At 42.1% G+C, this 71,853-nt stretch overlaps 2 protein-coding genes across 9 annotated transcripts; one reads left to right on the plus strand and one right to left on the minus strand.

Annotated features, from left to right (window-relative positions):
- Nucleotides 1-7,942: 7,942 nt before the first annotated feature.
- On the minus strand, nucleotides 7,943-32,061 carry ZNF605 (zinc finger protein 605). 7 transcript variants are annotated; one of them, XM_040251493.1, is made up of 6 exons: nucleotides 31,991-32,061; nucleotides 27,137-27,258; nucleotides 25,081-25,242; nucleotides 16,684-16,804; nucleotides 16,355-16,447; nucleotides 7,943-13,013 (listed from the first exon to the last, which is right to left on the minus strand). In XM_040251493.1, exons 3-6 carry the CDS (start codon nucleotides 25,093-25,095, stop codon nucleotides 11,209-11,211), a joined length of 2,034 nt encoding a protein of 677 aa, XP_040107427.1. In that variant the 5' UTR covers nucleotides 25,096-25,242; nucleotides 27,137-27,258; nucleotides 31,991-32,061; the 3' UTR covers nucleotides 7,943-11,208. The 7 variants fall into 7 exon arrangements, with proteins under 7 accessions (XP_040107427.1, XP_040107425.1, XP_040107424.1 ...); XM_040251491.1 differs by having other exon boundaries at nucleotides 25,211-25,344; XM_040251490.1 differs by lacking the exon at nucleotides 31,991-32,061 and adding an exon at nucleotides 31,792-31,957 and having other exon boundaries at nucleotides 25,211-25,344.
- A 7,524-nt stretch (nucleotides 32,062-39,585) lies between these two features.
- Nucleotides 39,586-60,004, plus strand: ZNF26 (zinc finger protein 26). 2 transcript variants are annotated; one of them, XM_040251510.1, is made up of 5 exons: nucleotides 39,586-40,031; nucleotides 40,472-40,708; nucleotides 55,138-55,264; nucleotides 55,502-55,597; nucleotides 57,494-60,004. In XM_040251510.1, exons 2-5 carry the CDS (start codon nucleotides 40,658-40,660, stop codon nucleotides 58,843-58,845), a joined length of 1,626 nt encoding a protein of 541 aa, XP_040107444.1. In that variant the 5' UTR covers nucleotides 39,586-40,031; nucleotides 40,472-40,657; the 3' UTR covers nucleotides 58,846-60,004. The 2 variants fall into 2 exon arrangements, with proteins under 2 accessions (XP_040107444.1, XP_040107445.1); XM_040251511.1 differs by lacking the exon at nucleotides 40,472-40,708.
- The last annotated feature ends 11,849 nt before the right edge of the window (nucleotides 60,005-71,853 follow it).

Here is a 71,853-nt window from a genome sequence, read left to right on the forward strand (position 1 = left end):
AGAAAACACAGAGGAACCAGAGATCAAATTGTCAACATACACTGGATCACAAATAAAGCAAGGGAATTTTAGAAAAACATCTACTTCTGCTTCCCTGACTACATGAAAGCCTTTGACTGTGTGGATCACAACACACTGTGGAAAATTCTTAAAGAGATAGGAATACCAGACCACCTTACCTGTCTTCTGAGAAACCTGTACACAGGTCAAGAAGCAACAGTTAGAACTGGACATGGAACAACAGACTGGTTCAAAATTGGGAAAGAAGTATGACAATGATGTATATTGTCACCCTGATTATTTAACTACTACATAGAGTATACCATTTGAAATGCTGGGCTGGATGAATTAAAAGGTGGAACCAAGATTGCCTGGAGAAATATCAACAACCTCAGATATGCAGATGATATCACTCTAATGGCAAAAGGTGAAGAGGAACTAAAGAATCTCTTGATGAGGGTGAAAGACAAGGGTGAAAAAGCTGGCTAAAAACTCAACACTCAAGAGGCTTCCCTGGTGGCTCAGTGGTAAAGAATCCACCTGCCAATGCAGGAGACACTGGTTCAATCCTTCATCCAGGAGGATACCACGTGCCTCAGAGAAGCTAAGCTCATGCACCACAACTACTAAGCCTGTGTTCTAGAGCCCAGGAGCTTCAACCACTGAAGCCCAAGTGCCCTAGAGTCTGTGTTCCACAACAAGAAAAGCCACCATAATGAGAAGCCCATGCACCACAACTAGAAAATAGTCCTCATTTGCCTCAACTAAAGAAAAGCCCACGCAGCAACAAAGACCCAGCACAGCCAAAAAAATAAATAAATAAAAGCAGGGCCTGAAAGCAACATCTGTACACCCATGTTAACACTGACATCATTCACAACAGCTAAAATGGGTAAACAGCCCAAGTGTCCATCAATGGATGAATGGATAAGCAATATGGGATGTATATATACAATTGAATATGATCCAGCCTTAAAACAAAGGAAATTCTGACATTTGCTACAACATGGATAAACCTCGAGGTTTATCACTGTGAAATAAGGCAGTCACATAAGGACAAATACTGTACCATTTCACTTGAATGTTACCTAATGTGGAAAGTAGAGAGGTGGTAACCAGAGGCTGGTGGAAGGGGCTTTGGGGCATTTAATGGGTACAGAAGTTTAGTTTTGCAAGATGATAAGAGCTATTGAGATGGATGGTGGTAATATATTCAAACTATTATGAATATACTTAACACACTGGAATTGTTGTTGTTCCATCACTAAGTCATGCCCGACTCTTTGCAATCCCATGGACTGCAGCATGCAAGGCTTCCCTGTCCTCCACTATCTCCTGGAATTTGCTAAAATTCATGTCCATTCAGTCAGTGATGCTATCTAACCATCTCATCCTCTGTCGCCTCCTTTTCTTCTTGCCCTCAGTCTTTACCAGCATCAGGGTCTTTTCCAATGAGTCGGCTCTTCTCATCAGGTGACCAAAGTATTGGAGCTTCAGTTTCAGCATCAGTCTTTCCAATGAACATTCAGAATTGATTTCCTTTAGGATTGATTGGTGTGATCTCCTTGCAGTCCAAAAGACTCTCAAGAGTCTTCACCAGCATCACAATTTGAAAGCATCAACTCTTCCGCACTCAGACTTAAAATAGTTAGGGAGGTACATTTTATATTATATGTACGTTAGCACAGTTTTACACATAAAAAAGTAAGAGGCCTATGCACTATTTTTTTACCTCAGTCTTATGAAGAATCTTAGAAACAGTGAAAGCAGGTGTAATACCTATTTTAGTCAAAATTCTCTTGATTGCAAGAGACAAAATGCAACTAAAGCAGAAAAGAAACTTAGGAAACAGAGTTTGAGTGTAGCTACCTCAGGGAAAAGTGGGTCCAGACTTCAAATGACACTAGGGACTTTCCTTAGAGTCACATCTCTGCTTCATTCTTGTTAATGATTTTACTTATTTATTTGGCTTTGCTGGATCTTCGTTCCTGCGTGGGTTTTTCTCTAGCTGCGGTGAGTGGGGGCTACTCTCTAGTTTCAGTGTGTGGGCTTCTTACTGCAGTAGCTTCTCTTGTTGTGGCTCACAAGCTCTAGAGCACAGGCTCAATAGTTGTGCCACATGGGCTTAGTTGCTCCATGACTTGTGGGATCTTCCCGGATGAGAGATCTAACCCGTGTTTCCTGCATTGGCAGGCAGATTCTTTAGCACTAAGACACCAGGGAAGCCCTCTGCTTCATTTTAAGTTTTAGAACTCTCCATCCTGGCTGATGGCTGGGTTATCCCTGCAAGGAGGGGAGATGGATAAGAGCAGCTCTGCCCTGAGTGAGGTCACTTCTCAGCACCTGTTTATATGGTTTTGGTAAATACACTTCTTGAGTCACCTGCCCAAAACCTGGGCAGTCACTCGCCACTGGAATAGAATACAACTGCAGCTAGGCAAGCCAGAGTGCTGCCCAAAGGTAAGTAGTGTGTGCCAGGATTCCAGGCCCCAGAACAGGATGAATGGACTGGACACACACTGCAAGACTCCACAACGCCATTTTAATTTACACATAGGAAACTAGAGCCCAAGAAAGTTTAATTTGTCAAAAACTATGCAATAGTAAAATGACTAAGAATCCAAATGAGATACGCTTTTTGTGATCTTTTCAGACCCTCAATCTTTCCAGCTTTAGTTTGTGACAAATGCCAGTAAGGACTTTGAGGTATCCGAATAAATTAGCTGACTTATACAGGGATGAAAACAGCATAAATAACAGTAGTGTAACAGAGAGTACTTCATGTCTAGGGAGATAGAGGAGTTCACGGCCAATCCTGCCACCTGGTGGGACTGTGGTCTCAAAATAGCTTAGAGCGAGTGTGAATCAGCACGCTAAATAGATAGATGTAGGAGACACAATCACCTGTCACCAGCACAGCACTGACAGCCAGAGCAGGTGGTTTCTCATTGCTTCCATCAGGAAAGCTCTCAACAAGGCAAAAGAGTGACATATAACACCCATACTCAGGCATGAGTCAAAGATGGGACCTGATGTTCAGTTCAGTTCAGTCTCTTAGTTGTGTCCTAGCCTTTGTGACCCCATGGACTGCAGCACACCAGGCTTCCCTGTCCATCACCAACTCCAGGAGCTTGCTCAAACTCATGTCCATCGAGTCGGTGATGTCATCTAACCATCTCATCTTCTACCATCCCTTTTTCCTCCTGTCTTCAATCTTTCCCAGTATCGGTCCCTTTTTCAATGAGTCAGTTCTTCACATCAGGTGGCCAAAGAATTGGAGCTTCAGCTTCAGTTCTTCGAATGAATATTCAGGACTGATTTCCTTTAGGATGGACTGCTTTGAACTCCTTGCAGTCCAAGGGACTCTCAAGAACCTTCTCCAACACTATAGTTCAAAAGCATCATTTCTTCGGTGCTCAGCTTTCTTTATGGCCCAATTCTCACATCCATACAAGACTACTAGAAAAACCATAGCTTTGACGATACGGACAATTGTTGGCAAAGTAATGTCTCTGATGCTTTTTTTAATGACTCTGCTGTCTAGGTTGGTCATAGCTTTTCCTCCAGGGAGGAAACGTCTTTTAATTTCATGGCTGCAGTCACCATCTGCAGTGATTTTGGAGCCCAAGAAAATAAAGTCTGTCACTGTTTCCACTGTTTCCCCATCTATTTGCCGTGAAGTGATGAGATCAGATGCCATGATATTAGTTTTTTGAATGTTGAGTTTTAAGCCAGCTTTTTCATTCTCCTCTTTCACTTTCATCAACAGGCTCTTTAGTTCCTCTACACTTTATGCCATGAGGATGGTGTTATCTGCATATTTGAGTTTATTGATATTTACCCCAGCAATCTTGATTCCAGCTTGTGCTTCATCTAGCCTGGCATTTCGCATGATGTACTCTCCATATAAGTTAAACAAGCAGGGTGACAATATACACCCTTGATGTACCCCTTTCCCAATTTGGAACCAGTCTGCTGTTCCATGTCCAATTCTAAAAGTTGCTTCTTGAGTTGCATACAGGTTTCACAGGAGGCAGATAAAGTGGTCTGGTATTCTCATCTCTTTAAAATTTTCCACAGTTTGTTGTGATCCATACAGTCAAAGGCTTTAGCGTAGTCAATCAAGCAGATGTTTTTCTGAAATTCTCTTGTCTTTTCTATGTTGGCAATTTGATCTCTGGTTCTTCTGCCTTTTCTAAATCCAGCTTGAACACCTGGAAGTTCACGGTTCACATACTGTTGAAGTATGTCTTGGAGAATTTTTAGCATTACTTTGCTAGCATGTGAGATGAGTGCAATTGTGTGGTCATTTGAACATTCTTTGGCATTGCCCTTCCTTGGGATTAGAATGAAAACTGACCCTTTCCAGTCCTGTGGCCACTGCTGAGTTTTCCAAATTTGCTGGCATATTGAGTGCAGCACTTTCACAGCATCATCTTTTAGGATTTGAAATAGCTCAACTGGAATTCCATCACCTCCACTAGCTTTGATCAGAGTGATGCTTCCTAAGGCCCACTTAACTTCGCACTCCAGGATGTCTGGCTGTAGGTGAGTGATCACACCATCATGGTTATCTGGGTCATTAAGATCTTTTTTTGTATAGTTCTTCTGTGTGTTCTTGCCACCTCTTCTTAATATCTTCTGCTTCTGATAGGTCCATACTGTTTCTGTCCTTTATTGTGCCTATCTTTGCATGAAATGTTCCCTTGGTATCTCTAATTTTCTTGAAGAGATCTCTAGTCATTCCCATTCTATTGTTTCCCTCTATTTCTTTGCATTGATCACTTAGGAAGGCTTCTCTTCTTGCTATTTTTGGAACTCTGCGTTCAGATGGACACATCTTTCCTTTTCTCCTTTGCCCTTCACTTCTCTTTGCTCAGCTACTTATAAGGTCTCCTCAGACAACCATTTTGACTTTTTGTATTTAGCAAGGAAAGTAAGACAGGACAGCACCAGACATGGGATGTGGGATCTGGGGGCCTAGCTGTGACATCTCTGGTAATACTACCCTATATTCAGTGGGGATGTGGATTCGGCATCTGATGGGTTCCCACCTTGAATTGTCTATGGCCCTACCCAGACCCTCCTCTTCAGAAGGTGGAGGGTAGGTGTGGGCAGACCTTCTTATATATGTCTCATCTCTTTTTTCTTGAAAGTTATGCTCTTTGCATGACTAATCTCTAAGTATCCTATGCTTGTTTATAAAACTATTTCTGGCTGGGCTGCATCTTTGCTGCTGCTTGAATTTTTCTCTAGTTGCAGCAAGTGGGGGCTACTCTCTAGTTGTGATGTGTGGGCTTCTCATTTTCAGTTGCTTCTCTTGTTATGGTTCCCAAGGTCTGTAACATAGGCTCAGTAGTTGTGACACACAGGTTTTGCTCCGTGGCAGGTGGAATCTTCCCGGATCAGGGATCAAACCCTTGTTTCCTGCATTGGCAGACAGATTCTTTACCACTAAGAAACCAGGGAAGCCCTATCCTTCTCTTTTAAAACTCAGAGAATTAGGGGAGTCCCCAGATTAGTTTGTAAAAGAAACAGACTATTTTTCTCTGTACAGACCCCAGGTCCCACGCAAGTGAGCTAAGTTCTGGGCAGAGTATGAACTCGTACCATCACTACCAACTGCTTTTTCTCTGTGACAAGTATATCTGCATCATGACAGGCTGGAAAGTGGTGTGAGTTCAGACTGTTTGGAAAATAACTCGTTGGCAAGGAAACTAGAGTTTACAGTTCCTAATGATCACACTCACACATATTAATTCATCAAACTGTTTACTCAGTATATATATATATATATATATGGGTACAGATGTTTTCCTTTCAAATGCAGCACTGAGGAAGTATCAGCAGCAGGCGTGATTTGACACAGCCATGTTCTGATCTCTGGATGCCCCAAGTCATGGCAGAGCCTGCTCCTCAACAAGGGGCAGCAGCCTGGCTTCATCCTCAACCACTGACCCCACCCTCACCCCAGAGCACATGGTCCTGACTGTAGACATCGCCATCACTGGATGCACTCTGCTTTCTATTAATCTGTTATACCCACGAGGACAAAAATATATGATTTGCTTTTGCACTCAGAGCTGTCTGGTGATGTCATGGTTTGGGGACACATCCATACCACTTTGGATGGCTGCAGTGATGGCATCTCTGGTTTCATTGTTTCCTTCACATAGTCTCTAACAAGCACGTGAAAGTTAATCTACTTTGCACATCTTTTTGTGAGTCTGAGCTTGATGTGTTTTTTAATGAACAGTTTAAATGAGAGTAGTGCTTTAATTGTGGAGAAGGTGATGGGGCTAGTACTCTTGCCTGGAAACTACCATGGATGGAGGAGCCTGGTGGGCTGTAGTCCATGGGGTCGCAAAGAGTCAGACACAACTGAGCAACTTCACTTTCACTTTTCATTTTCATGCATTGGAGAAGGAAATGGCAACCCACTCCAGTGTTCTTGCCTGGAGAATCCCAGGGACAGGGGAGCCTGGTGGGCTGCTGTCTATGGGGTCATACAGAGTCGGACACGACTGAAGCGACTTAGCAGCAGCAGCAGCAGCAGTGCTTTAACTGAGACCCTCAATTTACAAACATCACCTCATTGTGTTTCTCTCTCCTTTTCATCTCACCAGTGACTGCTTCACAGCTACATTATCTTTGCTGGGCATCATTAATGATTTGGGGGCTTCCCAGGTGGCTCAGGGGTAAAGAATCCACCTGCCAATGCAGGAGACATGGGTTTTATCCCTGTGTGGGGAAGATGCCCTGGAGGAGGAAATGGAAACATACTCCAGTATTCTTGCCTGGATAATCCCATGAACAGAAGAGCCTGAAGGGCTATAGTCCATGAGGTCACAAAGTCAGACACAAAGAAGCAACTGAGCACACATACACAAATATCTAAATATAATGATGTAGGTATTCAGGCATTAAATAAATTTGTTCCTATTTCATCTTAGCATTTTAAAAGATTCTTGATAACAAGATGTCAAGACTGTCTGGATGAATTGTGTCATAATTGTGAAAAAAAGCTACAAAGAGCCTACAGAGAAAATAAAGAATAATCATATAGCATCACCAAATCTGCAGACTTGGCCCTGGAACAAATCCACTACTTACCAAAGTGACTTGATATGGAGATTGAGCTTGCAGTGTTGAGAGGAATCTATCCCATGTGGAAGAAAAGCATACTTTAACTTACATTTCATTCTTTTGAGCTAATCGTGACATATCAAGGTCACACTGCCTGCTTCTAAGTTACAGACAGACATCAGGAGACAATCAGAATTTTCTAAGATAACCAGAGTGAGAAGGGCTTTTCCCTTCACTATGTGGCCAATAAGGGTCAGGGGAGAATCTCAATGGGGGAAACCATTTCACTATCATAAATAGATCACAGAGCACTATTACAGTCAGGCCGTTTGTGTGCAGTAGCAGAGAATGATTGGGTGCAAAAGGATATCTGATAAATGACAGGGAGGGTGCTACACTGGACCTATGTTGGCCTCTTTAACAGTCTACTTTAACCTAACTTATTATGCTTCATGTAGGGCTTACCAAGTGGATCAGTGATAAAGAATCCATCTGCCTAGGCAGGAGATGCTGGTTCAATCCCTGGGTTGGTAAGATCCTCTGGGGAAAAAAAAAATGGCAACCCACTCCAGTTTTCTTGCCTGGGAAATCCCATAAACAGAGGAGCCTGGGGAGGCTACAGTCCATGGGGCCACAAAGAGTCAGACACACACACACATCAATCTATACCTGAAGAACCTCTGTTTTAATCTTAGAAAAGTTGATTTTCAATTTGGCATGGTGTCTGTGATGGAACCTAGTATGGAGCCTTTGAAAAGGTTCTCTGGGGGTGATTCTGAATCCTGAGATGGGAAATCGTGTGTATAGATGACAGACTGTGTGAATTATACATAATTAAAAAAAAAAAAAAGCCAAATATGGAACAAGAGTATTTTAATTGCACAGAACAAGTTTTTAAAATAAGAGTACAGGGAAGTATAGTACATCATTCCTTTCTTTCTTCACTCAGTAATGAGGTACCTTTTTCTTGTCCATACATATTTAACAAAAATAATAATGCTTTCTTGTAAGGTCAACCAACCCAGAGGTAGCACAAAGACCTCATGATGTTTCAGTCTATCGCTGCAAGACCGCCAGCATATGGAAGAGATGGTAACAATCTCCAGAGTCATTTATGTTTGCAGCAAAACAAAACAAAACACACAAAGAATTTATAATTTTTACTGAATTATTAAAACACAAAGAGAAAATACCAATCTTGAGTGTGAGAAATCTCAACAGATGTCAGCCTATGCCCCATGGGCCAGTAACTGATACTCAAAATTTGGTCAAACGTTCATCATTTGTAACAAACGTTATACTCAAAATCATTAACTCAAGAATATTTAATAAACAAACTATTTACAGAAGTGTGTCGAGAATTAAGAAAATCAACCAGGGATGGTCAAGTCCCCAGAAGCAGTTAACACCCTTATGTCTGATGAGCAGGGGGAGGGTCTGTGGTGAACATGGGAGCTTCAGCCACATGGATAGACACCCCCAGATGTGTGCCAGCAGGAGAGAGGCAGGGGTGACACACATCTCACCTGTCCAAACCTAAGCAGAAATCCTAGGAAGCAGTGCACTCCCTCTGGGCATACAGAGAAAGGAGGAAAATGGTGTGGACATGGAGAACACTCAGAACATGAGCACATGTACAGATCCATAACACAGACACTTTTCATCATGTAGCTGCTATAGATACAAGTCATCCCACATCTCTGACTCAGACAACACAAGTCTCTTCAACTGTCTTTATAGATTCATACTTAAGTACTACTGTAGCACTTTACTTCTAAGTAGATCTTAACCCAAAGTATGCTGTTGTTACTTTGGTTTAAAGCAGTTCATTACCTTTTTAAAGGATTTTAAAATAAAGAAAAAAATCTTTCATATTCACCCATGCAGTCACCATTTCCAAAACCTTTCATTTCCAGAGTGGTGTTCTCCTGCTGTCCCCAAACTTCCTTCAATGTTTCCTGAAGGCAGGAACTCTTTCTGATTTTGCTTTTTTGAAGTCCTTTTTGCTTTCATTTTTGAAAGATGTTTTTGACAGGCAATTGAACTCCAGGCTGTGGGGCAGGGGAGGTTCTTTATTTTCTTTTGTAATTTAACAGTGTCACTCTGGTGTCCTATAGTTTGTAGAGTTTCTGACCAGAAGTACATTGTAATTCTTTGCTCTGTGGGTGTGTCTTGTCCTTTTTTCTCCAGGCATTTTACAATTGCTCAATTAAAAAAAAAATTTTTTTTTTTTTTTTTTTTTTTTTTACCAGGCCACACATCATGGGGGATCTCAGTTTCCCGACAAGGGATTGAACCTTCACTCCCTGAATTGGAAGACAGACTCCCAGCCACTGGGCCACCAGGGAATTCCCAACAATCGTTCTCGTTAACTCCAGTTTTCATCAACTGACTGTGATGTCCATTGGCATATCTTTATGTTTCTTCTGTGTTGGGTTCTTTGAACTTCTTGAATATGTGTGTTTATACTTTTCATCATATGTGGGTATTTTTCAGCCATCATTTATTCAAATCCTTTTTCTGCCCCCTCTCACTTCTCTCCTCTAGACCTTCCATTACATGTGTATTACACCACTTTTAACTAATTTCCTGTCCTCCATTCCCCCCACCCACAGTGTTTTTCTCTGTGTATATCATTTGATAATTTTCATTCTTATTCTTCAAATTCACTGATTTCTTTCCTTCTTCTATGTCTAATATGTTCTTAATTACAGTTGGGTTTTTTTATTTTTTATTTTTCAGAGTTGTGCTCAACCTAAGAAGTTCCATTTGAGCTTTTAAAAGTGTATCTTACACTTCGGGTTTCATCAAATTCATGTTTTCTTCTACTTTATACTTACAATAGCTATTTGAATATACTTGTCTACTAATTCCCATTAATTGTCTTTCCTCATTCTACTGACTGATTTTTCTTGTAGTTACAAGTCATATGTTTCTGCCTCTTGGTGTGCCAGGTAAGTTTCTGGATGTCAGACAGTGTGGGTCCAGAGTAGCTTTGAATCTAGGTTAAGTGACTCTCCACCCTCCCCAAGATAACACTGTTCTGGGAACTTCCCTTGATGCCCCTCCAAGTGGCTGGTGGGAACACAAACTGTCTCAGCCTGTGCTAAGCTCCAGGGCTTGTTCAGCTCCCTGCTGCCCAGCTGCTCTCAAAGTCTCAGTTTTCTTCAACACACATGCAAATAAGGACTAAAGCCAAATACTCAAAAGGGACTCACTGAGGATTTATGCAGCTTTCTCTCTGGGAAGCTCCTTCTTACCCAGCAGCCTTCACCTGAAAATTCTAGCTGCCGAGGCTCCTCAAATGCCAACTCAGAAACCCTCTTCAGTTCAGCAAGACCATGTTCATTCAACTCCCTGACCTGCAGCCTTGACAATGCCCCCAGGGAGTAGGCTGGGCAGTTGTGGGGCTGTACTCACTTTGTCCACCTCCTGCCAGGGATCATAAACCTGCACTTGGCATATGTCTGAAAACCACTATTTCATAAATGGTAGTTTCTAGCTGTTTAAAGCAGGAGAGTTTATGTGGTTCTTATTATACCACCCTAGCAGAAAGCAGAAAGAAGTCTTCACACTTCAAACATAGCTACCACTTTTAAATGCCTATTTTCTTACAATAATTTATATACAGTAAACATAACCTCCTTAAAGAATTATTTCAACAGGGATCATGCTTATCAAATTCTTCAATGTACTAGGACTACTCCTCTGCATGAGACCTCTAATATATAATACTCAAGTTACTTCCTTTGGGTATGTATTATCTAGTATACTCTGAGCTACCATTTCCCAATGAAATTTTCACTCACTCGTTACAACAATTGAGTTTTTCTCCTGTTCAGGTCTTCTAAAACTTAAGAGCCTGGCACTTTTGACTGAAAGGTCTATACTTATCACAATACTGATAAGACTTCCACACTGAGGAGCCATCAATATGTCACAAGTTGTGTTTCCTGGGAGAAGACTTTCCCATATCATCTACTTAACAAACAAAAAAAAGGTTCTCTTTCTAAATTCTATGTGGTGAGACAGTCACTGCAGTGACAGAGTTTCTCTCCCATACATGTCCTGGGAGTGTCAGGGGCCTGACATCTGATGGCAGACTCCCCACACTCACCACATTCACCCCATGTCTACAGCATGACTTCTCTGATGAATCAGGAGCTGCGACTTCCTGTGGAAGACAGTCCCACATTCACTGCATCCACAGTACTTATCCCCTGTATGGATCCTCTGATGCCTCATAAGGTGTGACTTCCTAGTGAAAGACTTCCCACATTCCTCACATTTATAGGGTCTCTCTCCTGTATGAATTCTCTGATGTATAATGAGCTGTGCCTTCTCAAAGAAAGCTTTTGCACAGTCATTGCATCCATAGGTCTTCTCTCCTGTATGATTTCTCTGATGTTTAATGAGCTGTACTTTCTGAACAAATGCCTTTCCACATTCACTGCATCCATAGGGTTTCTCCCCTGTATGAATTCTCTGATGCCTAAGAAGCTGTGGCTTCCAGGCAAAAGCTTTCCTACACTCACCACATTCGAAGGGTTTTTCTCCAGTATGGGTTCTCTGATGGTGAATGAGACTTGACTTCTCACTGAAGGTTTTCCCACATTCACTGCATTCATAAGGTTTCTCCCCTGTATGTGTCCTCTGATGGGACACCAGGCTGGACTTCTGAGTGAAGGCTTTCCCACAGGCACTACATTCATAAGGTTTCTCTCCAGTGTGAGTTCTTTGATGTGTCAGGAGCTGTGACTTTCCAAAGAAGGTTTTCCCACATTCAACACATCCATAGGGTTTTTCTCCTAAATGAACCTTTTGATGTTTAATTAGTTCTGACTTCTTAAAGAAGGCTTCCTCACAATTACTGCACTGATAGTTCTTCTCTCCTGTATGAGTCATTTGATGTTTAACAAGTTGTGGTTTTCTGATGAAGGCTTCACCACATTCACTGCATTCATAGGGTTTCTCTCCTGTATGGATCCTCTGATGCCTAATGAGGAGTGAGTTCCTGCTGAAGGCTTTTTTACACTCACTACAGGCATATGGCTTCTTCCCCGTATGAACCCTCTGATGAGTAATAAGCTGTGACTTCCAAAAGAAGGCTTTTCCACAATCACTACATCTGTAGGGCTTCTCACCTGTGTGTGTCCTCTGATGTGTAATGAGCTTTAATTTCTGGGAGAAGACTTTCCCACAGTCACTGCAGCCATAGGGCTTCTCTATCGTATGGGTTATCTGATGTCTTTTAAGCTGTGACTTCCTGCTGAAGGCTTTCCCGCAGTCACTGCAGCCATAGGGCTTCTCTCCTGTGTGAGTTCTCTGATGTAAAATGAGCAGTGACTTCCTACTGAAAGCTTTCTGACATTCCCCACACCCATATGGTTTTTCTCCTGAATGAGTCCTTTGATGAATAGTGAGCAATGACTTCTGGGAGAAAGCTTTCCCACAGTCCCGGCATCCATAGGGCTTCTCTCCTGTATGAGTTCTTTGATGTATAATGAGCTGTGACTTTTTATTAAAAACCTTGCCACATTCCATGCACAAACAGACTCCTGTGTGTGGTATATGGCTCATAATGAGTCCTGGCTCTTTACTGCTGACTTTTCTACATGTATTGCCATCAGAGTATTTTATTCCACCATAAGTTCTGGCAGGTTTAATACAAAATAATAATTTCCTATTAAGCTCATCAAGTTTCTTTCCTTCACAGTTACTTTTTGGAATAAGAAAATCAAAAGGATGCTTCAGACTTTTTTCACCTGTGCCACATTTATGGGATCTCATTCCTAAATGATCAAAGTTAACGCCTAAATGAAACATTCTCTCAAAGATGTCATATTCATGGCCTCTCTCCAAACTTTTAAGCTTGTCTTGATTATCCTGATGCCACATTTTGAGATTATTATCTAGCCAGACTTTTTCTAAAAAGGAAAAAATGAACCATACTGTGTAAATTTCCCTAATCATTAAGCTTATTGGACAAATCGGAAATGGAGCATGAGCCCAGTCCATAAAAAAAAAAAAAATTTTCCCACATACAATATCTACTTATTAGGCTTTGAACTATTTAATAGAAGTGAAAACAGATTTTGAAATTACAAATGTTTATAAACACAAACTTTAAAATAAGCAAAGATGAAATACAGTCAAGTGATCATGATGAGATAAAAGAGACAAACAATTTCTAATCAAACACTGTGCTCATTCCACAATAACCTACTGATTATCTTCTATATGCCCAGACATTATTAACAGAAATCAGAAAAGGGCAAGTAGGTTCTCCCATGAGAGAAGACTGAGTACTTCTAAGTATTACATTATCAGAAGTACTGAGTATCACAGTATAGAGAAGAGTAAGATTAATACACAGTACTTAATGTCACACAGGAAAAAACACTGAATATAATGACAGCAAACGCAGGATATCAACTTTCATGTCTGAAAGGTGAGATATGTTAGTTTTCTGTACTATTAGTACATTCAAAAAGCATCCTCATTCAAAATCATCACCCAAATCACTGATACCTATGATTTCACCATCATGAGAACTACTTTTTTGGAATTATCTAAGAGTTCTCCAGAGCTCAGCATCAACACCTTTATTAAGGTTTCTGATACTTTAATTGAATCATCGTCTATATACTGCATCTGTATGATGTAAATTACTCAAAACCGTAAGTATGCTTTGCATAACATTAGGACAGTTTTCTTTTTTACCCTGTAAGTACAGTTATCTGTGATCTCCCTTAATGATCTTTTAAGCTTGTTTACTTTATGATATTCTTTACTAGGAATTGTGAGATAATACTCCTAAGATGAAAAAAATATGGCAAGATCTCAAATATAAAGCAATCACTCCTTTTTTGTAGGATAATTTATCTGGGGAGAGAAAAAACCTCATCTAACAACTCTCAGATATATCAGAATTTCAGAGGAAGAGCTACCGAGAGCTGTGGATATGGAGGAGGGAAAAAAAGATTCAACATTTTGAGCTTCAGAGACTACAAGATGATAACACTGTTCATGGGCATTTTAAAGACTAGAGAGGGAAGTTAGATACCATTTATATACTCTTTAAGAGTTTATAAAAAACTGTTTCATGAAATATAAGAGTAAAGAAAAATAAATTTTAATTCAAATCAAGGAATAAAATTAAGATATATATCCAAATTAATAAGTTAAATGATATAAAACCATACTGAGGTTAAACTATACCAATAACATATTAAAGAAATTTTTTAAAAATCTTGGCACTTTGGCAAACACATAGACCATGTTTTACTAGTATCATCCTTGGTAGGGGTACAGGTCTGTTTCCCCACCTCTCTGTTTCCATTACACTCTGATCCATTCAGCCTTCATTTCATCCTATTTTTCAGTTGATATTCCCACTTCCAGGCTCACGCCCTCCCAGTTCTAGTCTCCACATAGCAATCTTTAGAAAATGTACTCTGACCTTTTGCTTAAACCTCTTGCTTAAAAACCTTTGATAAATTTGGGCTTTTAACACAGCATACACACCCCTGCATGCCTGGCTCCTTCCAGCCCTCAACTTCCTCTCACAACACTGAGCTCCTCCCTGCCCCCAATGACCCCAAAAGCTTCTCCCTGCCCAGCTTCCAGTATGCCTATTTCATATCATTTTAAGGGCACACTAACAAACACCCCGTTTATTCTCTTCATAGCACTTATCAGATACGTAATCACCTTACTTCTGTCTCTCCCACTGGAATGTACTGAAGGTAGGGAACAGGTTTGAGTTTTTCACTGATGTACTCCCACTACATAGTACATAACAAGCCCTCAATACAACCCTATTCACTTATCATTAAACTTCTAAAGCAATTCCTTTCTATATAGTTAATCCTGATAATTAACTTTGTATTTTGACACAAATGTATTATGTTCAAACAATGAATTATTTTATATTACCTTCTAAATTAAAATTCCCTGGTCCTGCAATGTTATCTCATGACACATACTTTATCTCAACTCCTCTCATTTCACAAAATAGCGGTGGTTCTAAATTAACAGAGGAACATAAAGTCTATCTTTACAGCTTTTCAAACTACGCACACCCAGTCTTAATCATCCATGTGAATGGTGCCCAGACATCTGTAAGTATTTTCCCAAATAAGCTGAAACATTTACTTAGAGGAAAACCTTTGTACTAAAGAAATTATTTGATAAATAAGACAGATCCTGCTTTACCTGGCCTCACAACCACCAATTAATGAAATATTTAGTAATTACACAGCATAAATGTCATAGAGAACAGAGAATAATAAGTTAGTTACCATCTTTCTATGTAGGGAAAAAACCTCAAGACCTAATTAGTTAAGAAATTATAGATAATGTGTGATCAGGCCCAGTACGTAGAGATTGCTCAGTAGGTAGAGATTTCAGAAAAGGCCAGGAGTCAAGAAACACTGTGGAAGTGAAAAAATAGAGCTTAAAGAGGAGGAGGATATCTAATTGAAAAAGTGTGCACAAAAACCCACATGCAGAGAAACATATGTGAAAGACACAAGGAAGGAATTACTTCAACTGGAGTCAACAGTGACCTCTGGGCACAGGAAAAACCTTCACAGATAAGATGCTGCCATACTGTGAGGGTCCTCAACTCAAATGGAGGTAAAATATCACACAGCAAGTCTTAAACCCCCACAGACTATTTGAAGGGATAAACAAGAAGCTTTAGAAGCTAAACATCAAAGGCACCAGAAAGATGCCCTGGATGCTGACCCTGAAGTTCTTATCTGCAAGGAGGCAGGAAGAATGCTTTTAGGCATTAGACTTCTATCCTCCGTCCATGGACTCACAGTCTACTCTATGTGGGTTTGAAACAGAAATTTGACAAATTAGGGAGAGAAAAGAAAAATAAAAAAGGATATTCAAAGGTAACAGCATCACCTAAAACAGGAAAAAATTATGAATTCTTAAAGAGGAGAAAAGAAGCCTACCTCTGAAGGTGGGACTGGGGCAGGAGAGAAGAAAAAGTCAACTGGGGAAACTCAAAGAAGGGTCTGATCAAGAATGCCAGGTCCTGCATGACTGTGCCACTAGAGGCACATTTCATCACCAGCTCCACCAAAGGGGACACATGCTGATGTGGAGACAAGGACACAGAGCCCTGAGTCAACCCCAAAGATGGAGGAGCTTTAACCGGAGTTTTACAAATAACATTTCAAAAGTACCAACCTATCACCAAAAACCTGAAATTTAATTTTCACTGTCTGCCACTAAGCTGATTATTTCTCACCTGAGAAGTTTTGACTTAGGATTTCTTCATCTAATAACCATGGCTTTTCTTGCTCCAACTTGAAGATGGTCTCAGGTTTGATAACTTGATAACCTGTCAATTGGAAACACAGAGAGTCCCAATCGCTTGGGTTGAGGGGCTCTTAAATATGAAGACTATTTGACCTCAGAGGCTATAAAACAAAGAAAGCAAATAAAAACCTTTCACTTCGGTGTCAAAATCAAAGACTCTTTGACATCTGAAACTTAAATCCAAAGTCAGTAACATCGTAGAGGTATGTGCATATCCAGTTACCGGGTATACACTGTACTACATGAAAATGTTCTTACCCAATAAAACTAGATTGCTATAGTTCTCCAGCATCACGTCTCTGTACAAGGTCTTCTGAGTAGGATTAAGCAGCTGCCACTCCTCCAATGTGAAATTCACAGCCACATCTTCAAACGATATCTAAAAAAGTATAATCCCTGTTAAATCTGAAGTCATTCTCTTTGCTGAATGTAGGCTTTCTTTTCTACAGCAACAGGTGGCCAGAAAGCTGGACCCATGATCTCCAGCTCCTGGAAATGTGCTTTTGTTTAACCCTCACTGCCCCATGTCCTGAATATGGGCTGGATTTATCAAGTCACTTTCACTGAATGGAATAGGGTAGAAGTAAGGGATCTCCCTCCCAAGACCAGGTTATAAGAGAACGTGACTTCTACCTTGGGAACCCTCTCCTGCTCTCTTTGGGGAAGTCCAAGGGCCACGTGGTGAGGCAGCTCTGTGGACAAGCCTACATGGCAAGGACCAGGGGTCTGCCAACACCCATGTGAGTAAGCTTGAAGGGTGTGACCTTCATACCACAGCCCTTCTCAACATTTTGAAGACAGGGTCATGTGAGATTCTCCATTAGAACCAAATGGGTGAGCCACTGGCAGATTCCTAACTCACAGAAACTGAGATAAATGTTTAAACTTCAGCCACTGCGGTTTTGGATAATTTTCTCTATACAGTAAAATGATATCCTAATCTTACATTATTATACTTTGAGAGAAAAACAAGAGTTATTAAAATATTCATCATTATGAATTCATAAACTTATCCACCCATCTACCCATAGGATAAGAAGTTGGAATAGGCTGTCTTTAAACAAGCAGTGTTTCTCAAAGAAGGTGCCACTGGAATTTGGGAACAATTCTTAGCTGAGCAAGGGCTTCCCTGGGAGCTCAGTGGGTAAAGAATCCGCCAGCAATGCAGAAGACACAGGAGATGTGGGTTCAATCCCTGGGTCGAGAAGATTACCTGGAGAAGGAAATGGCAACCCACTCCAGTGGACAGAGGAGCCTGGTGGGCTACAGTCCATGGGGTCACAAAGAGTTGGAGAAGACTGAGCGACTAAACCACTTAGCTGAGCACATCTGCCCTATGCGGTGCAAGGCCTAAGTGACAGGAATGGGTCTCAGTCACTGTCAGAACTAAAACCACATCTACCTTTCTAGAATACTCTTCCTCCCTTTGAGCAGTTCTGGTCTAAAGAAGAACTAGCTATCCTTTAGAACGCATGTTTTTTCCAGCAATTAAGGGGCCTGGAACTATGCCAGGTGCTAGAAATATAAAGATGAGTAGAAAAACATTATATTCTCATATACTTTTCAGTCTTTTCTGGCCAGAGGCAATAAGGCATTACAGAGGCCATGATACAAGTACATTCAGGGTATGGGGATAAAAGGCAAAGGAACCAGAATATCCAAAACAATTTGGAAACAGAACAGCAACATTGCAGGACTTATGTTACCTGTTTCAGGACTTCCTATAAATGCACACGATAACAAGGTAGTATCAGTGAGAGGTTACAGATGTAGGTAACCAAAAAAGAATGGAAAGCCCAGAAGTGGACCCCCACAGGCAAGCTCCCTGGCTTTTGAGAGGTGCACATACAATTCCTCGGAGCAGGGAGTTTTCAGCACATGAGCTAAAGTAACTGGATACCCACAGCGAAAGAGCAAACCTTGATACACACTACACCTTACCAAAAAATCAACTCAAAAAGAATCACAGGGCTTCCCTGGTGGCTCAGTGATAAAGAATCTGCCTGCCAATGCAGGAGACACAAGTTCAATCCCTGATCCAGGAAGATTCCACATGCCATAGGGCAGCTAAGCCTGTGTGCCGCAAATATAAAGCCTGTACTCTAGATCCCAGGAGCCGAAACTACTGAGCCCACGTACTGAGACTACTGAAGCCTACAAGCCCTAGGGCTTGTGCTCAGTAATAAGAGAAGCCACCGCAATGAGAGGCACATGCGCCACAACTACAGAGTAGCCCCAACTTACCACATTTAGAAAAAAGCCCACATGGCAACAAAGACCCAGCATAGCCCAAAACAAATACACAATCTTTTTAAAAAAGCAACACAGACCTAAATGTGAAACACAAAACAATGAAATTTCTAGAGGAAAACAAGAGACAACCTGGGTGACTGGATTTGGCAATGAGTTTTTAGATACAACACTGAATACACACCGTCCATTTAAGAAATAATTAATAAAACTGAACTGTTTCAAAATTAGTATTTTTTTCTCTCTATGAAAGGCACCATTAACAGAAAGAAAAGACAAGGAACATACTAGGGGAAAATAATTGCAAATCTGAGAAAGCATGTTAATGGGACTTAACAACACTAAAACTATAACATCGTTTAAGAAATGGGCAAAAGATCTTACCACATGCTTCACCAAAAAAGATGTAAGATGGAAAATATATGAAAAAATGTTCAATATCATCTGTCAATAGGGGAAATGCAAATTAAAACAATACTGAGTTGCTACTACATCCCTATCAGAATGGCTAAAATGAAAAAGTAACAGAACAGAACTGACAAATGACAGTGAGGACGCAGAGCTACAACTCCCGTTCATGCTGTAACACAGGGCAGGAACTCTGGACAATTTCATAGCTTCTCATAAAGTTGAACACAGACCTACCCAGCAAGACCATTCGTAGGTAGTTACCCAAATAAACTGAAAACGTATTGTCACCCAAAAGCTTACCTTCAAACCTATATGCAGATGAACACAGCCTATTATGAACTGGAGGCAACCAGGACATCCTGCACCAGCAAACAGAGAAGCAAACCGGTGTCTCCACACATGGGAACTACTGTATGAAGCCATTCAGTAATGAAAGGGGACAAACAGGGGCTTCCCTGGTGGCTCAGTAATAAGGAATCCGCCTGCTAACGAAGGAGACACAGGTTCAATCCCTTATCCAGGAAGATCCTATATGCCAAGGAGCAATTAAGTCCGTGCACCACAACTATAGAGCCTGTGCTCTAGAGCCTGGAAGCTGCAACTGCTGAAACCTGTGCACCTAGAGCCTGTGCTCTGCAACAAGAGAAGCCACCACAATGAGAAGTCTTTGCACTGCAACTACAGAGTAGCCCCTACTTTCCACAACTATAGAAAAGCCTTGCAGCAATGAAGACCCAGCACAGCTAAAAGAAAAAAGAACTCTTCCCTGAAATCCATCAGGGAGTTTGCATCTTTTGAAAAAAGGACAAACTACTGAAGAATGAGCCAAAAAGTCAGTATGAAAGGTTATACACTCATGGTTACCTTACCTAAAATTCTGGCAAAGGCAAGACTATGGAGACAGAGAACAGATCAGTTATTGCCAGAGGTTAGGGATGCAGGAACGTGACACCCAGGAGTCTTTTGGGAGAGAGAGAACTATTCTGTCCTGACTGTGAAGTTAATTACATGAATTTATACATGTTTTAAAACTCGTATGAGAATTCTGGCTCAGAATTTTTCAGGCTTAACCACAAGCAATTACAAAGGCTCTACCTGACAGGTCTTAGGCGGGAAGTTGCCCTCCCACCCCAAACCCAACACCCAGCCTTAAGGGTGCCACCAGCTCCAAAGACAACTATCCTGGGCCCCGTTACTGAGTGTGCAACTGGCACTGATGTAGTGTCTGTGTGCCCCTGCTGGCCTCCACCCCTAGCTGTGATGGAGACTGTGGAGACTGCCACAGTCAGGGTTGGAACACAGAGGTATGTTGGGGACACCGAGTCTCTCGCCTCATGAGCTACAGTTGACCCCACAGCAAGCTTCAAACCCATATAAAACAAGCCCCCCATGGGGGTGACACATTTGGATGAAACCAAGTTCTGTTCCTAACAAGACTGATGTCAGCTGTGTGGATGCTCACCAAAGGGAGTCTGGAACTGCCCCTGTCCGAAGCAAGAGACGGCTCAACCCCTTCTGGATCCAGGACAGGATCCTGTGGAGACCGACACTGTCCCAGGCTAGGCCCTCATGCATGTGCTGCCACGTTGTCAGAAGGGGCCAAAACATTGAGGAATGCTGTCCCACCTTCCAGATGCCGGACAAGGTGGAAAACACTGCCCCAAGACAGCCTCCTGTGCCAGGATGTAATCAACAGGTGGACCTCGCTGGGCTTCTCATCCCATCCAAAGGGTTTCACTGGACTTAGACACTTTCTCGGAGTCTGGTCTGGCCAACCTCGTGGGTTCCCCCAATGCGAGTCACACTCTCAGGCTCCACCTGACCACATTTACTTCCTTTTGGGGTTTTGAGTTCACTGCATCTGATCGCAGCCCCAGATTTGCTGTGGGGTTCAGTGAGTGTCTTAATTAACAGTTTAAGGAGAGACTTAAGGGGCTGATGAGAGAGGTCAAGGTAACCCCAGTTTGGAGCACAGAGCTCAGAAAGGCAGCTTGGGACCCAGTGCAGCAGCTCCCATGAGGGCCCATCTCACTGTGCCAGATGCCTGGAAAGGCTGTCTGCAATCACAGTCCTCCTTTCACAGTCACTGATACCTCAGACTCTGTGGGAGCCACTGTGAGAGACTTCCACTCCCTACCATGCCGTCCTGAAGACTCAACAAGTGGGAGATCATGTAAAACCATTTTATTTTTAAAAAATTTTTACATTATTTAAAAAAGTTATGCCATGCTGTGCAGTATGTGGAATCTTAGCAGTTCCCTGACCAGGCATCAAACCTGTGCCCCCTACATTGGGAGCATGAAGTCTTAACCCCTGGATTGCCAGGGAAGTGCCCATGTAAAACCATTTTTAAATCTTTTAAAATCTCAGGAGTTTCTGCTAATCAATTCTTAAACATGATCGCTCCAGTTAAATTACATAAAAATATCTGCCCCTCTGTGTAGGGACAAAGGGTCTTTCCAGACAGAGTCTGGATAAAAACAGAAGATGATTTAAAGTTTTGATTATCAAATGGGACACACTGATAATAACAGAAGAAAGAAAATAAAGCCCAGCACCAGGAGAGGCACAGGGGAGGGAGAAGGATATTAATGATCTTTGTTTTTCAGACTTGCTCCTAGAGCTTTCCCTTCCTCCTGGGGGAAAAAAAAAAAAAAAACAAGAAACAAAAGAAATGACTCCTGTGTTGCTCTGTCTGGATGCAGACTGACACCTTTCTGGCCTTCCTGTCCTGATGGGGCTGCTGGCCAGCAGCACAGGGTGGCCTTGGCCCCCACACTTCCCAGATACCACAGCCCGGGCACTGTTGGCACCCCATGAGGTGGGAGGTCCTGGACAAACGGTTTAGAACTAAGCACCCCAGGCAGTCCCTCACAAACCAAGGACTGAACTAAATTATTCAGACCAGGCTGATGTCCTGGGAGGCCCACAGAAAGGCCCTGTTTAACCTCACTGCCTGATGAAAATGTATCCTGCTTGGGGACTCTGGGATTGCACTCCTGGTGTGTACCCCCAGCCATGGGAACCCCACTGTCTCAGCCCTGGCAGGTAGGCATTCCAGCCAGCTTCCACCTGCTTGCAGGGCTGTGCTAAGTGAACCGCTGTCCTGTGCTGCCAGATCACAAAAGACTCACAAAGCAACTTGAGAAGCCTCCTGATGGACTGAGACAAGCCTTCCTAATTCATAAACAGCTGAGACCACCTGGGAGGCAGTCCTGATCACCTTGCTCCAGGGTCTTCCTCAGCTGTCTGCTGCTGCCCCAGGTTAATCCCCTGGTTCCTGTCTCAGTCCCTCCAAGTCTGACCTGCTCAGGTTCACGATGGAGGAGACTGTTTCTCACTCAGGTCCTGAAAAAATCAAGCAGTTGAACGGAGGAGTCTGGATCCTGGTTAAAAACCTACATGTGAATCCTCAGGTCTCACCACAAGTCACAGGGGTTTATCTCCAGGCCTCCTGGGTGATGCTGCCCCCACCTCCACCCCCAGACCTGAAGCACAACATGTGCTCTCCCCACAGACTCGAGGGGTGAGGGGTGTACTATGTCTACCGGGAGCCTCTGGCACAAGCCTTTCTTGGGTATCTCTCTAAAATCCCCTTGTGGTGGTGGGGCAGAGTGGGATGGGGGCAGGGAACCTGAAGACACTGTCCCTACTCTGACCCAGTATCTTGTACTTTCCACTGCCAACTCCTCTTCCCCTCCTTCTAACCCCCAAGTCCATAAACCTGCCAGAACCTTTTGTTCATGGCTCCCTGGGCAGTGAGGGCAAGACACCTCCACAACCGTGCTAAGCTACCCACGCATGGCCAAGGCACCATTTACTCCTCAGGAAAAGGTAACGGGAAGTTGGCACCTTTGTCGGCATCTGGTTCTCACCTGTGCCATCACAGTAATTAGAGGCTTTGGTACAATCACCCTGGTGCTGCGGTTATCAGCAGCTCAGTCCTCTCAGCTCTGTTGAACTCCTGACTCAGAACACAGCAGGAACAGGGAAAAGCCTACAGTGGTTTGAACAACAGAATTTTTAAAAGAAAGAAAGAAAGGGAGGTAGGAAAAGAGCATGGAGGTTAGCTAGCTGGATAGGAATCGCTTTGAAGGGACACTGCAGTCCTGTTTCTTGAGTCAACAAAGTCAGGAAGAGGGGGTGGGGAGGGATGAATTGAGAGTTTGGGGTTAGCAGATGCAAGCTATTACATATACATATATATATATATATATATATATATATATATATGTTTATATGTATATATAGGATAGATAAACCACAAGGCCCTACTGAATAGCACAGGAAACTATATTCAATATCCTGTGATAAACCATAATGGAAAAGAATATGAAAAACGTGTGTGTGTGTGTGCATGTGTGCATGCACTTCCCAGGTGGCAATGTTGGTAAAGTATCCACCTGCCGGTGTAGGAGATGTAAGAGACACAGTTTCTATCCCTGCATCAGGAAGATCCCCTGGAGGAGGGCATGGCAACCTACTCCAGTATTCTTGCATGGAGAATCCCATGGACAAAGGAGACTGCAAGCAATAGTCCACAGGGTCACAAAGAGTCAGATACGATTGAAGTAACTTAGCGCACACACACACACACACATATAAACAAATGTGTAACTGACTCACTTTGGTGTACAGAAGAAGCTAACACAACACTGTAAATCATCTATACATAGATCAAAAAAAAGTCAGGAAAAGGAGCTAAAAACAGACATCTTCCAGTCCAGCTTTTGCCAACAGAAGCCAAAAAACTCCTAGCTAAAATGTATTGAGGGATTCCCTGGTGGCCCAGTGGTAAAGAATCCACCTGCCAATGCAAGAGACATTGGTTTGATCCCTGATCCGGGAAAATCCCACATGCTGCGGAGCAGCTAAGCCCATATGCCCCAACTATTGAGCCTGTGCTCTAGAGCCTGGGAGCCACAACTACTGAGTCCATGTGCCGCAACTACTGAAGCCCGCACGCCCCAGATCTTTTTTTTTGTTAACAACCAAATCTTTTCTCAAACAAAGTTTAACAACTCAAGAATGTCTTTCTTACAGACCTGGGAGGTGTCTCTGAAATCATCCAGGAAGACACGTCCCTGTCTCCTGTTTTCTGGGAGAACAGCAGCCTGACTGGGGCATCCGGTTCCAAGCTGGAAAATTACCTTCCATCATAAAGATATGAGAAGTGTATTTTTCCTTTAGGTGAAGGCAAAAAGCTAATACAGTAGCCACTCCACTTCTCCTCAACAAGAGAAGCTACTGCAATGAGAGACCTGTGCATTACAACTAGAGAGTAGTCCCCACTCTCCACAACTAGAGAAAAGCCTGTGCAGCAATGAAGACCCAGCACAGCCAAAAATAAATAAATAAATAATTTGTTTTAATGTATTGAAATTCCAACTGAGAGAATATTTATGGAGGCCGTTTGAAGGTTTTGTAACAACCAATTCTGCAAGATGATTCAGGTTTTCTTCCCTAAAAGCAGAACAGAAGTAGGGTGTGTGCCCAGGCCCACTGCCCGCTCCCACGTCCTCCACCTACACTGAGGATCCCTGCAAGGAATAGCCCTTGGAAATATGTTCACCCATTCCGGGACGTCATTCACCACGCCATCTACATAAACAGTTATCCAAGCATTTTCTTTACATGTAATCATCAGGAAATATTTGTTTCTGCTAAATCAGTAATGGTCTGCTTTCTGACAGAGGAAACCACACAGCTATTCCTGTCTTCTCTTTCTATGGCGGCTTCTGGGGACACCTAAGGAAGCTTGCAGCTCAATTCCAACAGTGCAGGGCCTTACTTCTCACATGTCTGCGTCCCATCTTCAAGATTTTTCTATGATTCTATGGACCACCTTGTGTTTCTTTTGACCACCTTCCTTTCCAGGTTTACGTTTTCTCTGGCTGTAATTTAAATGTATTTAAACCTTTCCTGCTGGTTGTAGAAATGCCTGGAAGCCTCATCTACCCACAGATAAAAACGACTGGAAGACAAACAACTTACCTGTGACTTGATCATCTTCCCCCAGTCCTGGGAAATCTGCTCTCTCTGTGACTTCTCTCTGTCCTGATGCTCTGAACCTCTGGGCAAAGATGGGAATGCACCCCAAGTCCTGAGGCCTCTTCTTTCTTATCTCACACAAGTCTTGTTCCTGAGACCCATGGCCTAGAGATGCAATGGGAATCTTATTTGAGATGATGTCATCCATTTGGGGACCTCAAACTTCGTTCTCTATAACTGGGAACTCAGATGGGCTGTTTGCTAGCCCTAAGGAACAAGATGGAGAGTGAGCTACTGGCACATGTCAATCAAGCCAACCACAGCCAGGCCAGGCCTGCAGCACATGTTGTGCTCTGCAGCCCAGCTCCCACCTGGGAATGCCTGATGGGAGCCACCTGCCTTGTTGGTTCAACCAAAGGCCCCAGGGGAGCCTAACACCTCAAACCACTCTGCAGGGGCAGCAACAAAGTCTGCAAAGACAGTCCTGGGTCACTGACCCTGCAGCATCTTTTCCCGGGGGCACTGAAATGAAATGCCTGGCACAGGTGCTACAGAATAAAATGGAACTCACTTCCAGGCAGGACAGGGGACAGGAAAGGGCTTTTAGATCAAGATGGAGAAGCAGCCTGGGGTGCTGGCCCTCTACTCCAAAATCAGTCTTGGAGCCAAAGGAAAGCATAGATCAGAGGAACTAAAAGAAATGGCCAAAAGAAGGAGTGAGACCTTAGGGGAGACAGGCCTTGGGGAGGCTGACACTCGGGTGTGGGTTTGCAGCTGATCCACAGGGTTACAACCCAGAGTAGACACCGCAAGAAGAGAGGCCTAAAGGAACCTTTACCATCCTTTCTTTCTCACCTCATGCTGGGGCAAACACATGAGGAGGCCTGCTCTTCCCTCAGAAACCAGCACAATAGCCCAGGCCATGGGCTTCCAAGGGGTGACAGGAGATAGATCAAAATCTCTGCTGAGTTTAGGCATCACAGAACTGGCAAGGCTCCCAGCTGCCTTCAGGCACATTTGCATCTCCCACGTTCCCATGTACCCTAGAGAAACTGCTCCACAGCCTGCTTCTTTCTAAGGTCTCTGGTCCCTGCTCAGAAGAGCTGCTTGCAGAGGCAGTGAGATGGGGCTATCCAATGGTTCTGAGGTCCACACTGCTGGCCCTGGGGCCCCTTCCCTCCCCTCTGCTTCCAAGGCCTGGTCTCAGCCCTTCTCTAATGCAATTACTGGAGCAGGAGAGCAGACAGATAACACCTTTAAGGGGATCCAGCTCAGAGCCTGTGAGGAAGAACAAAAAGAAAAAGACCCCTCAGATCCCTATTTCAAGAGCATTTACTGTAGAAAATGTGTAATTACAAAATCTTTCTCTGCCCCTTTGGGATGTACGTAAATCTTTTCTAAAACTAAGTTTAACAACTCATCAATGTCTTTCTTATGGACCTGGGAGGTGTCTCTGAAATCATCCAGGAAGACACATCCCTATCTCCTGGTCTCTGGGAGGACAGCAGCCTTACTGGCCTGACTGTGGCACCCAGGTCCAAGCTGGAAAATTACCTCCCATCATAAAGCCATGAGAAGTGTGTTTTTCCTTTGGGTGAAGGCAAGTAGCTAATATGGTAGCCATTCCAACTACCAAGTAAATTTAGTATGAACTCTGCGTGACAAATGATCCCTTGAGACTGTGTTGCAAGTCTGTCTAGTAGGTTGTACCTGCGTGGCTACAGAAAAGAACACCATCTCTTCCTGTCTCTTGCAATATTTTTAGCAGATTGTCTAAAGTGGGCATCACATTCTGGTTTAATTTTTATTCAATAATAAAACTATTCTTTCTCTTCTATTTTTGTGGAGAAGTTTTCTGGATTGGTTTGTTAAACTATATCCACAAAGAGTCAAATAACCACATAAATTAATACAACCACTACTTTAAAAACTTTTTAAAAGATCACAAACTGTAAAACAGAGATCACCTTAGGCAGAATTATCAGAACAGATGGACCAACAGTTAAGATCAGCATGATCACAAATAAAATACTACATCTTCATGCACACAAATACTTACACTTTCAATTTCTCCACCACTCATGAGCCAGGTCACTGACATCAGCCAGACACCGGATCAGAGCCAAGGATGCCACGGGGGCGGTGTCACACAGGAATGTGACTTCCTTCATGAGGGTACACCTGAAAGGAAGTGTCCAAAAACACAGTTCCTGGTAAACCTGGGGACACGAGGGACAAACTCCACCTCCTAACTGAGATCTGTCCAGTGCTGTGGTCCAAACCTGTGGTCTGGGAGTGACTGCTGGGTGCCCCCTGAGCTGTTCGTGCTCCTGGCTTGGTCCCCACAGGCTGACAGGCTACAAGGAAGACCAGACGTGATGGAAAAACAATGGACACTTTTCCAGAAAGTAAACCGCGAAAGAAGAGATTTCTACAGGAGATCCAGAGCAGGAGCCTGGAAGGGGAAGGAGGCATCCTGAGTGTCCCAGTTGAACAGAGAGAGATGTATGGACTCGCCCTCCATAAGTGAGGGCAGAAAGTTATGCCTGGGTGTCAGCACACTGCCAGGTTTTACTACAGGGCCACTAACAAAGAGTGGAGAGAACACTGGCCCCTTCGAGGCCCTTCCTGCCACCCTCAGGGTTGGGCTGAGGGCTGGAATCAGACAAAGGAAGTCTGCTTTAATCACCACCTGCTTAGGAGGCCCAGACTGCTCAGTCGGCAAGGGAAAGAGAAAGGAAACCCAGGAACACTGCTCAATGCCAGCCAGACCACAGACCAGCTCCCAGCATCATCGATCGAGGGCCTTGAGAGAATCGAGAGAAGACACAGGCCAGGGAGGGAGGGCAGGTCCCAGTGTGGACCAGATGCAGAGAGGACCTGCAGCGAGTCAAGAACCAGCCAGGCTGGAAAGACAGACTGGATTTGGGATTTTGATTGAAACAGTGGTAGAGGGCAGAGCAAGGGCATCCAGGGCAGGAAGAACTCCTACTGGTGGGAAGGGAGAGTAATGCCATGGGTTCTGCCCATGTGTGGGTGCAGCGGACACAAAGATCAACGTCCCCCAATGAGACTGGACTCTCTTCAGTCCAGTGTGAAAAGCGTGGTGCTTGAGAACAGGTCTCTCAAGAAAAACATCCTGGGAGAGCAGAGAGTGACACCCAAGGGAAAAGCACCTCCTCCTGGGACATGCAGGGAGCTCTTTGGGGCTCCTGGGCAAGGGCAGGTCCCAGTGGGTTAGGAGGCTGAGGGAAGAGACTCCAGAGTCAATGCTTTCCAAACCTGGGGTCCTTGAGACGCAGGCCCACCTGCCCTGGAAGCATCTATCTCATCTGGACCCCTTTTGGGTTGATGCACAGGAGCCCTCCTGCAGCTTCTCTGGAAAAGGGGACGTGCTGACTGTACTAATACCCAAAGCAGTCACTCTGTTTCTCCCCCAGGATCCAACATACTCTTGTACACACACTCTCACAGTCTCATTTATGGCCCAGGAAAGCAATAATTTGTTAAGGGTATCTTACTACTGGGCCCTGCTCTGGACACATGGGAGAGACCACAAAATAAGACAGATGATCCCTGCCCTCTCAGGTGGGAAACAAACATCAAAAAAATTTCTGACTGTCAGAGTGCTCAGAAGAAACTTCAAATGTGACAGACAAGTGGGCAGATGAAGGATACTCCTTGGAGATGACGCTTAGCTGAGCCCTGAGGAGGTGGAGCCCCCTTTGGAAGGCCATAGGCCAACCACACCCTTGAAGGTGCATCAGACACAAGTGGGAGGATTCAGAGTCAATGGAGTCACTGAGAATTCTCAAACAAGGAAACATTCAAGTAAAAGGAGCCATCACTCACCAACAAGGCCACACGGGTGCTGGATGAGAGGGGCTAAAGAACAAAGACAACCTAGTTATCGAATAGAAGTCACAACCTGAGAGTCTTGCCTGAGCCCACACATGATCCATCCAAACCCCAAAACACCACGCTCACAGGCCCTGCAATCACCAACATCCACAGCCCCTCAAACACAGGTTCCAAAGACCACCTCAATCACACTAACTTGACCACCTGAGAATTCCCCAGCCCCAATAACTGAACACACAACCACTGACCCTCACGTGTCCACCATCCCTCCAGGGTGTCTGGGCCATCAGTTACACACACTGTGGGTCCCCAACACTCTTTTAGCAAAGCTCCCAATCACCAACCACCAGTGACAAAACCAATCCACAGAAGTGTGTGAATCAATGAATCCCAAAGTCTCTCACCACAGCTCGATCCCCAATCAGACAATACAGAACCCTTTGCTCCTGGTCACAGCAGGCTCTCCCTCACTCAGCCCTGCGCATAGCCACAGGAATCCCAACAGACCCATTAGGTGACTACAACCCCAGAGCCCCTTACCTCTGATTCCCACAGGTTTCTCAATGCCACCAAGAAACCCCATCACTGGCTCCTCCAAACCCCACTCAACAATCTCCAGTCTACTTGTTGACTAGAAACTGTCACTGGAATCTCACATGCTGAGTCCCAAAGGACACCTGCAGACCTCCCATCACTCCCTTCTATGGATACCCACCCACTCACCTTCACAGGTGCCCCATTAGTGCTTGCACAGAGTCCCCTGCAGGCTTGCTATCTCCCATCACCACCTACCACCTAAACTAGCCCCCATCACGAACCCCCCAGTGGTCCCCAGCCCCTCATCACATAGGGCTGCCAGCCACTCACCTCCTTGATATCCACTCTCTAGTCCACCCTGTGCCCACCCATCACTTGCTGACACCCCATCAGCTCATCACTCTGCCAGGGCCTCCAGCGCCACACAAACACCAACACCCCCAGCCCCTCCAACAATCCCAAATACCACCCCCGCTTTCCACTCACTCATAACCCCCAGCAGGCCACCCATCAACTTAAGCACAGACCCCCAACACTGATACACAGCCTCCAACCTGACATCTCGGTCACCAGATCCCCAAACATGGACCCAGATCACTCACTAGCCCAGGCCACCCTAGTCACTCCCCTCCACTGAAAAAGCTACCACTAAACTGTCAGGCCAAAACAAATGCAGGGCTTCCCTGGGGATCCAGTCGTTAAAGAGTCTGCCTTGCAATTTAGGGGACACCAGCTCAATCCCTGGTCCGGGAAAATCCCACATGCCCCAGGGCAACTAAGCCCACACACCGCAACTAAGGACGCATGTGCTCTAGAGCCCAGGCTCCACAACAAGACAAGCCACCACAAGGAAAAGCCTGAGCACAACTGAAGAGCAGCTCCCACTTGCCACAAGTAGAGAAAGCCTGCATGCAGCAGCAACAAAGACCCAGCTCAGCCAAAATAAATGAATCTCACCACAACTAGAGAAAGCCGGCATGTAGCAACGAAGACCCAGCACAGCCAAGATAAATAAATGAATCTCACCACAGCTAGAGAAAGCCTGCATGCAGCAATGAAGACCCAGCACAGCCAAAATAAATAAGTGAATCTTTTAAAAAATGCAGACTTGGCAAAGAAATATTTCAAAATTACTCCAAGAATTTATTATCGTGGGTGGTGCGGGGTGCTGAAGTAGGGAGAACGCTGTGGCCCTAAGAAGTAGAAGCATCTCGGCAAGGTGTTAGGATGCTGGATCAAAGGGCAGGATGACCAGATGGCAGATGACAGGACATTTCACCAGAGGCTGGCCATTTCTCAATGGGGGGGGTGGGGGGAGGTGGTTGGTAGTCAGGGCTGTAAGGCTACTCAAGCTGCAGTGCACCAAAGTTCAGGAAACTGCAGGAAGAAGAGAAGCTGAACCAAAGAAGTTTGGTTAGTAAGTGCTTTGATGTGTGAGGACAAACAGTTCAGCTAATCATTGATGAGGTAAAGGATGAGAAGAGTTGGTGTCATATTTATCTACGGCCTGGTCACAGGTAAACAAGGGAGTCCTGTGGGGGTAACAGGGTTCTTTGCAAGAAGGTGTTTCCTTGAACCGTGGAGAAGGGAACACCTCTTAACCTTCCTATTTTCCAGGAGCACAGGGAACAAAGTCTAACACTGCAGCAACCAACAGGACTGTCAAGGAAATCCTCAGTTCAACCACTCGGAGCCCTCTAAACACTGCCCAGACTCCCCTCAAGGGCCTTATCATTCATCCCTTTGGGTCCAGTCCCCAATGCAAGGCACCCAAATCATGGATCACTAGACCCTTAACTAGTCCTACAAACCCTCAACCCACTTCCCCAGTGCACAATGACCCCATGCAGCCCTTCATTCACTCTGGAGGGTGACCTCTGGGCTCCCTCTCTCCCAGCGCCTGCTGTTGCCACCTCCCAAGGCTAAACACTCCCCCGCCCCCCAAAAAAATCCTTCCCTCCACTGGTTTCACAACAATTCATCCCTCCCTAACCCCAAATTATTGATTTTCATAGACATTCCAATATCTCAACCCTCAAGTGACTCCCAAATTAATCAGCTTCACGGTCTACTTCACAGTCCCTTCATCGCCCACCACCACCGGAGGCCTCGCCCGGACCCCCAAATCTCCCTCCAGACTCCCACACCACCGCCACCTACATCCAACCCTACAAACCCCAGTCCTCCAAACGTTGGCCCCCATCCCGCTCCCTCCCGCCTCCGCGCCGCTCTGCCACCTCTAGCCCTTACCCCGCGCCGCCCCACCGCCCCCGTGCCGCCCTATGCCCCTCCCCCACAGCCTCACCCACAACGTACCCCCACAGTTGGACCGGAATCGACGCCACCGCAGCAGGAAAGTCCTTCTGAACCTCCCCGCGTACCCGGCTCCGGAGCTGGTTCGTACACACGCCAGCGTCGGCCCAAGCCGGTCCGCGCCAGGGTCACCACACGGCCCCAGTTGGGCGCAGAGGCCACCACCAGCCCGCACTCCCGCCCCCGCCCCGCACACCCTTACCCCTCTAGTCCTCAGCGCCGAGGCGGACGCGGCTGGGCCTCGGAAGTGTCCATACCGAACTACATTTCCCAGAGTCCCACTCGCTTTAGAACTACATTTCCCAGAGGGGCTTGCGGCGCGCCTCACTGAGGGACAGGTGTGCGGTTTCCTGTGGCAGTGCGGTTTCCTGTTGCAAAACGCTTTGTGGCTGGGCTGTAGGATACGGGGGCGCTTTGCTCAAAATCTGTGAACCATCCTTTTCATTTTTGATCATGCGTGAGTGTTAAGACGCTTCCGTCATATGTGACTCTTTATGACCCTATGGTCTTTAGCCTACCAGGCTCCTCCGTCCATGGAATTCTCAAGGCAAGAACACTGGAGTGGGTTGCCATTTCTTTCTCCAGTGCATGAAAGTGAAAAGGGAAAGTGAAGTCGCTCAGTCGTGTCCGACTCTTAGCGACCCCATGGACCGCAGCCTACCAGGCTCCTCTGTCCATGGGATTTTCCAGGCAAGAGTACTGGAGTGGGTTGCCATTGCCTTCTCCATTGGTTGTTTTAGGTACAGTTAATCTTCAGTTCCATGGTACATTTGTTCCCATTTCTTTGAGGCCAGTTCTCAGCACTGTAGCAACAGGATCAATTATGTTGTGGGTACAGTCTGGTCATAACTTAGTTAACTTCTTCACCCTGGTGTTTTTGGTATCTATAAGACTGCTCACAGGATGTGACTCAGAATATTATCTATAGCCCTTGAGAAAGAACTGAATGTCCTTGACTATGCTTAATGACTATATTATTATTATTTGATCTCCTTTGACTGTTTTCCTTTGTTTCTGCATTTCTCATTTCTCCAATTAAACTTATTCTTTGACTAAAGTTTTCCGCAGACAAAAGGCAGGCAGAGGACGTGGTGGGTAAGGACCATAGGGTCCTGTTCCATTTTAAAACCACAGAAAGAGCATGAAAGATAAGGAAAGCTGAGACTGAGAAGAAATTGTTATGAAAAAGATAATTTTTTAAATGGAGAAATAATTTTTCTAGGCATATTCCATATAAATCAACCAACAAATTCAATGTCTAAAATAATCTCTTTCCAAGATTGGGAATAAAATAAATAGGAGTACTTTTTTACCCAAAGCTTAGAACTTAAGTAGAAAAAATAAATAAATATATGCAAAGAGGAAACAAAGAATGACATGCTATAAAGACCATAAGAATAATTTACATGGTTCAGATTACAAATCCTACCGCAGTTCATAAATATGGTGAAATCAAAATTCACTGGGATAGACAAGAATGAATTTGGAGGCATTGCAATATGACTTGAGCACTGAAAATGTGACACAGTGCTTCCTCATGCTGTGACTGTCCCAGGGTGAATTCACATATCAGGGGAGTCAGTAATTCTAGAAATAGAGGACTTAAGAAATTTTATTTTTGCCTTCCTTACATCCATTCCCTTTCTTCTGATAATTTATCTCAATTTCTCTTTAGGAGACAAGCTTTCTCCTATGCTTGATCTATGTGATTTCAATGGAGCTCCAGACAATGAAGTATTGGTTTTATACAATAAGCCAAGGTTATGAAAGAAGTGTCAGGTTTCCTCTGCTACTTCATGAGGAAAGCTTGACTGAAAATGAGGCCAACCGGAAAGAATGGAGATAGGGAGAAAGTAGTGTAATGCTGATTGAAGTTTTGAATCAAGTCATTCCTGAAGCCTACTGCCTGTTCCTTTCAGTTATTATAGAAAAGCTATACATTTATTTTATAATTTAATACATTTATACATTATATAATACATATGTTATATACATTTATGATGTCTTCCCAGGTGGTGAGGGGGGAAGTACATTTATATAATTACATATACATTTATATTTTATATATGAGAGCTAATACATTTTCTCTATTAGTTTAAGCTAATCTGAGCTATATTACTGGCATTTGCATCCAAACAAATCTTAAATAAAAATTTTAATGCATTAATTAAGCATGGTTTTTCTGATCTCACAGAGACAGCAGTGAGTGGTGGCTTGAACCAGAATCTTAGTTCCCTGCCCAAGAAATGAACCTGGGGTAGCTGGGGTGAAAACCAGGAATTCTAACCACCAGAGACTAGAAGCTAGATTTGAAGCTTCTCTGGCTCTTGTCCCTGTTGAAAACAAGTGTTTCGGGGAGAGAAAAACTTGAAAACAGGCACAAAGTTTGTTATTAGGGACACAGCATAATATGTGAGAGAGCACACAGAGAAACATTTTATTTATTTAAGACAAAAACAGGGCAGAAATATGCACCAAGAGAAGAGGGCAGGCATCCTCCTTAACAAGGAGTGTGCCAGACAGGTGATCGCTTATCCGAGGGTAGTTCTTCTGGGTCTTTGTTTTTCTCTGGCCAATTATATCGCTTCCTTCTCCCCATCTGACCTGGACCAGGGCTTTCCCCAATATGCATGTGCATCTTTTAGCCTATTATGGGATAGCACCCCCTTCCTTTTTGACCCCAGAGGAGCCTTTCTGTGCATGCGCGGTCAGGGTAGGTCTCCTTGATCTCAAAAGTGATAGACGTGGTCATCTTATCTATTTACTTCAGCAGAGTTCAGCTCCTGCCTTAAACTGTTTCCTTTTTAGTGCCAAGGAAAACAAAACTCCAATTTACTCAGCTTGACAAATTCCAGCTGCTCAGCCCTGTAACCCATCTACCTTCTACTTCATTTCCAGCATCAATTCCCATGCCAATTAAAACAAACAAATGACAGCAAAAGCCTACGCTAAATCGCTGGAAAATATAGAAACAAATAGGTATGCATGTATTCACTGTTGTAGCTTTACTTCCTTTTTGCATGCAGTTGCCCCAATCACTATCCCTAATCTTCTATGAACAGAACGGTTATCTCTGTGTTGTATTCTATCATACCTTACACACTCTAATGTCCTCCTTATTTTCCTCTTTGCTATACACTGTCATTAATTATTCTTACAGCTGTCTATTTCTGTCACACACTTTCCCAAGACTTCCTGCCATTTCATTATAAACCAATATCAATCCTAGACCCTCTTCCCTAAAAATAGTTCTGCACTGTTTTAAGGCAGTAGCAGTTTTAGATCATAACAAAAGTTTCAGAATTATGAATAAGGGGAATTAATCCAATTCCCCTTAGAATTAGACTAAGGTCTAATACGGTAAGATTTCAAAAGAGTAGTATTAGGGATTATTCATTTACATTTACTTAAATGACATGACAATTCAAATGGGAGAACAGCCTAAGAAAGATCTTAAGTGCTGAGTTTCCTTCCATCAGAGAACAGGGCATAGAGCATGTTAGGGATTTGTTAAGAGTACAATTTGCTTGGGAATTTTATGAGATCATAATAGTGACTGATCATATAAGCATCTGAATGCAGAGTTCCAAAGAATAGCAAGAAGAGATTAGAAAGCCTTCTTCAGCGATCAATGCAAAGAAATAGAGGAAAACAACAGAATGGGAAGGACTAGAGATCTCTTCAAGAAAATTAGAGATACCAAGGGAACATTTCATGCAAAGATGGGCTTGATAAAGGACAGAAATGGTATGGACCTAACAGAAGCAGAAGATATTAAGATGAGGTGGCAAGAATACACAGAAGAACTGTACAAAAAAGATCTTCACGACCTGGATAATCACGATGGTGTGATCACTCATCTAGAGCCAGACATCCTGGAATGTGAAGTCAAGTGGGCCTTAGAAAGCATCACTACGAACAAAGCTAGTGGAGGTGATGGAATTCCACTTGAGCTGTTTCAAATCCTGAAAGATGATGCTGTGAAAGTGCTGCACTCAGTATGCCAGCAAATTTGGAAAACTCAACAGTGGCCACAGGACTGGAAAAGGTCAGTTTTCATTCCAATCCCAAAGAAAGGCAATGCCAAAGAATGCTCAAACGCCTGGTGTGCTGCGATTCATGTGGTCGCAAAGAGTCGGACACAACTGAGCGACTGAACTGAACTGAATAGCGACTGAGCAGTTCTGGGTTCGGATAGAAAGGGAAGATTAAATTGGAGGTAAGTGAAATAAAAGAAAGAGCTCAGGATTTTGGATTTCTAGTGATGTAGACATTAACAGTACATTGCATTTTCACTTCAATTCAGTTCAAAGTATTTTCTAATTTTCCTGTGATTTCTTCTTTGAGTTAGCAATTACTTGAAACTGTGTTTTTTAATTTCCAAAAACCTGGGGACTTCCTACATTTTTCTAGGGTTTATTTCTAATTTAGTTCTACCATTGTCAGAAAATATACTTTTTATGGGTGCAGTCCTTTCAAATGTATTGAGATTTGTTTTGTGATCCAACATAGGACCTATCTTGGAGAATGCCCCATGTGCATATAAAAGTTATGTATATTTAATATCTTTAGTTACAGTGTTCTATATATGTCAGTTACTTTGAGTGGATTCACAGTATTATTTCACTTTTTTTCTGTCCTTGCTAATTTTGGATAATTTTTTTTCTCTTTAGTATTTCCTCTGCTTTGCCTTTTTTAGATTTACCTTGTTTGGGTTTTTTAAAATATATATCTATTTATTTATTTAGGCTGCTCTGGGTTTTCATTGTTGTGTGGGCCTTTCTCTTGTTGTGGTTCACAGGTTTCTCATTATAGTAGCCTCTCTTGTTGCAGAGCATGGGCTGTAGGTGCCTGGGCTTCAGTAGTTTCCCCAAGTGGTGGCAGGAGTTGCCACTCACCTAGTTCTGGCACCTGGGCTTAGTTGCCCCAAGGCATGAGGGATCTTCCTGAAACCAGGGATCTAACCCATGTCCCCTGCATTGCAAGGCAGATTCTTAACCACTGGACCACTAGGGAAGCCTTAGGCTTACTTTGTTCTTTAGCTTTTTAAGAATTCAATTCTTACTGTTTAGTCTTTACTGTTATAACTACTATAATTACTTATGCTATGCTATGCTTAGTCGCTCAGTCGTGTCCAGCCTTTTGCGATCCCATGGACCATAACCTACCAGACTCCTCTGGCCATGGGATTCTCTAGGCAAGAATACTGGAGTGGATTGCCATTTCCTACTCCATATAATTACTTAAGATTATGAAATTTCCTGTCATCATTGCTCTTAGTTTCTCCCACAAATGAATGCATAGTGTTGTCTACAGTTTTGTATTTCCCTATTTCATTTGCTGTCAGTTGAAGATAAGACTTTTTTTTAAACAATTTTTTTCCAGACAGAAAGACCTTTTAAAATTATGTTTAATTTATAGTTAAATATTGCCTACCATATCAGTAAACAAAGGATGTTGCAGCCTTCAAGCCATCACATTACAGCCACCTGTGAGCCTTGAGGGGATCTCAGGATGAGAAAACACAGAATACTGGCCCCAGACAGCTGAGGTGTGTATTAAAGGAATGGTTTCAGTGAGCTCAGACTCTTGTATCTTCCCATAGATGGGAAAGCAGTTAATCCCTTAACTTGAGCTATCTAGTGCCGGGGTCCAGCCCCGGTGGATCCAGGGTAATTCGAAGGTGGGGACGGAGTCGGTGTCCTGGAAAAAACTTATTTAATTACAGATATAGAGGGAGATTAGAAACAGATAGTGTAGTAGGAAAATTAATGGTACCAGATGGGAATTCAGCCAGGAAAACGGGGAGCGAGAAAGAAACGACACGGGGGAGTCAGTCTTTCCAGAAACTGACCCGATTTCTTTATTTTTCAGGTTTGTTTATATACCTTTTTGTTATACATAGGAATGAATACAGAGTCACGCGGGGGTCAGCAGACCTGACCCTTGTCACAATCAGGTGCTTCATATAAAATTATACAAAGGTCTTATGAGTTTCATCATCTTCTAGCCATGAGGTCTGCTGACATTTTATGGCCCTTTCTGATACCGGTCAGTTAACCAGAAAACTTATTTTTCCAGGGGTGATTTTTTCTTAAATCAGGCGCCACCCTCCAAATAAAGTTGCATTCCTATAGGGTGAGGGTATAGTGAGTTATAATCAAGAAAGGAATTTACTTAACCTAAGGTTTAACATGATTAATCTTAAAGGTTAATACTTATTTCTCTTATATGCTAGTTATATTCATTATAAGGGCAGGAATATGGGGATTTAGCAGCAAATATTGGCTCAACAATGTAAACCCTTCACCAATGTTCCCCTTAAGATCTATTTTGTCTTAAGATAGTGATAAAGTTACACTGTTACATAGCATAGTGATTTATAGTGATTTATAACAAAGTACAGTGATCTATAACAAAAGAAAAAATTCATTAACTCAAAAAGTCTAGTATTGCTAACATCAAAAAACTACTATATTTCCTTTTCTATATTCCAAATACATTGATTAATATATTCCCAGGTGCCTAAGGATATGGAGGCCTGGTGGCAATCATTGACTCATCAATGAAAAAAGCCCTATGCTAATACTCCAAACTCTCTGTGCTGTTTATGGTTGAGAGGTTGTCACACGAGCTAGTCTGTCAGCAGAGAGGTTTGACCTGAGACATCCTTGTCACACCCAGGGCAGGGAATTAGCAGTAATTATTGGCACAACAAATGAAAAAAAACCCTTCACCAATATAATTCCTAATCAACCCACTAATACTATACTAATGATCTTCTAACTTCTCAAAAGAGTCTGTATTTAGAAAGTTTTAAAACATCCCGTGCCTCTCACAGTTGGGAGGCTGTAAACAATCACTTGAGGCCAGATGAGCCTGATCAGGCAGGCCAGAAAATCTTCAGAGTTCGTAAGTTGAAACACTCTTGTCACGCCCAGGAATTTTTATTAACTGGAGCTGCAAGTTTAACTCCTTCTCTGAGAGAAATGGTTATGGGGGACAGCTCCCCGTAAAGTACTCTGATTTTGGGGGTAGATGCTCGGGAACAGGGGGTTTCCTGAGGCTTGATCATGCCTTTGTGTATGCCAAGCTTCCTTCCTCATGACCTTTGCCATGGGCGGAGTTCCTCACGCTGGCTCCCAACAATCTAGTTCTCTTTAATCAATAATCTTTTGATGTTCCAACGACTAGATCTTTGTTGCAAAAACTCCCACGGATCCTGACTTCCCCCTTGCCTCTTCAGAGCAGTCCCCTCTCAGAGTTATCTGAGCTGCTGTGTCCCAGGCTTAAGTCCTCAGTTTTCTCCACAGAATAAAACAGAACACTCAACTTTCAGGTTGTGCATTTTTTTTCCAGTTGACTACTGTTTGCTCTGTCTTGGACAACTGCACGTTTGTTGTCCCAATATTGATGTCCTTCTACTTCTCATCTACTATACTTTCTCCTCTATAAAGTTGGTAACTATTATTTCGTGTACTGATATTCAGTACAGCTTTATACCTGTGCACTGCGCCTCATAGTCTCACATGGTGTTGTTCTCTGCTGTGCCTTCCTCTACGAACTCTACCTGGTTTGGCCTCAAGACCCAACACCGGCCACTGCCCAGACGCTAACTCTTCTCTGAGCAGCGGAGTAAATGACGGCTACCGACTCTCTTAGAGCCCGCCCGCCTTTCCCATGAGGCCTCGCCCGTCTATCCACGCCCTCTTCCTCCATAGAGGATTCTGGGAGATGTAGTTTTCTGCCTGCCGTGGTCGTCACGTGACGTACTTCCGCCTGCGCCGCCCTGCGGCTGTAAAGGAGTCCGCGCCTAACAGGCTGTATCTTGCAGGGCTTCTGTGCTCGGGGGCGGGGCGGGGGCGTTCTGTTTCAGAGACTGCCGAGCTAGCTAAGACGAGAAGTTACCCTGGCCCAGAACATCCTGTGCAAACCAGGATCTTGACCAGCTGAGCCCCCACGGTCGATCCCGGCGTAGAGGCAGCCAGCCCGGCCTCGGTCCCTCCCGCATCAGGGCTGCGGAGCGGTACAAACTCATTGTCCAAGTTTCCTCTGCCCGGGCCAGGAGGCCCCTTCCCTAAGAGGGACTCAGCCCCGGAGGGGCAGGTGCCTGGTGCTCGCGGACCCCCTCTTGGTGGGCAGGGTGGGACCAGCAGGGATATCCTCAGAGTTCGGTTCTCTCCTCCGCACCCTGCACGAAACAGCCTGGGATGGCCACCAGGTTCCCGACAGCTTCGTGTTCGGTAAGTAGGGACTTTCTCACTTAAGAAAGCTGACTCGGCCGTGAGGGCGGACCTCTTCATCCCTTCACGGTCACACCACGGCCTGAACTCACATAATCCCCGCCATCCCCCTGAGTCTCCAGAAACGTTCCTTGTCTTCTGGCACTTGGTGTCCGGTGCCTTGTCCGTGGGCAGTTACTCTGCTTTGTTGTCTACAGCGGACCCTGAATTCCGAGGGCAGTGAGGTCCCTTGTGAAGGAAATGATCCTCTATCGTTTCAGGTTTTCCACTCACAAGTATAGAGTTGTCTTCGCGTCCAGATTTTCAGGGCATCAGCAGGGAAATTATCTCCTTTTTGTTCATTAGCTTGTTCAGGTGCTTGTATACTGAGCACCCTCGTGAGCTGGATCCAGAGATTGATGCTGGCAGTGCAAAGAAATCACGTACGTTTCTTGTTTTAGAGGAGCTGTGGTCTGGCGCACAGAGTCGTTGGGCAGGATGGCGGGGAAGGAGTTTAAGGATTCAAAGCGGGAAGGAGCAGTGTTGTGAGAGGAGAGAGCCTCGGGAACGTGCAGGTGGTTCGAGGACTGAACCAGAGGGAGACTTAACAGCGAATGCTGAACTCCTGAGCTGTTGGTACACCGGTGATGTGTCCGGTCTTGAGAACACTGTTGGAAGAAGTATCCAGGGACAAGAGTGTATGTAGCTTTTTTTTTTTTTTTTCCTTCTTTTAAGATTTATTTATCTTTTCCTGTGGCTGGGGGAGGTGGTGGCGGGGGTAGGGCTGCTCCGGCTTTCTCTAGTTGCAATGAGTGGGGGCTACTCTCTAGTTACAGAGTCTGGGCTTCTCATTGCGGTGACTTGTCTTGTGCACAGGCTCTGAGGCAAGCGGGCTTTAGTAGTTGCAACATGTGGGCTTAGTAGTTATGGTCCCTGGTCTCTAGAGCAGGAGCTCACTAGTTTGAGGTGCAAGGGATTACTTTCTCCGAGGCATGTGGGATCTTCCTGGACCAGGGATCAAACCCATGTCCACTACAGTGGCAGGTGGATTCTTTACCACTAGACCTCAGAGTGTAGCTTTGTAGGTATTAAATATGTGGTGCCTACAGTTGAGTCTGTAACTCAGATGGGAGTTTTCCACTAACGTGTACCAATTAAAGGCACCTACGTTAATGCCTTTAACTATAGGAGTTATAGGTATAGGAGTAGAGCCCCCAAAAGGACCAAATAGAGGCCTCAGGACAATGACAAGGGCTGCATTAAAGAGGGGCTGGGGTGCAGGAGAGGTGAGAGAACATTTGGAGAGTGGTTTTTCCCCTACAAACTTGAGAAAAGAGAACTTCTTAGAAGCCATGATGTGCAGTTCCTTGAAAGTATTTCATAAAGCCAAAAGGTGCTTCTTGGATTTCAGAATTTATAGGTCTAAAGCACTTTTTCCAGAGCAAACAGAATGCCGGGTGTGCTACAGATATTCACCTTCTAAGAGGTGAAGGGATTGCATTAGGCTGAGGACAGCAGGATGTAAAGAAGTGACTAGTAATAGTATAGATGGTGGTTGTTGTTGTTCAGTCACTCAGTCATGTCTGGCTCTTTGCGACCCCATGAATTACAGCGCACCAAGCTTCCCTGTCCTTCACTACCTCCCAGAGTTTGCTCAAATTCATGTCCATGGAGTCCGTGATGCCATCCAATCATCTCATCCTCTGTCACCCCCTTGTCTTACCCTCAGTCTTTCCCAGCATAGGGGTCTTTTCCAGTGAGTCGGCTTTTCACATCAGGTGGCCAAAGTGTTGGAGCTTCAGCTTCAGCATCAGTCTTTCCAGTGAATATGCAGAGTTGATTTCCTTTAGGAGTGTAGGTGGCACTAATGGTAAAGAACCTGAGTGCCAATGCAAGAAACATAAGAGATGCAGGTTCAATCCCTGGGTCTGGAAGATCCCCTGGAAAAGGAAATGGCAACCCTTGCCTAGTATTCTTGGCCTGGAAAATCCATGACAGGAGCCTGGTGGGCCAGAGTCCACAGGGTCAAAATGAGTCAGACAGGACTGAAGCGACTTAGCACGTGGACAGCAGGATGTAAAGAAGCAATTAGTAATAGTATAGTAATAGTATTTTTTTAGGGGTTTGGTGTCGGGGGAAAGGATTTCGTTAAGGTGGCCTGAGGGATACAATTAACCTCAAAAATCAATGAACTTTTTGTCTTTAAACAATAATTATACAGAAAGTACAATGAGAGAATGTATTTCCGATAGCAATTAAGAAATATAAAATAAATGAACATTATAAGTGTACTGCTGCTGCTGCTGCTGCTGCTGCTGCTGCTGCTAAGTCGCTTCAGTCATGTCCGACTCTGTGCAACCCCATAGACAGCAGCCCACCAGACTCCACCATCCTTGGGATTCTCCAGGCAAGAACACTGGAGTGGGTTGCCATTTCCTTCTCCAATGCATGAAAGTGAAAAGTGAAAGTGAAGTCGCTCAGTCGTGTCCAACTCTTAGCGACCCCACGGACTGCAGCCTACCATGCTCCTCCATCCATGGGATTTTCCAGGCAAGAGTACTGGAGTGGGGTGCCATTGCCTTCTCTGTTGTAAGTGTACAGGACCTATTAATAAAGAAGACTTTACAACTATTGAATGACATTAATAGACACCACTCTTGGCCTAGGCACTTTGTGTGTGTGACGGCATTAAAGTCTCAGGGCCCTGTGAGGCAAGTATGTCCCCACTGTACAGCTGAGGAAACTGGGGAGGCGGCCCACAGTTCCAAACTAGTAAGGGAAACAAGGAGACGAGGATGGCAGAGCTAAGATTCAGACCCACGCAGAATGTCTTCAGAGTCTGTGCTCTTATTGCCCTTGGGACCTAAGAGACTGACAAATGTAAACTGTATTTCCTTGTTTTTGAGGGCATGTATTTAGCAAACATTAATTGACTATTATGCCAGGTAATTTTCTAGTGTGAACAAGATTAACAGGGCCCATAACCCTGTGGAGGGTGTGGGAGATGGTAAAACATATCAGAGGAACATCATGAACAAAACTGTGGGTGTTTGTGCACATGAGAGTGGCTGGGTGGCTACTTGTCTTGGGGCAGCATTTAAGCAGAATCTGAATGACAACTTGATGATCATGGGCAGATGAAGGCACAGAACATGACACATTCCAGGCTTTGGAGGCAGCTAAGTTGGTGGCCTTGCCATGGAACCAGCAGATGCATTGTGTAGTGGAAAGAAGGCATATGGCCAGAATGGGGAGCAAGTGAGAGCAGGGCTAGCTTGTGAAGGGCCCTTTAAGTATGCAAACGATCATCTGGAGAGCCCAAGGAGTTTATTGTATTTTATGTTTTATTTTGAAATGATTTCAAAACTAGAGAAGTAGCAAAAATAGAATAAAATAACCTCCTCTATTGTATTAAAAAAAAAAAAAAAACCCTTCACCCAGATTCCCCCATTGTTATTTTGCCAAGTTAGCTCTGTTATTCTTTCTTTACTTGTGTATGTGTGTGTTTGTGTACCTGACTTGGTACAAAAAGAACCACAGAGACTGAAGTTCAATGTTACTTTCTACCAGAGCCTGTTTCCCCTTTGCTTTGTTGTGCAGATGGGGAGTGACTGATCATTTCATCTAAACGGGCATCAAGCTGGTTTGGGGCTGGATTGCTGCTTTAGTTGAACTTGGACCACCTTGTTTTCAAGGGGTGTGCGGATTGCAGGCTCCTTCCTTGCGTACTTTGTATCCTTGGTGCCTTGAAACCATGGGAGAAACAGTCTGCCTTTCCTGCCCAGTTCCTGCACTGACCGCACTCAGCAAACACTCGGTGGGAAGAGCCTGCTGTCCAGGGTGGGCACCGAAGGCTCTACTGGTTTCTCTTTCTCTTGGTGTCATCCTCTATCTCAGCTGAGCCCACCCTACCTGTTCTCAGGCTGGACAAATGCCCTCAGTGAAGTAAACAGCCAGAGCACTCCTAGCTTATCCGGGAAGAGCTCTCCCCTCTTTGGAATTTGGCTCATTTAGTTCTCTTTTCATCCATGGGTCTCGATGTTCATGGATTGTAATTTATCATTAATTTTCCAGTTGTAGCAGCTGTAGTCCAAATATATGATTTTATTTATCATGAATATTAGAAAATACTTACATTAGATGAAATAAAATGTAATATCTTCGTATTTTTATACTACATTGAAATTATAAATTAATTTGTTGAGAATATATTTATACCATATTGAATCTATATATCATAAATGTTAATTACTCACGTCCTTCGGTTTCTTTAAAAAAAATATGAATATATTTGAAATATAGTTGATACATGATATTATGGTATTTTCAGATTTACTACATAGTGATTTGACATTTGCATACATTATGAAATGATCTCTACCCCAAGTCTAGTAATCTGTCCCCATACAATATTATTGACCATATTCCTTATGCTGAATCCCCATGGCTAATTTGTTCTATAACTAGAGATTTATACCTGTTAATCCCCTTCACCTGTTTCACCATCCTTCCACCTCTGGCGACCACCTTTTTGTTATCTGTATTTAATGTGTCTATTTTTGTTCTGTTATTTGTTCATTTAATCTTTTAGATTCCACATGTAAAGTCATACGGTATTTGTATTTCTGTCTGATTTATTTCACTTAGCATAATACCCTCTAGTTCTATCCATGTTGTTACAGATGGCAAGGTTGTGGGTTTTCTTTTAATGGATGAGTAATATTCTAGTGTGTGTGTGTGTGTGTGTGTGTGTGTTGTATGTTTATCCATTCATCTGTCAGTAGACACATTGCTTCCTGTATCTGGGCTATTGTGTTTTCTTTTTTTATTTTTTAATTGAAGGATAATTGCTTTACGGAATTTTGTTTTTTGCTGTCAAACCTCAACATGAATCAAACCCCTCCCTCTTGAACCGCCCTCCCATTTCCCTCCCCATCCCACCGCTCTAGGTTGATACAGAGCCCCTGTTTGAGTTTCCTGAGACATATAGCAAATTCCTGTTGGCTGTCCATTTTATACATGGTGATGTAAGTTTCCATGTTACTCTCTCCACAGACACCCTCTCCTTCCCTCTCCCCATGTCCATAAGTCTGTTTTCTATGTATGTTTCTCCATTGCAGCCCTGCAAATAAATTCTTCAGTACCATCTTTCTAGATTCCATATTAGTATATGATATTTATCTTTCTCTTTCTGACTTACTTCACTCTGTATAATAGGCTGTACATTCATCCACCTCATTAGAACTGATTCAAATGCATTCCTTTTTATGGCCAAGTAATATTCCATTGTGTCTTCATCCATTCATCTTTCAATAGACATCTAAGTTGCTTCCATGTTCTAACTATTATAAATAGTGCTGCAGTGAACAATGGGATACAAGTATCCTTTTCAATTTTGGTTTCCTCAGGGTATATGCCTAGGAGTGGGATTGCTGGGTCATATGGTGGTTTTATTCCTAGTTTTCTGAGAAATCTCCATACCATCTTCCATAATGGCTGTATCAATTTACATTACCACCAACAGGGCAGAAGGGTTCCCTTTACCCCACACCCTCTCCAGCATTTGTTGTTTGTAGACTTTTTAACGAGGGCCATTCTGACCAGAGTGAGGTGATATCTCATTGTAGTTTTGATTTGCATTTCTCTGATAATGAGCGATGTTGAGCATCTTTTCATGTGTTTGTTAAGCATCTGTATATATTTTTTGGAGAAATGTCTGTTTAGGTCTTTTCCCTACTTTTTGATTGAGTTGTTTGTTTTTCTGGCATTGAGTTGTGTGAGCTGCTTATGTATTTTGGAAATTAATCCTTTGTCAGTTGTTTCATTTGCTATTATTGTCTCCCATTCTGAGGGGTGCCTTTTCACCTTGCTTAGAGTTTCCTTTGCTGTGCAAAAGCTTTTAAGTTTAATCAGGTCCCACTTGTTTACTTTTGTTTTTATTTCCATTACTCTAAGAGGCAGGTCACAGAAGATCTTGCCTTGATTTATGTCATCAAGTGTTCTGCCTTTGTTTTCCTCTAAGAGTTTTATATTTTCTGGTCTTACATTTAGGTCTTTAATCCATTTTGAGTTTATCTTTGTGTATGGTGTTAGGAAGTGTTCTAATTTCATTTTTTTACATGTAGCTGCTGTCCAGTTTTCCCAGCACCATCTATTGAAGAGGCTGTCTTTGTCCCATTGTATATTCTTGCCTCCTTTGTCAAAAATAAGGTACCCATAGGTGCATGGGTTTATTTCTGGGCTTTCTATCTTGTTCCATTGGTCTATATTTCTGTTTTTGTGCCAGTACCATACTGTCTTAATGACTGTAGCTTTGTAGTATAATGTGAAGTCAGGAAGCTTGATTCCTCCACCTCCATTCTTCTTTCTCAAGACTGCTTTGACTATTCGGGGTCTTTTGTATTTCCACATGAATTGTGACATTTTTGGTTCTAGTTCTGTGAAAAATACCATTGGTGATTTGAGAGAGACCTCATTGAATCTGTAGATTGCATTTGGTAGTATGGTCATTTTCACAATATTGATTCTTCCTACCCAGAATATCTCTCCATCTGTTTTCTGTTCATGTCATCTTTGATTTCTTTCATTAGTGTCTTACAATTTTCTGTGTACAGTTCTTTTGTCTCCTTAGGTAAGTTTATTCTTAGATATTTAATTCTTTTTGTTGCAGTGGTGAATGGGATTAAGTCCTTAATTTCTCTTTCTGATTTTTCATTGTTAGTATATAGGAATGCAAGTGATTTCTGCGTGTTGATTTTGTATCCTGCAACTTTGCTAAATTCACTGATTAGCTCTAGTAATTTTCTGATAGTCTCTTTCAGGTTTTCTATGTACAGTATCATGTCATCTGCAAACAGTGAAAGCTTTACTTCTTTTCCAATCTGGATTCCTTTTTTTTTCTTTTTCTTCTTTGACTGCTGTAGCTAGGACTTCCAAAACTATGTTGAATAATAGCAGTAAAAGTGGACACCCATGTCTTGCTCCTGATCTTAGGGTGAATGCTTTCAGTTTTTCACCATTGAAAATAATGGTTTCTGTGAGCTTATCATATTTGGACTTTACTATGTTGAGGTAGGTTCTTTCTATGCCCATTTTTTGAAGAGTTTTAATCATCAATGGGTGCTGAATTTTGTCAAAGGCTTTTTTTTCATCTGTTGAGATCATTGTATGGTTTTTATCCTTCAGTTTGTTAATATGGTGTATCACATTGATTGGTTTGCATGTATTGAAGAATCCTTGCATCCCTGGAATAAACCCAGCTTGATCATGGTGTGTGAGCTTTTTAGTGTTGTTGGATTCTGTTTGCTAAAATTTTGTTGAGGATTTTTCATCTGTGTTCATCAGTGATACTGGCCTGTAGTTTTCTTTTTTTGTATTGTCTTTGGTTTTGGTATGAGGGTGATGGCCTTGTTGAATGAGTTTGGAAGTGTTCCTTCCTCTGCAATTTTTTCAAAGAGTTTTAGAAGGATGGGCATTAGCTCTACTCTAAATGTTTAATAGAATTCTCCTATGAAGCCATCTGGTCCTGGGCTTTTGTTTTTTGGGAGATTTTTTATTACAGTTTCAATTTCAGTGCTTGTAATTGAGTTGTTCATAATTACTGTTTCTTTCTGGTTCAGTCTTGGAAGATTGGACATTTCTAAGAATCTGTCCATTTCTTCCAGGTTATCCATTTTATTGCCATATAGTTGTTCATAATAGACTCTTATAATCCTTTGTATTTTTCCATTGTCTACTGTAACCTCTCCTTTTTCATTTCTAATTTTGTTGATTTGATTCTTCTCTTTTTTTCTTGATGAGTCTGGCTAAGGGTTTATTTTGTTTATCTTCTCAAAGAACCAGCTTTTATTAATCTTTACTATTGTTTCTTTCATTTCTTTTTCATTTATTTCTGCTTGGATCTTAATGATTTCTTTCCTTCTACTAATTTTGGTGGTTTTTTTTTTTTGTTCTTTTCCAGTTGTTTTAGGTGTAAAGTTAGGTTGTCTATTCGATGTTTTTCTTGTTTCTTAAGGTCGGATTGCATTGCTATAAACTTCCCTCTTAGAACTGCTTTTGCTGCATCCCGTAGGTTTTGAGTTGTCACGTTTTCATTGTCATTTGTTTCTAGGAATTTTTTTATTTGCTCTTTGATTTCTTCAGTAACCTGTTCATTAATTAGAAACATATTGTTTAATCTCCGTGTGCCTGTGTTTTTTACAGTTTTTTCCTTGTAATTGATATCTAGTCTCATAGCGTTGTGGCCAGAAAAGATGCTTGATATGATTTCAATTTTCTTAAATTTACTGAGGTTTGATTTGTGACCCAAGATGTGGTCTGTCCTGGAGAATGTTCCATGTGCACTTGAAAAGAAGGTGTATTCTTCTGCATTTGGATGGAACATCCTGAAGATAATGAGATCCATCTCATCTAATGTATCATTTAAGACTGTGTTTCCTTATTAATTTTCTGTGTTGATGATCTGTCCATTGGTATAAGTGGGGTGTTAAAATTTCCTACTATTATTGTGTTACTGTCAATTTCTCCTTTTATGTCTGTTAGTGTTTGTCTTATGTATTGAGGTGCTCCTATGTTGGGTGCATAGATATTTACAATTGTTATGTCTTCCTCTTGGATTGATCCCTTGGTTATTATATAGTGACCTTCCTTATCTCTTGTAATCTTCTTTATTTTAAGGTCTACTTTGTCTGATATGAGAATTGCTACTCCAACTTTATTTTGCTTCCCATTTGCATGGAATATATTTTTCCATCCTCTCATTTTCAGTCTATATGTGTTTTGAGGTCTGAAGTGGGTTTCTTGTAGGCAGCATGTATATATATATAATGTTTTATTTTTGTATCCATTCTGCCAGTTTGTGTCTTTTGGTTGGAGCATTTAATCCATTCATGTTTAAAGTAATTACTGATATATATGTCCCTACTGCCATTTTCTAATTGTTTGGGGTTGATTTTGTAGATCTTTCTTCTTCTGTTGTATTTCTTGACTGTATAAGTCCGTTTAACATTTGTTGTAAAGCTGGTTTGGTGGTCCTGAATTCTATTAACTTTTGCTTGTCTGAAAAGCTTTTGATTTCTCCATCAATTTTGAATGAGATACTTGCCAGGTAGAGTAATCTTGGTTGTAAATATTTCCCTTTCAGTACTTTAAATATATCCTGCCATTCCTTTCTGGCCTTAAGAGTTTCTGCTGAAATATCAGCTGTTAAATGTATGGGGTTTCCTTTGTATGTTACTTGTTGCTTTTCCCTTGCTGCTTTTAATATTCTTTTTTTGTATTTAATCTGTGTTAGTTTGATTAGTATGTGTCTTGGCTTGTTTCTCTTTGGGTTTATTCTGTATGGGACTCTTTTCACCTCTTGGATTTGATTGACTATTTCCTTTTCCATTTTGGATAAATTTTCAGCTATAATTTCTTTAAAAAATTTCTCACACACTTTCTTTTTCTCTTCTTCTGGGAGCCCTATAATTCAAATGTTGGTGTGTTTGATATTTTCCCAGAGATCTCTGAGAATATCTTCATCTCTTTTCATTCTTTTTACTTTATTCTGCTCTTCAGAAGTTATTTCCACCATTTTATCTTCCAGCTCACTGATTCGTTCTTCTGCTTCAGATATTCTGCTATTGATTCCTTCTAGAGTATTTTTTATTTCAGTAATTGTGTTGTTTTTCTCTATGTTTATTCTTTAATTCTTCTAGGTCTTTGTTAATTGTTTCTTGCATTTTCTCAATTCTGTTTTCAAGGGTTTTGATAATCTTTACTATCATTATTCCAAATTCTTTTTCAGGTAGTTTTCTTATTTCCTCTTCATTTACTTGGACTTCTGTGTTTATAGTTTGTTCCTTTATTTGTGTAGTATTTCTCTGCCTTTTCATTGTTTTTTGTTTTTAACTTATTGGTTTGAGGTCTCCTTTTTCCAGGCTTCAGGGTTGAATTCTTTCTTCCTTTTGGTTTCTTCCCTCCTAAGGTTGGTCCAGTGGTTTGTGTAAGCTTTGCATAGAGTGAGATTTGTGCAGAATTCGAGTGAGGTGGTACTCCTGTCTGCTGATGATTGGGTTTGTATTTTTGTCTTGTTTGTTGAGATGAGGCATCCTGCACGGGGTGCTACTGGTGTTTGGGTGATGCCAGGTCTTGTATTCAAGTGGTTTCCTTTGTGTGAGTCCTCACTATTTGATACTCCCTAGAGTTAGGAGTTCTCTGGTAGTCTAGGATCTTGGAGTCAGTACTCCCACTTCAAAGCCTTAGGGTTTGATCTCTGACCAGGAATAAAGATTCCACAGGTTGTTTGTTATGGCATTAAGTGAGATTAAAACAAAGATGAACCCCAGACAAATGGCAGTTACAAAATCAGGTAAATAATAATTAAAATAATGGAATATAAAATGCACCTATACACCCATAAGCACAATCAAAACAGTCCAACAAAAATAAAGTACAGTAGATTGACCTAGTGAACAAAGGAAACCAAAAATGATATCTACCAGTTAAGAACAAAACTAACTAAACCACAAACTGGAAAATGAAACTAACGCAAGGTGCAAGTGGGAGATAAAGCAATGAAACCAAAACTAACAAATATGAAAAGAGGAAAGGAAAGAAAGAATAGGTATGTAAAGTTAAACAGAGATAGATAAAGAAGATTTATATACATTAAAGATTAATTGCAAGGGGAAAAGAACAATAGGGAAAGCAAACAGTGAGTAAATGTAGAAAAAATAATAATAGACTTAATTTTTTAAAATTAAAACTAGAAAAAGAGAGAGAGAAAAAGAAAGAATAAAAGGAAAACTCCACAGAACTGCAAAAGGCTAGCATAGAGGCAGAGTTTTATAACAACAATAAAAAGTGTGATTAAAAAAAAAATCTCAAAAGCTTAATTAGATTTCATAGTGCTAATAAAATTGGCAACTACAACAGAGGGAAAAAAAAGAAAGAAAAAAATCCAAAAGAAACTACCAAACAAGTAAGAATATAAGAATAGTAAATATTTTTCCTGAGTCAGTGCTGTCAGCATTCTTTCCCTTGCTGGGAGTCACAGTCCACCTCGCCCCACTAGGGTGCCTTCCAACACTGCACTGGTTTCTGGACCTGATGTGGGGGGCAGCTCAGACTCTAATCTGGTCCTACTCCTCTGTGTTATTGTCTCCAATGTCCACAACTATCAGAACTAGTGTGTTTCCTTTTGTGGGAGCTCTCAATGTCCTTTTATATATTCCATAGATACAGAGTCTGCCTAGCTGATCATGTGGATTTAATCTGCAGCTGGTACAGCTGGTGGGATGGTTTTGGGTCCTCTTCCTTAGCCGCACTGCTCCTGGGTTTCAATTGTGGTTTTATTTCCACCTCTGCATGTGGGTTTCCCACTGGGCTTTGCTCCTGAGTCTGCCCTGGAGGACTTGGGTCTGCCCCAGTGACGGCCAGGTGTGGAAGTTGTGCAGCTGCTTGAGTCACAGGAGTTCTGTAAGCATCAGGTACTCAGGGGGGTTGGCACCTAGGGCAGAGGGAAATAATAGTGCTCTAGAAAGGGACTGCAACCAGTATTGGCCAATTCATTCCATTATTCTTGCCTGGAGAACCTCACTGACAGAGAAACCTGGCAGGCCACAGTCCACAGGGTCGTAAATAGTTGGACATGGCCGAAGCGACCTCACGTGCATAGACGCAAGACTTTTTTGCCTGTGGCAGCTCTGCCCCAGTGAGGGTTGAATGTGAAGGTGGTGCAGCTGTTTGGGTAGTGGGTAGTGGGTACCCTGGTGGTGCCAAGTGTGCAGGGACATGGACTGCCTCAGCCACAGGAGTTATTGGCCCTATCAGAGTCTTTTTCAAGACCTTGATAGCTGGTGATCAGAAGGCCTTTTAGCTAGTCTTTCTCCATAGCTCCACCTGTTCAGGCATTTACAGGGCTCCCTTGCCTGGGGTCCTTCTCTGTTGTTGGGCACATCAGGCACATAGAGGGGTCCCCCTGGCTGGGGTCCTACTCTGTAGTTTGGCACATCAGTCACTTAATGGAGCACCGTGGGTGGGGTCCTACTCTGAGTTCAGTGTGTCAGGCGCTTGATGGGTTCAGCTGCCAATGCTAGCATGTAGGGAGAGAGAGGCTATGGTAATGGCTCCACCCCCTACACATGACTCAGCAGTATCGCCTTGCTTCCATGGCTGCCTGGCTCTCCTCCACAGGCATTTCCCACCACAATTTCCTCCCTCACATCCCCTCAGTCCGTCTCTCTGCAGTCAACAGCAGCCTTCGCCCTTGGATTGCTCCACAATCCTATGCACCAGCTCCCAGCCACTGTGCCCTCTAGAGGACCTGTGTCCCTATCCAGGGTACATATGGCTGTGCCAAGGACTGTCTGATTCTCATTCCATTTAAGCTGCCACAGATCAGCTATTTCACTCTCAGCCTTAAACGTTTCTCCTCTGACCCAGACAGTTGCCCCAATGTGGAGATCGGACCCCTGCTTCAGTTCCCCAACCCTCTGAGGGCAGGTCCAGTCCTAATAATACACCTGTTTCTCCCCCTAGTTCCTTCATCCTACGAAGTTTTGTGTGGTTCTCTATATTCTTTTCCAGTGGTCAGGTACTGTCTGCTCTCAGCTGGTGTCTGACGGTGTATTCCTGATGTATCTGTGGAAAGAGATGTACTCCACATCTACCTACTCCTCCGCCCTCTTGTTCCCTATTGTGTTTTCTTTTCCTCTACATTTATGTATTTTATCACATGTATTTTTGGTTATATTTTTCTGTATTTTAAGTTTTATTTCTGAATACTTTTTGTCAATTTGTGTTGTGGTTTTTCTTATTACATTTTCAAGTTGGTTACTGTTGATGTATCAAATAGCCATTGCATGTTGATTTTGTTAAAAAATTGCTGCCCAGTTGATATGTCTTATTGGTTTTCATATTATGCCAGCTGTTTCTCTTAGGTTTTTTAGTCAGAAAATCAGATGTTTTTAGACAATAAGAGTAGTTTTTCCTCCTTGCTTAGTGTTTATCACTGGTATTTTGTTTTGTTCCCACTGTACCGGGTCTTCTTGGACAGCACTGACTAGTAGAGTTGATATGAAAATTTCAACTTGTTTCTGAAGAACAATTTCAAATTGTTCCTGATTTTAGAGGGAACACTTCTAATGTTTCACACGAAGTATGAGATTTTTTATAGGCTTAGGGAAATTACTTTAACCTGTAACGAACTGAATTCTGATTTTTGAAGGTGTTAAATTTAATCATAGTACTTTGTTTCTCTATTGAGATTATTGTTCTCCATTAATGTACTAATGTTACTTATTTCTATGTTACAATTTTGTTTTTTTTTAAAGTTTGGAGTGTCCTTTAATTTTTTGGAATAATTTCTTTCATAGACTGTTGTTTATGCACGTATAAGATTCATTTTAATGTTTTTATCTAAATATTTGTTAGTACTTTTATCTAGGTTTTTAAAAAATACTCATTTTACTTGACTGCACTGGCACTCAGACAGTGTCATGTATGGGAACTGTTCTCTGAAGCCCTGCACCACGGGGATCTAGTTCCCTGAACAGTTGAACCAAGGCCCCCTGCATTGGGAGTGCAATCTTAACCACTAGATCACCAGGGAAGTCCCCATTAGGTTTTGGGGGGTTATTTTAGGATTTATTTATTCATTTATTTTTGGCTGTGCTAGGTCTTCATTGCCACTCTTGGGCTTTCTCTAGTTGTTGTAATTGGGGGCTATTTTCTAGTTGCAGTGCTTGGGCTTCTCCCTGAGGTGGCTTCTCTTGTTGCAGAGCACAGGCTCTAGAGTGTGGGTTCGGCAGTTGTTGCTCGTGGGCTTTGTTGCCCTGTGGCATGTCAGTCTTCCCAGACCAGGGATCGAACTTGGGTCTACTGCATTGGCAGGCAGAATCTTAACCACTGGATGCCTAGAGAAGCCCTAGGTATTTTTAACAAATGAAATTGTGCAAGTTGTGCTGTCTCGCCTTCTCTGAGAGATTATACAAATTTGTGTAATGAGTTTACCATCATTTCCTGGCTCTACATCTAATGGGAGAAATTTTCTGTTTCTTGGATATTGATAAAACTTACTTTTTTAGATAGTGTGGGGCTATTTACTTTACAGAGAGGGTATACCTCTGATTACTATTTTAGTGTATTTTATGATCATGGACTAATCAGTCTGGTCTTCCTAATTCTTTCTGGGAAAATTTTGGCTACTTTCATTTTCCTAGGAAAGTTTCTGTCTCTAAGTTTTCGTATTTATTGGAACAAATTTAAAATACAGTCAATTCTGCTGTCATGTTTGCTTTAAAAATGTAAATTTGTTTCAATATGTTAGGGAATGCTGTGAGCTTTCTGATTTCAGGCAAGCCTCTTTTCACCATTTTATAATAAACTACAGTGCTTCTGACACAAACATCAGGTCTTTTATAAGGTACAGTGCCATATTTGTGGTGGTATTTATATATTTCTTAACCATTAAACATGTATAAAACCCTACTATTTTTATTAAGATTTTTTATTGACTTTTTTTTCATGTGTGGTGATAAAGGTGTTACACTCCAGCCCTGTTCTTCCCATAAGCCTGAGACTTTTCATAGTGGTGATTTTTTTTTTTTTTTGTAAATACATATCACATTATAGCAGAACTGCCTTTGTATAGTGATCGTTTACAAATTTTAAAATCGCTTCTATATTCTAGAATAATGCACACAGTCTTGGTCGTAATAGTTTTCTTTTCCTTATTTCTTGATTATGCTTGTCCAATTAAAAAAATTTTAGTAGTTCTTTTGTATTTTATTTTTATTCTTATCAAGCTTAAAATAGTAAAAGGCTTAAAACAGGGCTCCTGGTTGACTGCTTCCCCCACCCCTGCCCCAGCCCCAGCATAGATGTTTGTTTCCCCCTACAAGACTAAAACTTTCTTGAGGCCAGAATGGGTTTCACTCATCCTGAAATCTTCAGAACCCAAAAGATTATGTGGCACATGGAGGCTCAATTATTAGTAGTATTTTTAATTCCCTCTCAAAAGAAGTGGTGGCCTGGGCACAGGAGGCAGACTGTGGAGGATAGTCTCCTTTCCTGGGTCCTCTACATCTTTTTCATGTCTCCAACTGTAATTGCAGCCTATTGAGTAATGTGTGTGTTGTTACAGGGGTTGTTGTCATTCACGGATATATCTATGGAGTTCAGCTGGGAAGAGTGGCAGCTGCTTGATTCTGTGCAGAAACACCTGTACCGGGACGTGACTCTGGAAAACTATAGTAACCTGGTGTCTGTAGGTAAGTATAGCTTCATGAACCTGTACAAGCCCAGATCATGAGTCATAAGTCACCAATGCCTTTTCTTTTGTTGATCTACCCTGAAGCCTCTGGAGGTCACATGTTCTTAGCCCCTACTGAACCCTCAGCTCCTCACTGTCATCTTCCCCAAGTGCAAACAAGCTGCTTTCTTTCCTCCCTCCTGACCTCTTAGTTCTCAGCAGTCTGACTACATTCTCTGTGACTTTCCCTTAACAGGGTATCATGGTACCAAACCTGATTTAATCTTCAAGTTGGAGCAAGGAGAAGAGCCATGGATCATAAACTTGGAAGTTTCCCATCAGAGTTGTCCAGGTGGGTGAGCAGATACCATGAAGATGGGAGATGGGGAGTAAAGTGTGCTGGCATTCAGGCAGCGTCATGTGTGGGAACTGTTCTCTAACCCCTGGTACCATTGGAGCAGCTCGGGATGAGCCCAATAGTCCTCAGGTGGGGGCTGTCACTTTCCTCCCATGACTCCAAGAGGCTGGTGAGCTGTTCTCTGCACACTGCTCAAAGGTTGTTTTCTAGGTTAGTTTCCTTCCCTCGAGCACATTCCTAACTGTGGTCATGGGCCTTATTTTCTCTTTTGCCTCTGCAGTTAATTCCCTCAACTTTACCTGCAGTCTTTTCCTTCTCTCCTCTTGACCATCTTAGGAGGTTTCATTGCTTCCTTCACTCTTCTCACACTAGTCATTTGGAAATCACAACTCTTACCTTCTTGGGCACTTTTCTTTCTCTTTTTTTGCCACACCTCATGGCTTGCAGGATCTTAGTTCCTCGACCAGGGATAGAACCCATACCCCCTGCAGTGGAAACATGGAGTCTTAAGCACCAGACACTGGGAAAGTCCCTTGGGCACTTTTCTGAAAAGAATTCTGAAACCTAGCCTTAAGTGGTTTTTATCACCTTATGTTTGTTTCCCTGACTCCTCTTTCTCTTCCCTTTCAAGTTGTCCAAGTTTGGGCTTCTCCTCTATATTGTAACTCTGGAAGGACTTTACCATCCTGAAAACTGAAGCTTTTTCCTCCCAGTGTTGTAACAGCAGAGCTGCCAACCCCCTCCTCTCTTCTTCCTGCACTCTGGTTCCAGCTGTATATGCTTCAGGACAGAGCTCTTGATCTCCCACACTGCATTCTCAGTGGCAGAAATTGGAAGGCACTTCTGAAATTGCTCTTCCTCTTCAGTTTTCCCACCATTTTCTTCTTTGGGGAAGAAAATGTTTAGCAAGCAGTCCTGAGGAAACAGGACAGCTTCTGAAGTCCCCAGTACAGCAGTCACGTCCTAGGGTGACTGAGGCTTGTGTCTGACGGGTGCTGTCAAGACCTTGCCCTGCTGTTGCTGCTTTCCTTTAACCTTGCCTTTCTATCACTCATCATCACAGTGTTCAAGCGTCACAGATGGACTTTCCCATTCTCTCTACATCTCTTGTCCAACCTTAAATGTGACCTTCTCCAGGGCTCTTTTGGCATCCCTTTTAATTTGCACATGTGCCCTAGAAGACCTCATCCCTCATGTCATTCAATACCTTGTATGTGCTGTTGATGCCTGCTTTTTACTGAGCACTGAACTTAGGTGTAACTGCCTACCTGCTTCTCTGTTTGAATATTTAATGAAGATCTCCAGTATAATAAGATCCAAAACAAAGTCCTCTGTCTTTCTCCAAACATGTCTCTCTCCCAGTGATTTCAGTCTAAAAGAGCAGTACCTCCTGCTTGTCAAGTCTCAAATCTAGGAGTTTCTCTTGCTTCTGTCCAAAATGTTTTTGCCTTAATTTTCTTATGGCTCAATCCCTGTTTTAATATCTCATTGTACCATCCTAAACGTTATACCTAGCTATAACGTGCCCTGTTACTTCACCATTTTAGTAAACTCCTGAAATGATAAAATTGGCGTAAATAGTTGGCATTGGATTTTATTAGTAAGTGCAGGCTAAATTTTTTAAACTTCTATTTAAAAAACACTTCTCATCACTGCTAATTGGCTACCCATTTCTGTAGAGGGATTTATTGTGGTTTATTTCACTTCCCCTTGCCCCCACACTTGGTTATATGGTGTGTGTGTGCACTAGGCCATTATTTCTTTTCAACCAGTGTCAGAGGCCTGGACCAGAAGAAAAAGACTCATTAAATAGCAGTTCTAAAGTGTTTTAATTCTATATCAGGTTTATTTATGATTTTTAAATTACAGTGTTGTTTTTTTTTTTCTTAGACGGTTGGGAAGAATGGTACCAGAAAAATCATGATGAATTTGAAAGTGTTCGGAGAAGCTATGCTTGTAATGCATTTGGAAAACTTCATCTGAGCAAAACCCACATTTCTTCAAGACAAAGACTCCATAAATATAAAACACATGGAAAAAGTTTGACACAAAACTTAGCTTCAGCCACAAGCTGTCTAAGAAAGAATACTGATCACTTTCATGGGTATAAAGAATCATGTTTTATTAAGCATCAAAGAACTCATAGTATAGAAAAAAACTGTGTATGTAATGAATGTGGGAAAGCTTTTCGTTGTAAATCACAACTCATTGTACATCTCAGAATTCATACAGGAGAGAGACCATATGAGTGCACTAAATGTGAAAGAGCCTTTAGTGCCAAGTCAAACCTCAATGCTCATCAGAGAGTCCACACAGGAGAAAAGCCCTACTCCTGTATCGACTGTGGGAAAGTCTTCTCTTTCAGGTCACAACTCATTGTCCACCAGGAAATTCACACAGGAGGGAAACCTTACGGTTGCAGTGAATGTGGGAAAGCCTACAGCTGGAAATCACAACTGATTTTACACCAGAGAAGCCATACAGGAGTGAAACCATATGAATGCAGTGAATGTGGGAAAGCCTTTAGTTTGAAGTCACCATTCGTTGTGCACCAGAGAACTCATACGGGAGTGAAACCCCATAAATGCAGTGAATGTGGGAAAGCCTTTAGGAGTAAGTCATACCTCCTTGTTCACATTAGGATGCACACAGGAGAAAAACCCTATCAATGCAGTGACTGTGGCAAAGCCTTCAATATGAAGACACAACTTGTTGTGCATCAGGGAATTCATACAGGAAATAATCCTTACCAATGCAGTGAATGTGGGAAAGCCTTTGGCAGGAAGGAACAGCTCACTGCACATCTGAGAGCTCATGCAGGAGAGAAACCTTACGGATGCAGTGAGTGTGGGAAGGCTTTCAGCAGCAAATCATACCTCGTTATACACAGGCGAACACACACAGGAGAGAGACCCTATGAATGTAGTTTCTGTGAGAGAGCCTTTTGTGGGAAGTCACAGCTAATTATACATCAAAGAACTCACTCAACAGAGAAGCCCTATGAATGCAGCGAATGTGAAAAAGCCTATCCCCGGAAGGCATCACTTCAGATACACCAGAAAACTCATTCAGGAGAAAAACCGTTTAAATGCAGTGAGTGTGGGAAAGCATTTACTCAGAAGTCATCTCTCAGTGAACACCAAAGAGTTCATACAGGAGAGAAACCATGGAAATGCTCTGAGTGTGGGAAATCCTTCTGTTGGAATTCAGGGCTTCGTATACATCGAAAAACTCACAAGTGAGAAATCAGAATAGATTTGGGTGTACTCACGGAAGTTGATCCTCGAGAGAATTCAGATGATGATAGAAGCAGGATATATAAGCAGGAATACCTAAAAATACATTCTAATAAAATTAGTCCTGGGGGAGGGACCAATCATATTTAGAATGAACATGCAAAAGCTTTCAGAAATAAGTCATGCAAATCTTTATACACAGGAGAAAGGTTGAAGAGGTAAAGAGCAGTAATGGTATCATATACAGTAGCATAATTATGAAGATTTAATTTGGGGAATGCATATTAAGTCCATATGAATTTAGTAAATCAGGAAAGCACTTTTCCATAGAAGATGTGTTACATGGGGAGTCATGTTCCAGATTTGATGCTGTTTTGGAGTGAAGAAAGTCCTTCTTGGTGGAGGATAAAGTAGTTTGTTTGTTGTTTTTTTTTTTAGTATGTAACTAATAGGAAAATAGCAAAGAACATATTCTGAAGGTTCAGGGTCATGGAGTGTGACTTTCCTGAGTAATACTACATAGCATTTTTTAAAATTTTGGTATTTTATTTTTAAATGTAACTTGTTATATTTGATAATTCGTGGAATAACATTCTCCAATATTCTTTATATTAAATGCTAAGTATCAGTATTGTCTCTTTATTTCTTAGCAATATAACTAAAATAATGTGAATTTTAATAAATGAAAGGATTTTATCTTACTCCAAATGATTTTACTTATTCAATAAGTGGGCCTGTCCATTATTACAGGGCTGCTTTCCAAGAGCACTCATGGTAATGAAGATTGATTGTATTTAGCAATTCAGTGTCTGCTCCCTATTGATTGATAAGAGTGGCTTAGAATTCTCTGGAGAAATACTCCTCCTATGTTGTGCACATCCTTGTGGTGTATCTCTCAGGGTGTCCTTCCCACCAGCCATAGGTGAGCATTCTGCCACGGTTGAGTCATGGTAACCTCTTTTCCAGATGTTTGATTCTCTAATTCAGTCTCACATGAACCAGAAGGGAAATATCAGAATTCATTCTTGTCCCACAGTTTTACTGAGACCATCAATTAGTTCCTGCCATTTCAATTTCTCAGGATAACTTTGGATATTCTGAACCTAGTTTTCTGGTGTTCTGTGTGCATCCTCATATTTGCAATAAAAATATTATTTTCTGCTAATGTTAAGAAGAATGAGTTCTATTTCTTGTAACTGAAAGGCTTTAATTGGTAAATAGTTTCGCTGGAATAAACTGTTAGTAAACAAAGAAATGTGGGGTGTGTGGTTTAGGTTTATTCCTAAGATAAGAATAAAATCTTTCAGATTCCTACTTATATTCCAAAGTGGATATTTTTAGGTCATAGTATGATATAGTGTTGTTGCTTATGTACACCAAGAACCTTGTGGACTCTGTTGGTAAGATTCTGTCAACACTCAGGAGCTATTGTCCTAGAAAACTTTTAAATTTATGAGGAAATCTAGGACATCAGATGAAATGGCTAAATCTGGTTCCATCAGCTCTTAAACACAAGGCCGGACTTGATGGCCTGAATCTCATCTCAAGGCAGAGTGTTGTCAGCAGCTCTCTGACATTGTGGTAATAATTGCTTACTCAAGAGTTGTAGGGTTGAGATGATGGAAATCAAAGACACAGTTGCTGAAATACAGAGTCATCTACCTTAAGTGTGCACCAATCCCTTATGTAAACATGTTAGAAAAAAAGTGTCTCTTGATAATTAATCATTTGAGTAGAGGATCCTGTGAAGAATCTGAGGACTCAACCTAGCAAACTCATGATACACTTTGTATGCTTGTCCCTCGGGGATACAGCCTAGAAGTTTGCAAACTGCAGTCCACGGGCCAAATACAGATGGTTGATACTTTTATGGATGGCAAGCTAAGAAGCTTTTACATTTTTAAATGGTTTAAAATTTTTCCAAACTATGAAATGACAAAATTATTTAATTAAAATTTCAGTGTCCATCAGTCAAGTTTCATTGGAACACAGCCAGCCATAATCTGGCTGTAGATTGCTTATACACTACAGTGGTAGAGTTGAGTGGTTGTGGCAGATACAGTATTGCCCCCCAAACCTGCTAACTCCTGATGTAGAGGCCCTTCCTTCCCTGAAAAAGTGGACCATTCCTTGTAGGAGGAAGCTTATTCTTCCAGTACCCCATGTTTCAGTTACCAGCTGTGTCCAAATGTACTCTTTTTATAAGGACATTGATCATATTGACTTAGATCTCATTGTATTGACCTAATTTTAATTTAATTATCTCTGTAGAGGCCCTGTCTCTAATCCACATTCTGAGATACTGGGGGTTAGGAATTCAATGTATTTTTGACAGGGTGCACTTCAATCCATAACAGTCGGCCCTCCTGCCCCCCAACCCCACCAAATTCATGTCTTTCTCACATGCAAAGTGCATTCACCCCTGCCCAACATTTCCTCCCCACCCAAATGTTAATCCACTCCAGCATCAACTCTAAATCCAGAATCTTATCCAAATCAGATATCGGTGAGATTTGGGATATGATTCATCTTGGGGCAATATTCCTCTCCATTTGTGAACCTATGAAACCAAAAGAGTTATTTGCTACCAAAATACAATAATCAGATAGGCATGGGATAGACATTCCCATTTCAAAAGGAAGAAATTGTCAGGGCAAGGGGTGTTATGAGTCCCAGAGAAGCCCCAAAACTAGCAGGATAAATTCCATTAGATGTTAAGGTTTGAGAATAATTGCCTGTGGCTAAATGCTCTGTTCTCTAAGCCCAGTAGGATGGTGGCCCTGCATCTTCAATTCTGAATAGTGGGGCAGCTCTCTGGAATTGAAAAGGAGGCTTCACCCTCTGGAACTAAGAAAGTGGCCCCACACTCAGTCTGTGTCCACAGCTAGATAGCTCTGTCAACCTGTTTCCTGCCTATAGAATCTCAGAAGTTTCACAAAGTTCCTTCATCTTAACCTTTCTCTGTTCTCTTGAGTCCAAGTTGGTAGCATTTCTGCCAAAATGATTGATTGGATTCATAAGTCACATACCCATAATCTCTTGAGCAAACAGTGTCTGGCCACATGCTTGGTGTTCTCTCCAGAGCTTGCTTTCTTGCTTTTTGCAACATGAGTAAGCTGAGAGTCTTCCAAACCTTTGCAGTCTAGTTCCTTTATGCTTAACAATGCAATCTCAGTTTATCTCTGTCCTCCCATGTTTTACTATCAGCATCAAGGAAAAGTTAAGTCATGCCTTCAACACCTAGCTTAGAAATCTCTGCAGCCAAATATCCCAATTCATCACTCACAAGTTCTGTCCTCTGGTAAACACTGAAACACATGTCAGTCAAGTTATCTGCCACTTTTCTCCAATTTCCAATAACATGTCCTTCATTTTTATCTGACATCTCACCAGTAGTACCTTAACATTCTCATATTTCTACCAATAATGCCCTCAAAGCAATCTGGGCTTTTTCTATCAAGTACCTCAAAATTCTTCCCTCAGTTGCCAATTCCAAAGCCACTTCCAAATTTTTACGTATTTGCTAATGCCACACCCTATTTTCCAGCCAAAATCTTTATACATTTGCTAGTCTGCTGTAACAAGGTACTGCAAAACAAGTGGTTTAAGCAACAAAAATTTATTTTTCATATGTTTCATAGTTCTTGGGGCCAGAAATCTGAAGTCAAGGTGCCAACAGAGTTGGCAGATTCTGAGGGAAGAATCTGCTCCAGGCCTCTGTCTGACTTCTGGATATTGATCTCCATTTGTCTCTCCACATCACTTTCTCCTATGGATGTCTAATTTGTGTTCAAATTTTTTCTTTTTATAAGGATACCAGTCATATTAGAGAAGGAAATGACCCACTCCAGTTCCTGCCTGGAAAATTCCATGAACAGAGGAGCCTGGTGAGCTACAGCCCACAGGGTTGCAAAGAGTTGGACACAACTAAACACACACATACATGCACAAGTTTTATTGGTTTAGGGCCCACCCTAATGACCATTTGAACTTGATTATCCCTATAAAGACCCTGTCTCTAAGGTCACATTCTGAGGTGGGGGGTGAAGACTCCAACATATCTCTTTTGTGGTGAAAACAACTGACCCCATAACACTTGACAAGGAAACAGGCAGTTTGAACAACACTCTAAACCAGCTGGACCTAACAGACATGTAAGCCACTCTGCTCCAGTGCAGCAGAATGCATACTCTCCAAGTACTGTGAAACATTGTGCAGCACAGATCACACGTTAGGCCACAGAACAAGCCCCAAAGGGCATCACCAACAGCTCTAAGGCTTTGGTCAAAACTGGGACCAAATAATAACAGGTTACAACTCAAAAGAATAAAATAAAAATTCATATATCTGTATTGATATATAATTGTATGTGTATAAACAACTAGGGCAGAGAAGGCAATGGCACCCCACTCCAGTACTCTTTCCTGGAAAATCCCATGGATGGAGGAGCCTGGTAGGCTGCAGTCCATGGGGTCGCTACAAGTCAGACACAACTGAGCAACTTCACTTTCACTTTTCACTTTCATGCATTGGAGAAGGAAATGGCAACCCACTCCAGTGTTCTTGCCAGAAGAATCCCAGGGACGGGGGAGCCTGGTGGGCTGCCGTCTATGGGGTCGCACAGAGTCAGACACGACTGAAGCTACTTAGCAGTAGCAGCAGCAGCAAACAGCTAGGGAAGAAGGGGAAACTTTTTTTAAAAGTTGACTATCAATAAATACAAAAGGAGATGACAGATTACAAACTCACAGCTCGGTAGCCAGCACAGTGATTCTTTAAGGCAAGAGTCATCCATGAATGCTAAAACTAAGTGACAGTTTCATTAGTTTCAGAACATCTTTCCACAAAATGCTTACTGCTTATAGTTGGAAAACAAGAAACCTGGCATTTACCACCTTAATTATACAAAGCTAATATTGCAACTATTGGTACAATCAAATATCAGGGAACTGGTTGCTCTGATTCTCAGAGGAGGCCAAAACATCATTTATATAGTATTCCAGCCGAAAATGCATAACCTGAATTAAATTATGAGGCAATATCTACCAAACACCAAGTTTGGGCCGTTTACCATGACAATGACATGCAATTTATAAAATATTGAGGGTGTAAAAGACAGAGACTGAAAGGCTGCTCCAGTTTAAACACTTAAAGGGACAGGGCGCTGCACACTGAACCCACATTGTTTCTTGAACGTTTTCTGGGCAATTGATGGAATCTGGATAAGTTTTGTATGCTAAATAATAGTACTGTGTTTGCATTGATTTCCTAAATTTTATAATTTAACTGTCATTAGATAATAGAACAACCTTGTTGGAGACACTCACTGAAGCTTTGGGGAGTGTAGAGGACTCACACCTGCAACTCATGCTCATACCTTTCAAGAAAAATATGTTCTTTTATAGAGAAAGCAGATGTGGTCAAATGTAAATGTTGTGTAAACATAGATAAGAGGTATTTAGGAATTCTTCACAATTTTTTAAATTCTGTGTTTCTGTAGTATTTATTCAACTTTTTAATAGCATGAAATTATTTGTAAATGATACAGTTAGGAAGAGAAAAATGAATTTAGCAAGGTCTTTGGATGTCACATCAGATTATCCACGTCAATTCTATTAATACTTCTATGCACCACAAAGCTTTCATAAAATAGGATTTAATACACTGAATTCATTTTCAAAAGTATCAAAATACAAAATAAGTTTTGTAGTGTTGGAACTGCGCTGTATCTTAACTGTAGTCATTAATACATAAACATTTCCTTCAGGGGATTTTCCCAACTCAGAGATCAAACCTGCCTCTCCTGCATCTTGCAGGTGTGTTCTTTTATCACTCACGCAACCTGTGAAACCCTGCATAAACACACAGGTGATAAAATAGAACTTAACACACACAAATGAGTGTTAAGTAAAACAGGAAAACAGTTAAATCTTGTGGATTGTATCATTGTCAACACTCTGGCTGTGATATTATACTATAGTTTTGCAAAATGTTAACATTGGGGTAAACTGGGCAAATTGTATAAGAGATCTCTTTGTGTTTTTTACACTGCAGCTGAATTTGCAATTATCTCAATAAAATTTTCAATTAAAACAAAATTAATCTAATAAAGATGTAAAAGGAGAATGAATAAACTATTATATACAGTCAGTGAAATAGTCAATGGAATATTATATAACTATGATATAAACTACAATTGAATAAACAATATGTTTATGTCCTAGATATACAGTATTGAGAAAAGTCATTCTCAGATGGCTGTGTATAACATAACACCATAGTTAAAGGCCAATAAAGTGAAATGGAATTATATATTACCTAGGCACATATACATAAGTGATAAGATGATGAAATAAAAAGCAAGATAATGATAACCAAAATATTTAGGATAGTGTCTGCCTCTGTGAGGAAGAGGTGAGTTGGAAAGGAGGAACCACAAACAAAGATTCCAAATATTAATAAGCTGTAATTTTCTATTTCTCAGATAGATTCGTGAACATTCATGAGAAGGGCTTTTAACTAGAATTACCTAAGAAGGGACATAAATACAAGTAATTTAGATTTTTTTAAATAATAGGGAAATACTAAGGATAACCACAGGCCACTAAATATGAAATTTTAGATTAAAATTTTCAATTTTCTTGCAAATTATACATTATCATAATTGACAAAGCAGAAAACTAAGACAGTGAATCAATACCAAATAAGGAAACTGAATTGCAGTCAAAAACTTCCCTCAATGAAATGTAACAAGCCTAGATTATTGAACAGTAAACTGTTACTAAACATTGAAACCCTTGATCACCATTATGTTATACAAGCAGTACTAGAAATTTTTTAAAGAATAGATTACTCTCAAATTCATTTTACAATCCTCTATAACCTTCACACCAAAAGATAGACACAAGAGAAAATTGTGTTTCTTGGATAGACACAATAGAAAAAAATTAGAGGACAACCTAATAGATTAACAACTTCTGAATAAAATGGAATCCGGGTTTCTTTTCCCACACATTTGTACATGTCTATATTAGGTTGAACTATATGAAATTACCAAAAATGAACCATTTTTGACATATGTGGCAAATTTTATTTTCCAAAGTTGATTGTAAAAATATGTCCCATCTTGCATCTTCTTCTACAATGTGATTGTGCCAGTCCTCCCACTGAGAGTCTTGTTGGCTGGTGATTAGTCTGTAGCTAAAAGAATGTGGAGAAAGTGCTTCTGCTTTCCTCACTGTAACACGTGTTCTTGAAGCTTATGTGGCCCTGTGAGCAGCCCATCACGGAGAAACCTCAGAGAATCCCAGGAGAAAGACTGGGCTAAGGCTCCATGGAGAGGAAAAGATACTCATTCAGCCCCCATATCCTCCAACACCATACTTCCCAGCTCCAGCCAGGTAAGGACAGCAAATGCATGAGGAAGCCTCCCTGAACTCCTGACTCACAGAAATCACAAGAAATGTAACACTTTTGTTGTTATCTATGCTATAGTTTGGAGTGATGCTTTAGGCAGCAGTACTGACTGGAATAGAAATTTGGTCTTTGAAGTGGGATACTACTGAAACAAAATCCTAAAACATCTGCCACCGACTTTGGCTCTGGGCGGGGAGAAGAATGTGGCAGACTTCTGAGGCAAATATTAGTGAAAGACTGAAGGGCCCTTTGGAAGGGTGTTAGAAGAGCCTGAAGATCATCAAGGAGACTGTTGATGGAGGCTTAAAGGGATATGAGGAAACTGTTACGGGAACATGGGGGAAAAGGTGTTTTGTTATAAGCCACAGAAAGTCTCAGTACTGTCAATGAATCAAGCACAAGGTAAGCCCCTTAGCTTCCTAGGCCTTCCCCAAGTTCCAAAGAACAAATTTAGTCAGAGAAGTAACAAAATACAGAATGAAAGGAAAACAGTTAAGCAAGACAAAATAATAGTTTAGCTGCTAAAGTCAAAGACCTTTAGTTTCTCCTCAGGGGCTTCCCTTGTAGCTCAGACAGTAAAGAATCTGCCTGCAATGCTGGAGACCCAGGTTCGATCTCTGGGTCAGGAAGATACCTTGGAGAAGGAAATGGCAAGCCACTCCAGTACTCTTGCCTAGAGAATTCTATGGACAGAGGAGCCCAGCAGGCTACAGCCGATGAGGTCACCAAGACTCAGAAACGACTAAGCGACTACACTTTCTTTCTTTCAGGGGCTGTAGATAATGTTCTGAGCTATATCCTTTGAAATGTTTTGCAGATACTGAAACCTGCAGCAGACGGAAAAATTAGGTATATGCTGAACACCAGCATGCAGGCCCCAGAGAGATTGGAACCAGAAGATTGATGGTGTTGACTCCTGATTACCTCACCACCAACCAATCAGAAGAATGTCCACAGGCTGATCACACACCTTGTAATCCCTCTCCTTCACCCTATCTTTAAAAACTTTCCCTGAAAGCCATCAAACAATAGCCAACCATGCACCTTGCTTGGTCCCACATTGGGCACCTGCTGTAAACACTGCACTTACCTTCACCACAACCTAGTGTCAGTAGATTGGCTTTGCTGGGTGGGGGCAAGTGGACCCAAGTTCGGTTCAATAACATAATGACCTCTAATGGTAGAGCCGAGAGCTTTCTAGGCACAGTGTTACTGTGCTACCTGCCTTGTTCTCATGCTACTTCTCTGGTGGCTCAGACAGCAAAGAATGCTGTCTGTAATGCAGGTAGACCTGGGTTCGATCCCTGGGTCAGGAAGATCCCCTGGAGAAGGGAATGGCTACCTGATCCAGTATTCTTGCCTGAAGAATTCCACAGAAGAGCTTGGCAGGCTACAGTCCATGGGGGTCACAAAGAGTCAGACACGACTGAAGGACTAAATACTTTCACTTTTCATAATAATATGAGAGAGGAGAGAGGAACTGAACAACGAACCACTCCATGAGGAATTATCAGTGGCTCAGTACAGTCTTTTATTCCAGGAAAGCATTCTCAAAGCAAGAAAGGTCCTCAGGGACCAAAAGATCCTTAGGGAAGATTTCAGGAAAATCTCAGAGGGTACCTCATGTACCCCTTCAGAGGGGAAAAAAAGGATCTTACAAGAAAGCCTCTGTGAAACTTTTCATAAAAAACAGACCTTCCATGACAAAGAAAGGGATAACAAAGACTTATCCCTAAGACAAAGTCTTATCCCTTAAAAAAATATTTTGAGGATATATGCATGCCTGCTCAGTCAGTCAGTCATATCTGACTCTTTCGTAACCCAGTGGACTGTAGCCCGCAAGTTTCCTCTGGAATTTCCCAGGCAAGAATACTGAAATAGGTTGTAATTTCCTTGTCCAGGGGAATCTTCTCAACCCAGGCATCCAACCTGTGTCTCCTGCATTGGCAGGTGGATTCTTTCCCAGTGAGCCACCTGGGAAGCTCTACAATTAGCCATACTTATGTAATTTTGTCCTGTATTTTTCTTTCTACTCAAACAAGTTCCAATTTCACCATTTTTCTTTATTAGACACTCGCTTTATCCCTTTAGTTAGCATGCCTCCAACTGCAAGTAATGAAAATCCCATGGACAGAAGAATCTGGTGGGCTACAGTCCATGGGGTCGCAAAGAGTCAGACATGACTTAGAGACTAAACAACAGTGGCTAATTGTAGGGTTCCCAGCAAGAAGAGGAACAAGTGAAAGCTAATTGTAAGCAGAAAGATAGTATAAATATATACATATGCACCACAAAGTTTTAAAAAACAGCCATACTGGGGCTACCCTGGTGACTCAGTGGTAAAAAATCAGCCTGCCAATGCAGGAGACACATGTTTGATCCCTGGTCTGGGAAGCTTTCACATGCTGTGGAGGAACTAAGCCCTAGTGACACAAATATTGAGCCTGTGTTCTAGAGTCCAGGAGCCACAATTAATGAAGCCCCCAGACCCTAGAGCCCATGCTCTGCAGCAAGAGAAGCCACTGCAATGAGAAACCTGTGCACCGCAACTAGAGAGTAGTCCCCACTCACCACAACTAGAGAAAAACCCATGCAACAACAAAGACCTAGCACAGCCAAAACAATAACTAACTAAATAAAAATTTTTAAATGAAAACTAAATAAAAACACCCATATAACCTTGAACTGAAAAAGACAAATGCTGGACAAAATAAAAAAGAGACTTTGGGCTCTCAATCATTTTTGGACAGTAAGGAGGCTGAAAAAGATACTCAATGGCAAACATGGATCACATTTTATGAATAAGGAAGGATGACTCAGCAGAATCAAAATCTAAGGTGCTGCTAAGAGGTATGGAGAACTCTACGTGAGCAGTGAACTGGTAACATATACCTAGCATGATTTGGAATTTCTATGGATCAGTGGCTGCTCTATTGCCAGCAACTGCTGTATGAGGACTCCTGTTGTCCCCAGTTTGGAATAGTAGCATCTTACTATTGCATTACTGTTATGCACCGAGCCCGTATCTCTGTACCGACCGAGAGAACAAGTCCACCACAGTAATGCAAAGGCAGGGAGTTTTATTTCTAGCGCGCTAGGGCCCAAGTCTCATCCCACACAGTGCAATCCGACAAGAGCCCCGAACAAAGGAGTATGGCTGCTTATATACCGGCAGTTCTTTGTCTCAATTACAGGGGTAGCTGGCGTTACATGATTGGCTAGGCAGGATGAGAGCATATCCTGTCTCTCTTGGTTGGTATGTATGGGGAGTTTTCCTAATTTGGTCAAGGAATGCTGTTAGGAAGACATGACTTAGGTCCTGTGCTGAATATACCTTGCTGAGCCTGTCATGGCCGGAGTTTGACCCCTAACAATTACATGTGTGTAAGATGAAGATAACAGGTAGTTTGATTGAGAGAAATAGTAAGAGTTGTATCCAAGGAGAAAGTCCTGAAGAGCCTCACCCCAAGCAGGGCCTGATTTCTAGGATGAGATTGATCAATCTGATGCCACAATGTAATGAGACATTTGGGGTCTTGGAACAGAAGATACTTATAGTTTGCAGATATTAACTGTCAAACCCAAAAGACTGTGGTAAGTTGTATATTCCTAAGATGACTACAAGAGCACCTCTTACACAGCACCCTCTTTCAGTGTGACAATGTGATTTTGTCACTTTTTCCATGGGGAGGAGAGGTCTGTGTCCCCTGCCTCTTGAATCCAGATGGGCTAGTGAATTGTTCATAGACAGCAGATTGCAGCAGAAATGAAGCTGTGAGACTTCCAAGCCCAGGTCATAAAAGGAGATGCAGTTCCCACCTTGTTCACAGAAGCTCTTCCTGATGAAGAATTTCAGCTGCCAGGTAAGCAGTCCAACTGCCCTGAGGCTGCTGTGCTATGAAGAGGTGCAAACAGCTCACACAAAGAGATGAACTAAAGAGGCTTGAGACTACTGAAGAGTGAGAGATGCCTACACCACCCCAAGTGTTACAGCACCTGCTGTTCTAGCTCAGCTATCAACTGATTGCAATCACATGAAAGATCCCAAGACAAAAACTGCCTAGCTGAGGTTATCTTGAATTTCTGATCCAGAAAAGTGTGAGATATAATAAGCCACTAAATTATGACATTATCTATTATGCAGAAGAGTAACTGGACCAGTTTGAATCAGACATGGAAAAACTGATGCCAGTTTGGGAAAGGAGCATGACAAGGCTGTATATTGTCACCATGCCTGTTTAACTTAGAGGCAGAGCACTCACTGGAGAAGGAAACGGCAACCCAAACCAGTATTCTTGCCTGGAAAATCCCATGGACAGAGGAGTCTGGTAGGCTACAGTTCATGGGGTCACAAAGAGTTGGACACAACGGAGCGACTGAGCACACACACATGCAAAGTACATCATGCAAAATGCTGGGCTGAATGAATCACAAGCTGGAATCAAGATTGCCGGAAGAAATATAGACAGCCTCAGGTGTGCAGATGATACCACTCTAATGGCAGAAAGTGAAGAAAAACTAAAGAGCCTCTTGGTAAAAAAGGTGGCTTGAAACTCAACATTCAAAAAAGATCATGGCATCCCATCCCATCACTTCATAGCAAATAGATGGAGAAAAAGTGGAAGCAGTGACAGATTTTATTTTCTTGGGCTGCAAAATCAGTGTGGATGGTGACAGGTGCCATGAAATTAAAAGATGTTTGCTCCTTGGAAGGAAAGCTATGAGAAACCTAGACAGCATATTAAAAAGCAAAGACATCACTTTCCTGACAAAGGTTCATTAGTCAAAGCTATGGTTTTCCCAGTCATCATGTACCAATGTGAGAGTTGGACCATAAAGAAGGCTGAACACCGAAGAATTGATACTTTCTAACTGTGGCACTGGAGAAGGCTCCTGAGAGTCCCTTGGGCTTCAATAAGCTCAAACCAGTCAATCCTAAAGGAAATCAACCCTGAATATTCATTGGAAGGACTGATGCTGGGTCTGAAGCTCCAATACTTTGGCCACCTGATGTGAAGAGCCAATTCACTTGGGAAAAAAGCTCTATGATTTAAGAGGGTGGCAAAGGATGACATGTTTGCATGGCATCACTGACTCAATGGACATGAATTTGAGCAAGCTGCAGGAGATACTGGAGGACAAAGGAGCCTGGTATGCTGCAATCCATGGAGTCACAAAGAGTTGGACATAACGACTGAACAACTGGACCAACACACAAAAGGACAGTATTGTTCAACTTTATAAGTAAATAATATTCAAGATAATTTAATATTGAAGTTTATTAATGTATTCATCATATTAATCTTAATGCAGCAATAGGTTATTATAAAAATACATATATATTTACCTATATAGCTAAAGAGAAATATTCAATATATTCCAGCCATTCTTCAGGATCAAGTCCTTAACAAATTCAAAATGGAAAGTAACTTCCTTTTAAGGTGATAAAGGATACCTGCAATCTTCTACTGAAATTATACTGAATTCATTTATTAGTTCGAATAGTTTTCTCTTCAGAACAGCATGGTAGGGGGTACTTCTCTGGCTGTCCAGTGATTAAGACTGTTGTTCCCAATGCAAGGGCCACAGGTAAGATCC

This window comes from Oryx dammah, unplaced genomic scaffold (genome assembly GCF_014754425.2).
Source record: "Oryx dammah isolate SB20612 unplaced genomic scaffold, SCBI_Odam_1.1 HiC_scaffold_12, whole genome shotgun sequence".
Classification (NCBI taxonomy): Eukaryota; Metazoa; Chordata; class Mammalia; order Artiodactyla; family Bovidae; genus Oryx; species Oryx dammah.

Excerpts from the sequence above, each read along its gene's own strand:
- ZNF605 (XM_040251491.1), bottom strand. The coding sequence starts at position 25,285 with ATGGATGACATCATCTCAAATAAGATTCCCATTGCATCTCTAGGCCAT. Across the intron at positions 16,805-25,210 it reads AGGAACAAGACTTGTGTGAG|ATATCGTTTGAAGATGTGGC; the intron begins ATAAGAAAGAAG and ends ATACTTTTTTAG. Across the intron at positions 16,448-16,683 it reads TAGCAATCTAGTTTTATTGG|GTTATCAAGTTATCAAACCT; the intron begins GTAAGAACATTT and ends TCCAATTGACAG.
- ZNF26 (XM_040251510.1), top strand. The coding sequence starts at position 40,658 with ATGTGTCCGGTCTTGAGAACACTGTTGGAAGAAGTATCCAGGGACAAG. Across the intron at positions 40,709-55,137 it reads AAGTATCCAGGGACAAGAGT|GGGTTGTTGTCATTCACGGA; the intron begins GTATGTAGCTTT and ends GTGTTGTTACAG. Across the intron at positions 55,265-55,501 it reads TAGTAACCTGGTGTCTGTAG|GGTATCATGGTACCAAACCT; the intron begins GTAAGTATAGCT and ends TTCCCTTAACAG.